Genomic DNA, 72089 nt, shown 5'->3' on the forward strand with positions numbered 1-72089 from the left:
TTCTCTCCCATTCTGTCTCCTCCTTTTCGTCCTCTTCCCCTCCCAGAGCCAGTGATTCTGTTGGTCTGTGTCAACCCCTAGGTGCTTAGGATAGCTCAGGAGCCAGAATTGGCCCTGGATGAGGTTGCCAGGTAGATCCTGGTACAGCACATGATGAAGTCTGTCTCACTTTCACTTAAAATACAAAAACTCTTGCTATGACAATTAGTTTGTCTTTGTTTTGGTATAGATTTTAGAAAAGTTTAAAGAAATATGAGTTAAATTGAGTCATAAAGTCAATTTTACTAAAATTTGTCAAAATTATTCTAAAGATTCATAATTGTATACCTTCACCTAGTAGTTTTTAAAGTCTGTTGTTTCAAATTCTTGCTAAGATTTGTCATGGTAGAATTTTTTAAAGTTTTCTGTTTCTAATAGATATGAAATTATATCTCCTTTAACTTTAATTAAATATTATAATTTTTAGTAAATTTGAGCATCAGTTGGTATATTTATTACTTATTTGCATATTTACTCTGTTGATGTCCTGTTTTTAACTTTTGCCATTATTTTTTTATTGAGTTGTTAGTATTTTAACATTGACTTGTAGAAAATGTTTCTATATCCTGGTCACTTATAAGTTTTGTTAATATGTTTGCAAAATATTTTCTTAGTAAAGCTTATTTTCTTCTTTTATGGTGTTATTAGATAAATTGAAATTTTATATTTTAATATAAAAATATCATTTTAAAGGTTGATGCTACTTTTTGTGTTACTTAAGAAATACGTAAGTAATCTGTCTGGTTATGTAGATACTCTCGACCTTTTGTCTAGCTATCCATTAAGATAAACTTTGTAACCTGTACTTTAAAATGTGGTTAGTCATTTTTGTCTTGCTTTTCCCTATACGTTTTAGAATCAGCATTTCAAGTTTTTTTCAAGTTCTATGAAAAACTATCATAGCATTTTGATTAAAATTGTCCTAACTTCATAGATTAATGTGGGGAAGAAATGAAACCTTAACCATATTGATGTTCCTACACAGGAACGAGGCTATCATTTCATTAATTAGGTTGAATCTATACTTTTCTTTTTTTTAAATTTTTTTTATTTATTTATTCATTTTAGAAAGGAGAGAGAGAGAGAGAGAGAGAGAGAGAGTAGGGGGGAGGAGCAGGAAGCATCAACTCTCATATGTGCCTTGACCAGGCAAGCCCAGAGTTTCGAACCGGCGACCTCAGCATTTCCAGGTCGACGCTTTATCCACTGCGCCACCACAGGTCAGGCGAATCTATACTTTTCAAAACTTTTCTCATAAATATAGAAGTACTTTTTTATATGTACTTGGTGATTTATATTTTTGATTCTATTTAAATGATATAATTTTATATACTATTTATTCTATCTCCTAATGTTTTAAGACTGTAGAAGAGCAATGCAATTTTAAAAACTATATTCAAATTAAACAAAAATTTAATTTTTATTTTTTATATCTAAAACTTTATAATTTCTTTTCTGAAATTATCTAAGTAGATAGTCAGATTGAATAATAATGCCAGACAGTTATTATTGTTCTTTCTTAGTAACTGAGTTCCACACCTATAAAGAGGAGGAACCCAGGAGTTGGGGACAGGGAAAAGTAGATGACTAGGAGAAAATCTGTTAAATGTTAAAAAGTGATTGTGGAGTGCACAAGGTATATGCCACGAATCTTACAGACCACATGCTTTGTGTAACCTCTACAGTCCTGTTTGTTCAACCTAAAACCAGGATGACTTTATATATGTTTTATTGTGAAGATCAAATCATTAAATATAGTGCTTGTGTAAAAATCTGACACATAATAAACACCAAGAGATAGAAATTTAATCATATTACAATTTACAGATCACAAAAACTTCCCCATGAAATATTCATTACTAGAGCTAAAACTCAAGACAAGAAATGATCATTATGATTATCTTTACATTGTAGATTTGCAAGCTCCTGTGAAATTAATTTTGCTAAATTTGAAGGTTCACAGTAAATATGTTGGATTAATGTCCTCATTCTGGAGGTTTCTCCTCCTCACACTCCAGTCTTATCTTCCACCTGTCTTTCCTTTGCTCACTTAATACCAGCCACTTTTCAGCTCCTCGACTGTTTTAACAACATATATATTGTACATTTAGTTTAAACTTTAAATGTACACTTCAAACACACATTTCCTTGCTGTAATATGGCATAATTGTTCTTAGCTTCAGGCCTATATTCTTGTCTATTATCATGTACACATAAGATAACTTTGTTAATTAGTGGACTTATTTAATGTTAGATATAACACAAAATTAAGCAAAAGTTTTTCAACATGGGATGTACAGGGCAATCTGACTTTTTTTTAAAGTGCTTTTGAGTTTGTTTAAATCATCTGGGATCTGACTGCTTATCTGGCACATAACTGTCTAAATAAATCCATATGTAAATTGAAATTCCATCACTTTTCTGGAAAATATACAACAAACTACATTCAACACATTATAGGTTCTCACTATGCAAAATGAAAAGCATTTGACTTAAAAAAGAAATATCTAAAAGTGATGAGAAATAGACAGCAAAATGTAGCTGATAGGTTGAGAAAAGTTGTGAGAGAAAACAACTATGAAACAGATAAATTAGTTTATTATATTGAGAATACAAAATCTTTAAAACAAACAACATACTATACTATTTATTAAAATTTAGTGTCTTCTCAAATATTATACATATATTATTTCTGATTGATTTCAAGGTAAATAATCTTAAAACTTTAAATGGTATCACAGTGAGTATCTTTTCATATAGAAGGAAGTTTTTTATCTTATCTAACCTAAATATCACCTCCAATGATTCATTCAGTTCCTTTGTATTTTGTTAGTGGGAGAGTTGAATAACAGATCACTATCTTTCTATAAAGTATTTGGACTTGAAGTTAGATATGATCTAAAGAGTGTTATTAAGTTGAGAAGTTGAAAGTAATGAAATTCTCACTGACATATATAGAAGCTAGAGTTCCTGTATCAATATATATTTATTTGAAGATATAACAACAGAGAAATATAAAGTAAATGAAAGGGCAGTAGAAATCTGATGCAGCGCAAAGATATTTGAGAAACTTTTTCCGATTACCAAATTTGTCATATCTGATACAGTGCAAAGATCTTTGAGAAACTTTTTCTGGTTACCAAATTTATTACCTTAAATGTTGCCTTTTGAAACTAATAATAATCAACTAAGTCCATGGTTTAATAGTAACAGCACATTTGGCCATAAAGTGTCCATATTAGAGGCATGGTTAGGGTTATTCTGGATTGTATTTCCATTTAATATTAACAAAGTTGAGTATTGATATGATATAATGATTTGCTATCGAAAATTTTTGCAACTGAACCAATCAACTTTCCAAAGCTAAAGTTAGTATTTGAAAGGTATTGAGAAAGGATAAGGTCTCAGTACAGTATTATTTTGTCAATTAATATTTTAATTGCATTAAACAATAATGATGCCTACATGATAATATGGCTGCCACTGGATTTTTTTTAAATGTAAAGGGGAAAACATTATTTTATTCTTTTAATATCTTCTAATAATAAATTTCTTCTAGCTACTAAAGAAAAAAAGTCTTCCATCTTTTTGTTGCTAAATTGGTCCCCCATATAGAATAAGGGATAAATTTATTGGGTCTTTTGATAGGTAAGTATTTTGGTGGTATTGCTCAAAATCATATGTCTCCAAGAGGTGGATTCTTTTTTCCCTCTCATTTCTAAGTGAAAACCCAGGATATTGGTTCATTTCATTGGCTATGGAGTAGGAAGGTTGCTTTTACCCTAGATCAAATTTGTACTTACCAAACCAGCTTCAATAATAATAACATTATTAATCCTTTAACCTCCATATTGGAAGCACTCACAGTCTATGGAATGTTTTCAGACAACTATAAAATGCCCCAAATAAACTCTGTATAATCTCCTTCCCTGTGTAACTTACTTCTAACCAGTAGAACACAACAGTGCTGTGACAATGTGATTTACATGTTAGATTACAAAAGATTGATTTTCATCTGGCTAGCCAAAAATCTCTAGAGAACAATTTAATAACTAATAGTGACTCCATATTATCATTAATAACCTGTGAAATGTGTAGGTTCAAAGGGAATCTAAAATGTCTCAGATAATTGTTCGGGTTTCTAGTTTGGATAATAGTAGTTTTCAGCACTATTTTTAGATATGAGGGATATAGAAAGTAGTACAAACTTAAGGAAACTTTGACAATTATTATTTTGCCATTAAGTGTAATGTGTCTGCAAGATTTTTGAGTATTAGCATTAAAGCTAGAGATATGTATTTGTAAGATGAGAATACGTTGAAATTATAAAAACAATATTATAGGTTCTATGTAGGAGAGTGAAAAGGAGAAGCAGGAGAACAAAGAAGTGAGTGTTGGTATGGTAAATAGAGTCTCATAGGTACTTAAAATGTTGAGAGATAAAAGAATTAAGAAAGAATAGTACCATGGAAAGCAAAAATTTAAGAATTTAAGGCAACATGACTCAAGTTGTCATAAGAAGGTATTATTATATGTTTTTCAAAAATTATTTTATAATTCTTATTTGAGTTCTTGCATGCTGTATCACTGCCTGTATTGGTTAAGATGTCTGTAAATGCAAAGTTACTTAAGTTTATTTGATAGAGAATCTCTAATTTACTTAAGCATGATAACAGATTTAATAAAATCTGAGTCTTAACATCTTTTGAAACAGTATTACCTTGTGCAGGGTTTCTAATTTAAAGTAGAATGTCAATGACTAAACCTATAAGACTGAACATACAATATGCTCAATGGAGCAGAAATGTCTAACAATAAAAGGATTAAATATATTTATTCAATTTGACAACCTCAAAATGTTGGCTGTTTATAATTAGAAAATATTTCTAAATTAAAGAACACACAAAACCAAAGAGTTAATTGAAAGTTAGTAAATAATGACATGAAAAAAATCAGTTCCAACATCCACAATTTAAAGAAAAGTTTTAAGATATATAAAGGTAAATGAATGGTCATGCAGAGTTCTAATAATATAGAAGAAACTTGAGCTGGTTATTCAGACATGAAGAATCACAGAATCTAAAAATCAATAAAAAAAATCAACACAGAGAATCTAAAAGATGTTGATTGCAAAGACCAGATAGACATAGAATACACTTAAGCCAGAGAGCATATACGATACAGTAGTATCATAAGCACAAATTAAACGAGTGCTAAAAGTTTAGGCAAAAGATTAATGCAGAAACCCATAGAAGTAAAACCATTTTATAAGTCTGATTTCTCTGATTTATATTAGGAGATATATGATAATCTTTATTTTTTTTAGCAAAGGAAAGAAAAAAAACAGCTGAGAATGTCTCTAATTTCTTGTGAACAAAGAGAATATAAAGATAAGAACAAAATGTCACTTTATTTTTAACCTTATTTTCTCCTTCCTTTGAGAAGTAGAGGCTGTTGACAATTATTAGATTTCAGTTGAAACTGCTTTGTCACTATTGATTCAAATTAACCAATCCTATGTTTGAAGTAAAAAGTATTATTATTCATCAAGAGTCAAATTTCCTCAAATTTTTATATTAACCATGCATTTATATCTGTATTATTTATAGAAATTTTCTGAAACATTAAACATAATAAATCCTTTAAATAAATTTGTTGTTATATTAATTTAGTAGAAAAATAAAAATAATAGCTATTAACTCATAGAAATTGATATAAATATTCAATAACTGTTAAACTTCTGTTTTGATCAAGAATTAGAAACAGGGGCCCCTGGCCAGTTAGCTCAGTCTATTAAGAGCATCATCCAGAAATATCAAGGTTGCAGGTTTGATCCTGGTCAGGATACACACGGGAAACAAATAATGAATATAAGACTCGGTGGAATAACAAATGAATGATTCCCTTCACACTCTTTTCCTCTCCCTTCTTTATTCTGCCTCCCTAAAAACCCATCAATAAATAAAAAAATTAAGCTCTGGCTAGATAACTTAGTTGGTTGTAGCATAGTCTGGAAGTGTAGAGGTTGCCTGTTCGATCCTGGGTCAGGGCACATACAACAATAGCTCAATGTCTCTGTCTCTTTCTTTCTGCCTTCTAAATAAAACAAACAAACAAACAAACAAATAAATAAATAAATAAATAAATAAAGGAACGGGGGATCATAGACATGATTCCATGGTCGCTGGCTTGAGCCCAATGGTTGTTGGCGAGAGCAAGGAGTCACTGACTTGGCTTGAGCTCTCCTCTGCCCCACGTGTCAAGGCACATATGAGAAACCAATCAATGAACAACTAAAAGTGATGCAATTGTGAGTTGATGCTTGTCATGTCTCTCACATCTATCTCTGTCTCTGTCTCTCTTTGTGTTTCTCTGTCTCTGTTTCTCTTGCTAAAAAGAAAATTAAGGAAAACTTTAAATCATTGACTATATCCTCCATCTTTAGAACTAGAAACAGAAGCACTATATATATGTGTGTGTGTGTGTGTATAGTAATCAGAAAAATATAATTAATTAAATAAAAGGAAATCTATGAATTAGAAAATAAAAACAATAAAGATGAATTAAATCAGAACTTTAATCTTTGAAAAGTCCAATAAAGTTAATATATAGTTCAGGAAAAAGCAAAAGAAGATATATAAAATTTATCAGAAATGAGAGAAAAATCATCCCTACAGATTCTACAAATAGTAGAGGCATAATAAGATATCATTATGAACAACATTATTTCCAAAAATTTGACAACTTAGATGAAACAGATTTCTTGATGACAAAAAATTCAAATTTCACTAAGGAGGAATATATCTATATCTATCTATCTATCTATTTATCTATCTATCTATCTATCTATCTATCTATCTATCTATCTATCTGTATAACCAATTAGAGCCTGACTTGTGTGACCTGTGGTGGCTCAGTGGATAAAGTATTGACCTAGAATGCTGAAGTCGCTGGTTTGAAACACAGCTTGTTTGGTCAAGGCACATATGGGAGTTGATGCTTCATGCTCCTCCCCTCTTCTCTTTCTCACTCTTTTTCTATCTCTCACCCCCTCTCTAAAATGAATAAATAAAATCTTTTTAAAAAGAAACAAACAAAAAAAAACAATTAGAGTAATGAAAGTTACCCTAGACACTGGAGAAAATGTATATAAATCATACGTCTGACAAGGGTTTTGAATACATATGTAAAAAACTCTTACATCTGAAAATTAAGAGGATAAATAAGTCAATTTTAAAAATGGGCAAAGGGATTTTTTAGCAGATACTTTTTTAAGGAAGATATACAGATGAGCAGGGAGCACATGAATAAATGTTCAATGCCATTAGTCATTAGAGCAGTTCAAGAAAAAACACTTCAAAATCACTAGAATTGTTCTAATCAAAGTAATAGACAATAACTGGTATTGGTGAGGATGTGGAGAAATTGGATATTGCTGGTAGAAATGTAATGTGGTGAAGCAGCTTTGGAAAATTAGTTGACCAGTTTTGAAAAATGTTAGAGTTACCAGATAAATCACAGATTCATTCTCAGGTATATACCCAAGAATAATAAAATATATAACCATATAAAAACTTGTACATGAATGTTCATAGCAGCATTACTTGTAATAGACAAATGTGAATATTCACAGTTACCAGAGAAAGCCGCCCTGTTTAGGTTAGTGAGGAAGGCGGAGCATTTCTTACTCCCTTTTTCCTTCGGGGTTTGGTTATATATTTAGCCAATTTTTCACTCGACCATACCTTCGGGTGTATTGCAAAACATCTGGAGGCTCCAAGGATAGGTTTTTCTGTTTCTGGTTGAAGATCTTGTTCAGTTTTGGGGGAGATTTATCGGTATCGCTTCCTACCCCGCCATTACTCTGACGTCATCTCCGACAAATGTGAATACAATCCAAATATCAGTTAACTACTTAACACATAAAAAGTGACATTTTCTCCTTGACTGAATGATTCAGTGGTAGAGCATCGGCCGGCCTCACATGTGGAAGTCCCAGGTTGAATTCCTGGCCAGGGCACACAGGGGAAGCACCCATCTGCCTCTCCCCCCTTACCCCTCTCTTTTCTCTCTGTCTCTCTCTTCCCCTCCCGCAGCCAAGGTTCCATTGGAGCTGAATTGGCTTGGGAACTGAGGATAGCTCTGTGGCCTTCACCTCAGGAGCTAGAAATGCTCCTGTTGCAAGGAAGCAATGCCTCATATGGGTAGAGCATTGCCCCCTGATGTGCATTCCAGGCTCAAGCAGAAGTCTATCTCTCTGCCTCCCCACTTCTCACTTCAGAAAAATGCAGAAAAAAAAGTGATATACCCATACAATTAAATATTACTCAACAAGAAAAAAAGTACTAATTTAATCTAAAACATGACAATCTGAAGAGTATTACAAGTGAGAAATGTTATATAAAAATATGTTAAGTGTTTAAGATCCTCACCATCACAAGAGCCAATGAATCCAGTTAAGTAATATTCAACATTAATTTACAACATTTTATTTCTCATCTGTGGATTTACCTTAGTTTCTATAGTCCAAGTTTATATTAAAATATTTATAATATTTTACCTTTATTATACTTCTACTATTTAATTAGAGTAAAAATTATATTTTTGATTATCTATTTTTGCCAGAACTAGAAGTTAAAGTACTTTAAATTCTCAGCATTTAGTTTCAGTACTGATAACTTGTATTCAAAGTCTACCATAACAGAACTTAAATGCGAATTTCTTTCTGCCTGTGCCTCCTAGGTACTGGGACACCAGGTACTTGCCTTTTCTAACAGTATCTTTAGTTCTCATCTTCATTTTTGGCATATTTTTGTGTTGTCTAGTCTGTTATTTTTTTTCTGGGAATGACAGCTCAACATAACTGTAGCATTTGGTTATACTATTAATATACCAGTTTAAAAGAGTATTTAATATTAAAAAATATTTCTACCTATGAAAACTTACCTTGCATCTGCATCTACTGGGTGTGCTATTTTTCTCTTCCTCTTCCACCAGGTAAAGACTAGGTCTTAATTTTTAATTGATGCCTTTGTTATTTAAAAAAAGTAAGTGAGCCAGGTGGCATGGAAATAGATGCATGAATCAAGTTATGAAACACAAGCTACCCTATGCGTGAGTGCACAAATGCTAACTGACTCCAATAAGACACCTTGCACTGTTTTTTTGTTCATATGTCTGTTTGTTTTTGTTTTTTCAGTATTCACAAAAAGAGATTGTTTAATCAGTAAAATTTGAGGTGTTAATTTCAATTATATTTGGAATAAAATTTCAGAATTTCCCACCACTGTAAATAGTAACAAAATATCAGTGAAATGTTTTCTGTAGCCTATTTGATTTAGGCTATAATGTTTAAATGACTGGTCAAGGCAGAGTGAGCAATACACTGAAGTCTCTACAACATCCTGTGTTCCATTTAATTTCTAGTATGTGAGATCAATTTTGAATGAATTTTGATATAAGGTAACTTAGTTCCACTGAGAATTGTCTCCTTTATTATCAATGTATGGAAAAAGTTTTGAGCTTCATAAGGTCATACTATTGACAATGGTCTTGAGAAATATTTAACAGGGAACTCCATCTCCAGTGTCCAAGAAGGCCAAAATTACCTTCTCAAGTGTGATTTTTGTAGACTTTGGTTTTAAACAGCTTAAAAATACTCAAACTCTGCTTCACTCTTTTATATTTGTAACATAAATTTAGTATTTGTTTGATTTACTTTACAAATTTCCCAGTTTGTTTTGGTTCCAGGGAAATTAGTACATTCCTTTTCTTTACTAATGCAAAGATGATGATTTTATAGTGGTGCCTGAGTATATTAAAGTCCAAAGTATACTGAATTCCAAGGAGTTTTAAGGACACTTTTGTTCGTGAAGATACTTTTAATAAAGAAAATTTGTCATTACTTCTGTTTCTGTAAACTATCTCCATAATGTACCCTCTAAAGTAATTTTTCATCCAGTGAAAGCTCCTACTTTTTTTATAAAATGAGAATCAACAGATTTGAAGCCTTAATTTCCATTTTTTGGAGTAGAGATGGTGTTTCTAAAGATATGATCTGAATTAAAACATTGTGAAAGAAAACATAGGCAGTAAAAGCTCTGTGACATCTCTCGTGGCAATATTTTTGCCAATATATCTCCACGGGCAAGTGAAATAAACGACAAAATAAGCAAACAGGACTATATCAAACTACAAAGCTTTTGCACAGCAAAGGACACTACTAAAAAAATTAAAAAGCGGCCCTGGCCGGTTGGTTGAGTGGTAGAGCGTTGGCCTGGTGTGCGGGAGTCCTGGGTTCGATTCCCAGCCAGGGCACACAGGAGAAGCGCCCATCTGCTTCTCCACCCCTCCCCCTCTCCTTCCTCTCTGTCTCTCTCTTCCCCTCCAGCAGCGAGGCTCCATTGGAGCAAGGATGGCCTGGGCACTGGGGATGGCTCCTTGGCCTCTGCCCCAGGCGCTAGAGTGGCTCTGGTCGCAACAGAGCGACGCCCTGGAGGGGCAGAGCATCGCCCCCTGGTGGGCGTGCCGGGTGGATCCTGGTCGGGCGCATGCGGGAGTCTGTCTGTCTCTCCCCGTTTCCAGCTTCAGAAAAATTAAAAAAAAAATAAAAAAATAAAATAAATAAAAAAAATAAAAAGCAACCCACTCAATGGGAGAACACATTCACTGATACATCTGATAAGGGGTTAATAATGAAAATTTATGAAGAATTTCTAAATATCAATAGCAGAAAGGTAAACAATAAAAGTAAAAGTGTGAAAAGGACCTGAATAGACACTTCTCCAAAGAGGACATGCAGATGGCCAATAAATGTATGAAAAACTGCTCAACATCAGTAATCATTAGATAAATGCAAATTAAAACCATGATGAGATATCATCTCACACTAGCCAGAATGGGTCTGGGTCTCATAAATAAATCAACAAACAATAAGTGCTGACGAGAGTGTGGAGAAAAAAAACCCCTCCTGCACTGCTGTTAGGAATGTAGACTCATGCAGCCACTATGGAAAACAGTATGGTGTTTTCTTAAAAAACTAAAAATGGTCACTGCCTTATGACCCAACTATCCCACTTTATGAGTGTATCCTAAGAATCCCAAAACACTAATTCAAAAGAAGATATGCACCCCCATGTTCATTGAAGCATTCTTAACAATAGCCAATATCTAAAAACAGCCCTAATGTCCATAAGTTGGACGAGTGGATAAAAAAGCTGTGGTACATATATACAATGGAATACTATATGAATGTGAAAAAAAAGAAAATCTTACCTTTTGCTAAAGCATGGATAGACCTGGAGATTATTATGTTACATAAAATAAGCCAGGCAGATATAGGCAAATACATGATCTCACTTATATGTGGAATCTAATGAACACAATGGACTGAGGAACAAAGCAGCAAGAGAGGCAGGTTCACAAGAAACAGATGGGCAGCTTTCAGAGAGAAGGAGGAAGTGGTGATGGGATCAAAAGAGGTGAAGGGATTAGCCAAATTATATATACATAACACATAGCTACAAACAACAGGGTAGCAATTTCCAAAGGGAAAGGGGGAATGGAAGAAGGAGGAGGGGTTAAGGGTGGAGAAATGGGAATGGCAAGAGACTTTGCATGGGTCATGGAGGGCACAATGCAGGGATAGAGGCTGTTATATTGAGTTGGATACTTGAAACCATGTCAACCCAATAAATTAAAAATATGTTTTAAAGCAAAGCAAAACAAAACATTGTGGGGCTCTAGATAGGCTTTCTCTTATTTTCCCCCACCCCAAAAGGAACATATTGTAACAGAGAAACCGATTCATAAAACATTCTGTTCTTTTTTTATTTTTTAATTGAATTTGTTAGAGTGACACTAATAAACATAATTATACAAGTTCAGGTGCCCAAATCTACATCACATCTCTGTACACTGTTTTGTGTATTTATCCCACCAAGTCAAGTCTTCATCTATTACCATCTTGACCCCTATACCCTTCTCCAATGCCTCCTTTTCTTAAAGAAGAGAATGCACACCTTCTGCCAGACTGCCTAAAATTCCTTTAGTCTAGATAATTTTTTTTTTTTTGTATTTTTCCGAAGTTGGAAACAGGGAGAGACAGTCAGACAGACTCCCGCATGCGCCCGACCGGGATCCACCTGGCACGCCCACCATGGGGCAACGCTCTGCCCACCAGGGAGCGATGCTCTGCCCCTCCTGGGCATAGCTCTGTTGCGACCAGAGCCACTCTAGCGCCTGGGGCACAGGCCAAGGAGCCATCCCCAGCACCCGGACCATCTTTGCTCCAATGGAGCCTCGGCTGCTGGAGGGGAAGAGAGAGACAGAGAGGAAGGAGGGGGGGAAGGGTGGAGAAGCAGATGGGCGCCTCTCCTGTGTGCCCTGGCTGGGAATCGAACCCGGGACTTCTGAACGCCAGGCCGACGCTCTACCACTGAGCCAACCAGCCAGGGCCGATAAATTTTAAACTTTAAGCAAGGCAGCCTATTTTGGTATTCATCCCACCAAGTCAAGTCTTCATCTATTACCATCTTGACCCCTATACCGTTCTCCAAAGCCTCCTTTTCTTAAAGAAGTAAATGCAAACCTTCTTCCAGACTGCCTAAAATTCCTTTAGTCTAGATAAACTTTAAACTTTAAGCAAGGCAGTCTATTTTGTTCCTTCCCCAAATATTTTAGAATGAGATAAAAAGTCAATGACCTATTTTAGCTCAATCTGGTATTATGGCTTTAAATTAATTACTTAATTGTGCAGAATAGGTGAAGTGACTCTTGTGCTTTTTTTCAAAATGTAATTAAAAAATAACACCACAAATGGGAAATGTTTTTAAAAACCACTCTTTTGAAATAAAGCATACTATAGTTTGAGGAAGTATTTATATGGAAAGTTCAAGTTTATATATAAAAGAGAAGAGGGTTATTTATTCCATGTCTTGATAATTTGAGAGGCAGAAGTATCTACCTCTGTGTGAAGTTTATTTTGGTTTGCTCAAATATACAACCTCAGAATAGTTTAATATTGTTTGTAAGAAGCACATAAATGCCTCCACCCCATTTTCTGAGAAGTTTTCTGCCCCTGCCTCACTCTTTTTTTTTTTTTTTTACAGAGACAGAGAGAGAGTCAGAGACAGGGATAGACAAGAACAGAGAGAGATGAGAAGCATCAATCATTAGTTTTTCTTTGCGACACGTTAGTTGTTATAACTTTCTCATATGTGCCTTGACTGTGGGGCTACAGCAGACCAAGTAACCCCTTGCTGGAGCCAGAGACCTTGGGTCCAAGCTGGTGATCTTCTTGCTCAAACCAGATGAGCCTGCGCTCAAGCTGGCTACCTCGAGGTCTCAAACGTGGGTCCTCCGCATCCCAGTTCAATGCTCTATCCACTGCGCCACTGCCTGGTCAGGCCCTGCCCCACTCTTTTAACAAGCCTATTGTGCCGACGTTACTCAGAAATATCAGGTCTTCTTTAGGCATCTACCTAACTATTATTTAGGTTCAATTCTATTTTTTACAGAATTATTTATAGATAGTTGGGAGAGAGAGAGAGAGAATATGTTATAAATAAATTTTTACATGTTTTAGAATTGGATTCTTTTTGAGTAGTTAACTCTTATTTTAATGTTGAACGTGATACTTTTGTGATTGGCATTCCAGTGACCTATACTTTGTCATTTAATTGACTATATGCCATTATCTGGGATACAGTTTTAATAAGTACTGGGTTATATTCCAATTTTGCAATTGTGAATGTTATGTCTTTCTCCATCTTGTCTTATAGCATTATCAGTTATAGAGTACATGGTAATAACCTCACACCATTTAGGAAGTTGTACGAGCTATTTGTGAGCCATATATTGCAGTACAAAATGTGAAGACAGAGTCTGTGTATCCAGTGCTTCACCATGAAAAAGCTATGATTAACTGTATAATCCAGTCTCCCACTTAATAATTGACAGCTATTAATTCATACAGAAAAGAAACTCCTGAAAGATGTAGCTTGAGCATTAAGAAACCATTTTGGCTTCATTGTAGGGCTCTTGTTACTGTTTCTCATGTTATGGAGACTCAAGTAGGCACTATGATAGGCTTATAGTAGTTATTATGGCTCTTAGGAAAGTTAGTGCCTTTGTGTAATTCATCAAAGAGACTCAAACTTCTTTCTGAGCAGAATTGTGAGCACCATAGTTTTAACAATTCTATTAGAGAACCTTGAAACTGTTGAGCAAGAACTCAGACTTTCTAAACTATATTCACATATTCCACAGAAAGGATAGCTTTCTGGTTTTGATGTGGATTAGTTCGGTGGTGGGATTCAAATAATTGAACAACTGGTTTTCTGGCCTTAAATAAGAACAATAAAACAGGTATACAAAACTAGATTATGTTATAAGAAAGAATTTAAAATATTAATGAAAAATATTAAGTAATACCTGACAAAAAACAATAAAACCATTTATAAGATAATTCCAAAGACAGCTTGTCACCTCTGGTTGTTTGGTACTTTTTCTCTATACATTATATGTTTGTTTACTGAAATAATAAACACGAGGGAATTAAAACTTAGTATTTCATCAAAGGTTTAATGAGGGTTTTTTTGTTTTTTTCGTTTTTTGTATTTTTCTGAAGCTGGAAACGGGGAGGCAGTCAGACAGACTCCCGCATGCGCCCGACCGGGATCCACCCAGCACGCCCACCAGGGGGGATGCTCTGCCCATCCGGGGCTTCGCTCTGTCGTGACCAGAGCCACTCTAGCACCTGGGGCACAGGCCAAGGAGCCATCCCCAGCGCCCGGGCCATCTTTTGCTCCAATGGAGCCTCGGCTGCGGGAGGGGAAGAGAGAGACAGAGAGGAAGGAGAGGGGGAGGGGTGGAGAAGCAGATGGGCGCCTCTCCTGTGTGGCCTGGTCGGGAATTGAACCCGGGACTTCCGCATGCCAGGCTGACGCTCTACCACTGAATCAACCGGCCAGGGCCGGTTTAATGAGTTTTACAAAATAAATAAATAAATAAATATAAAAAGCATAGTTCCAATAAATTGTTTTCAGCTATGGAGAGAATGAATATTACTATGTGTGCTTAGAGTACACTGTTATGACCCTGGCCAGTTGGCTCAGTGGTAGAGCATTGGCCTGGTGTGTGGATGTCCCAGGTTCAATTCCTGACCAGGGCACACAGGAGAAGTATCCATCTGCTTCCGCATCCCTCCCCCTCTTGCTTCTCTCTCTCTTTCTCTCTCTCTCCCCTTCTGCAGCAATGGCTCGATTGGAGCAAGTTGGCCCTTGGCGCTGAGGATGGCAACATGACCTCTGCCTCAGGCACTAAAATGCTCCAGTTGCAATGTAGCAAGGGCCCCTGATGGACTTGCTGGGTGAAACCCTGTAGGGTACACACAAGAGTCTGTCTCTGACTCTCGTCCTCTCACTAAATGAAAATAAATAAATAAAAAAAGAAAATGCTATTGCACAGATGAACATTAATAAAGAGTAAAGAATGTAAATTTGTGATTTCCTTATAGGGTGGCTGCCAAGAAACCCACCTTAGAGAGAATCTTGATTACAACTGTCATTTTAACTACTGGTTAATTGAAATGAACAAAAAATTAGGTATTGGTTCTGCCGAACCAGTGCAAACCGGCTAAATCTCACCACTGAATTAGTTTACCCCAGTTTCTAACAAGAATGTAGAACATAACTCAATGTAATTTTTTTATATATTTTATGTGAAAAGGAGCATGTAAAAAATCTACTCTCTAATGCCTACATCTCCTTGAATATCATGGACTTGTTTCAAAACTGCTTTCTTTAACGTGTATCATTAGCATGACATCATGTCATATCAATGTTTTGTTTTTTTTAAGTATCACTACTTCTTTTAAAAGGTACCATGAATATGAACAGGCTCACATAGATCAACTGGCAGCCCCAATATCCTGTAGCTACTGTTCTTCTGTATTCTTCCTTTTATTTCAAACTAACAAATCTGAGGTATAAATATAAGGCTAGACAATACTCTCTTCAAATTTTCTTTTGGCTAAGTCATAAAAACAAAAAGATTGTTCACTCTTTGACTTCTTTAAATTCATCTTGAATATTTTAAAACATTATTATTCTGTTAAAAATATATTCCTGGAAAAATTTCTGCCATCATAATAAAGATATATAGTATTGTTTATCTATTTTTTAAATGATCTTTTTTTTACAGCTACTGAATGTCCAGGGAAATACTTTTGAAAGTTACATAATTGAATACAATACATCAGAATAAGAGATTGGTTAAATTATAAAATGACTTGACAAATCTTTTTTGTTTTCCTTTCCTTCTGTGTGAGTACAAATATGTAACATAAATAAGAGGCAACCTCATAGATTCTTTCAGGATTCTAGCTCAGGTGTCTGAGAAAGCAGAGTCCTTCAGATGTGGTTCTGAAATGTAAACATTCATCATATCAACTGGAGCCAGACAGTAGCTTCTAGCAATTTTTTCCCCCAGGACATGAGGCATTTTATCTTATGGTTGTCAGCTGACTACTTTGACTAGGATTCCGACATTCTCATTTAACTATCAAGAAGGAATAGCTTCTGTAATAAAGGGCGTTCCAAAGGAATGGAGAGAGCTGCTTTCCAAAGAGCACTGATTCTGCTTCCTGGCATGGCTGAAGAGTCCCAGGCTAGTGAATATGCCTATTAAATTAATTTTTAAAAAATATTTTATTTATTCATTCTAGAGAGGAGAGAGAGAGAAGGGGAGGAGCAGAAAGCATCAAATCCTATATGAGCCTTGATCAGGCAAGCCCAGGATTTTGAAACAGTGACCTTAGTGTTCCAGGTCTATGCTTTATCTGCTGTGCTACCACAGGTCAGGCTGCCTATTAAAGGGAACAATTTATGTCATATAAAGCTTTATTTACCAATACTATTATTTAAGAATAAAATTTTCACATAACTTTTCCTTCTTTCTTTTTATCATATTAGTGGCATTCAATCTCATGAAAATAAAAGGATAATAAAATTAAGAGAAAGCAAAACAAAGAAATCATTCTCTAGATTCTGAAATTCAAAATAATTGTTGGAAACTTATGGTTGTGATAACATTTTAGAAGAAAAATGTTACTTCTATAAACTCAGCAAATGCCTGAACATATACAAGGAATAAATTTTACATCTTAAAAATATGAATAGAGACATCCATGATTTAACAGCCAATCCCAAGTCCAACTGTGCTGCCACAAGGAGAGTGGAAACTTGGGGCTTAGAGAAAAGGCGCTGGGTCAACATATAATGGAGCCTAACTCTTGATGGTGTAAAAAGTAGTTCTTTCTCATAAGTTCTGGGATTTACAAATATTTGTTCCTGATTTCTGGAATGCACTCAAATAAGTCAGAATCATTATTTGTGAAGTCATCTTAAACCACTTAGAATAGAAATGACTGTGTGTTGTGTGCAGGTAGAAAAGGACAGAAGCAAGTTCATAGACATGTTTGTTGTCCCAAATATGAATGATTTTTTTTTCTATGACCAACAGTGGTTTATAATGAACAAGAAACCCTGAAACAAATACGAAGTTGAAAAGAAAAGAAAATTGACACAGTGAAAATGAATTACATAATTTAAATCACCCCAAACTTTAAACAGGTTTCCAAATGCAGAGGCCAGCTTGTTGTGTCCCCACCCCTCATTACACTGTCATGATGCAGTAGAGGCATCTGGTAGTCCTGAGGTCCAGATAGAAAGATGAGGAATGAATTCAAGATTGACCAAAATATAAACTGGAAAAAAAATGTGAGCTTAAGTTTCTGTTCCAAACAGAAAGGGGTTCAGATGTAAATTAGTTCAATCATAAAAAAAATACTTGTTTATATATAACAAGAGGTATTTTTATAACAAAACATATATGATTTCATAGTTTTCACACACAGCTATCCATACCTTAAATGTATTTCTACAGCTTTCTTACATATGATCATGGTATTTTTCTTCATAAAGCATTGCAAATATATATTCCTCTAACATACTTCCAGACTTAACTCAAGCACATTCACCATTCCTCATAACTACTACAAAATTATAGCAAAGCCTTATAACTTCAGGTGAATGTGGGCAACAGTATGAAATAGGAATTACATTGTTTCATTACAGCAAAAATAATTTTTAAAAACATGGTAAATTATATTCATTAAATAATATTATTTCTTTCTAAATTAAAGAATACTATATAATATCATATAGTAGTACATATTTTGTAATTATATAGTTGGAAAAAGGACTTTCTATTTTTGTGAAATTGGGAGACATTTTTTTAATAGCTATTAGTGTCACTGGCCCTTTTAAATCCTTTATTTTTAATTTCAATAATATAGCCTTTAAAAGATGACTCTTGGTTTCAATTATTATTTTTTATTTTTACAAAGTCTTCATGAAAAAAGCTATTGAGTTCAAAGGTCTTATAAAATTTAAAATATGCTGGGTATCTAGGTTAATTTAAATCATTTCAAGTATCTCTGATACCATTTTAATTGTTTTAGTACTACATTGTATTTGCATTGTGCTAATCTAATATAAAATTGATCTTACTTTATATATGAAGAACATTTAAAAAATTCAAGACATGCTTACTTACTGAGAATGATTTATATTTAAATAATAAAGAAAATTATATTACTGAACTCAAAAATCCTGCAGTGTGGTGAAAAAAAGATTAACATATGGAACTTTTATAGAATATGTGGAAAAAATAGTAAAAGCAAAGATAAGATAATGAAGGATTATACCAGTTATTGTATCTAGGTAGCTTTAGACAGAATTGATTTTAGACTCACTAGTTACTCACAGAAGACAACATAAAGCTTTTTGTTCTGTTAAAGAAATAATGGTATATAATACATTAAATCATATTTTTGGAGTCGATTGAATTTCATCTTATTGTTCATTTTTTTTAATGTTGAGTAAAAATTAATTGTATATAAGATTCCAAGATGGCTAAGTGGAAGCTACAACCTCTTGATCCTAGCCCCAAGACTTATTTGCAGCTACATTCTAGAACAAATAACCTGAAAAACCAACTGATGGCTAGCTGAGCTGAAATATTATAACCAAGGATTTGCAGAAGAAGCCATGTAGAGACGGGTAACAAGGGCAAAGGACACAGAAAAGTCTGGCTTTGTTCCCAGGTGCTGTGGTAGCCAGAAGGACTTCCTCCACCTAAGAGCATGGGGTCTCAAACCCAAGAAGGGACCATGAGAGGCAGGAACAGGAGCCTGCAAAGGATCTGGTGGAGAAACTCAGAGGAGGCTCATTCTGCCTTGCAGTAGCGTAGCGAGGGGGGAGGCAAGGGGGTCTATCATGCCCCGGGCTCCACTCGCAGAGGGGCGCCAAATGGTCTCCAAGACAAACAAGAAAAGCATAGTAGAAGTGGAGGGGGGCGCCAATAAAGTGTCGTGCCCTGAGCGCCAGGTATGTTCACTCAGATGTCACCTGACCAGAGGCAAGCACTCCCATTGTTTTTTTGTTTGTTTGTTTTTTTAATCTTATTTTTATTAATTTTAATGCAGTGATATTGATAAATCAGGGTACATATGTTCTGAGAAAACATCTCCAGATTATTTTGACCTTTGATTATGCTGCATACCCCTCACTCAAAATCAAATCGTCCTCTGTCACCTTCTATCTGGTTTTCTTTGTGCCCCTACCCTCCCCCCACACCCTCCCTCTCCTTCCTCGCCCCTTCCCCACCCCTCCACCTCACTCCCTGTTACCATCACATTCTTGTCCATGTCTCTGAGTCTCAGTTTTATGTCCCATCTATACATTGGTTCAAATAGTTCTTAGTTTTTTTCTGATTTACTTATTTCACTCCGTATAATGTTATCAAAGTCCATCCATGTTATTGTAATGATCCGATGTCATCATTTCTTATGGCTGAGTAGTATTCCATAGTATATCTGCCTTTTGACCCAGCCATCCCACTTTTAGGAATATACCCCAAGGACACCATAGAACAGTTCCAGAAAGGAGAAATGCACCCTCATGTTTATAGCAGCATTGTTCACAATAGCGAAGATCTGGAAACAGCCCAAGTGTCCGTCAGAGGACGAGTGGATTAAAAAGCACTCCCATTGTTATAATAACAGCACAGGGAGTGCACTCCCACTCAGCCATGCCGGGTCTCATGGAGGGGTCTGCAGGCTTGTAACTAGCAGTGACTCATTGGATGCTTTCTTCTGGGGGAGGCTTGTGGTGGAGATACAGACAGGGTCTGGGCAGTGAGGCTTTGGAAAAAGTGCCTATTTCCCTTACTTTGAGCACTCAGCTGGCACTCTTCCCCACAAACACATTGAAATGCTTGGCCCACCAATGAAGCTGAGTTCACTGCACACAGGGAGACCAGAGTGTGGCACAGAGTTGAGATTCTCTGTGCCATTGGAAAGAGGGCTAGTCTTACCAACTTGGAGAGAACAGCTGGTGCTCTCCCCCCTTTTCCTGTTGGGATGTTTGGCCCAACTATCCAGCTGAGTTTACTGCATACAAAAAGAACAGAATGTGGCCCAGAGGTGGTACTTTCTGTGGTTTTGTTATCCTCAATCTTGAATGCACAGAAGGCTCCCATCCCCTACCTGGTGGGATGTTTGGTTACCGTGGGCATTGAGTTCACTCCATACAAGGAGATTAGAGTGAGGCACAAAGCCAGGAATTTCTGCAAATTTAGAAAGAAAGACAGTTTAATCCACCTGTAGTGTACAGTGGCTTGGTCCTTTTACACATTTTCCAATGACTCTAGGTTGGAAGAACCAACCTTTGTATACAGACTGACCCCTCCCACACACAGCAAGGCCCAGTAGATGCAGCCATAAAAAGTATACAGCATGATAGATCCATATAGGTAACAAGCACAAGGTTGGTTACATGCAACATCTTATTTTGACCTATACCTGAACCTCGCCCAAGTGAACCCAGAACCAACACAAACAGTAGAAGGCTTTAGACCAAACCAGTGATCGACCAATTGACTGCAAAAGTGGCACACCCAAAGTGGAACACTGGCAGTCACCAAGCCCTGCTGGGAATAACTTTGCCATGAGAGGCAGCCCCTGCACAACATCTTAAACTGGAGATTGATATTTACCCTTAAAGTCACCCACCTGAAGGGTTAACTCTATCCACAAAAGACTAACAGTAACTATTCAAGACTCAACTATAGCCAACATCATATTGAATGGACAAATTCTACAAGTGTTTTTTTCTTAAGATCAGAAACAAAACAAGGATGTACACTTTCACCACTCTCATTCAACATAGTACTGGAAATCTTAGCTACAGAAATCAGAAAAGAAGAAGAAATAAAAGATATCCAAGTAGAAAAGGAAAAAGTAAACCTGTCAGCATTTATAGATGACATAATACTGTTTATAGGAAATCCTAAATATTTCACCAAAAAATTACTAGAACTGGTAAATGTATTCAGTAAAATAGCAGAACACAAAGCATATATCCAATAAATCAGTAACATTTTTATTCCCCAATAATGGACTATCACAAAGAAATTAAAAATATAATCCTATTTACTATTGTCACAGTGACAAAAAAATAAGTACCAGCAAATAAATTTAACCAAGAAAGAAAACGATCTGTTCTCAGAAAATTATAGGACATTGAAGAAAGAAATTGAGGAAGATACAAATAAGTGGAAGCATATACAGTGTTCATGAATTGGAAGCAATAACATCATTAAAATGTCTATACTACCTAAAGCAATCTATAAACAATGCAATTTCTATTGAGATACCAATGGCATTTTTCATAAATCCAAAATAAATATTCCAAACATTTATATGGAATCAATAGCCCAAATAACCTCAGCAATCTTGAGAAAGAAGAACAAAGTGGAAGGTATCACATTACCTGATATCAAACTATACTACAAAGCCATTATATTCAAAACAGCCTGCTACTGGCCTAAGAACAGGCAGGTCAATGAAACAGAAGAGAAAGCCCAGAAATAAATTCACACCTTTACAGTCAATTAATGTTTGACAAAGAATACAAAAGCAAAAACATATAATGGAGTAACGACAGTCCCTTGGGAGAAGGGCGTTGGGAAAATTGAACAGTTACATTAAAAAAATAAATAAATAAATAAAACTAGACCACCAACTTACACTATACACAAAAATAGACTCAAAATGAATAAAAGAATTAAATGTAAGTCACAAAACCATAAAAATCCTAAAAGGAAACATAGGCAGCAAATTCTCAGACATTTCTTGTAGCAATATTTTTGCTGATATAAATCTTCAGGCAAGTGAAACAAAGAAAAAAAATGGGACAATATCAAATTAAAATATTTTGCACAGCAAATGAAACAATCAACCCACTGAATGGGAGAACACATTTTTCAATGCATCTGACAAAGGATTAATATGTGAAATTTATAAAGAACTCATACTACTCAAAACCAGGAAGACAATCCAATTAAAAAATAGACAAAGGACATGAATTAACATTTCCTCACAGAGGATATACAGATGGATAATAAACATGAAAAAATGCTCAATGTTACCAATCATCAGAGAGATGCAAATTATAACCATAATGAGATATAACCTTGCACCTGTCAGAATGGCTTTTATAAGTAAATCAACAAAACAAGTGCTGGCGAGGATGAGGAGTAAAGGAAACCCTTGTGTATTGTTGGTGGTAATGCAGACTGTGTACAACATTACAGAGGTTCCTCAAAAAATAAAAAATGAAATTGCTTTTGAACACTGTGATTCCACTCCAGGGACTATATCCAAAGAATCACAAAACACTAGTTTGAAAGCATATAGACGGCCCTGGCCTGTTGGCTCAATGGTAGAGTGTTGGCCTGGTGTGCAGAAGTTCCGGGTTCAATTCCCGGCCAGGGCACACAGGAGAGGCGCCCATCTGCTTCTGCACCCCTCCCCCTCTCCTTCCTCTCTGTCTCTCTCTTCCCTTCCCGCAGCCGAGGCTCCATTGGAGCAAAAGATGGCCTGGGCTCTGGGGATGGCTCCTTGGCCTCTGCCCCAGGCGCTAGAGTGGCTCTGGTCACGACAGAGCGACGCCCTGGATGGGCAGAGCATCGCCCCCTGGTGGGCGTGCTGGGTGGATCCCTTTCGGGCACATGCAGGAGTCTGACTGCCTCCCCGTTTCCAGCTTCAGAAAAATGCAAAAAAAAAAAAAAAAAAGCATAAGACAAACTTATGTTTGTGGCATTATTATTTACATTAGCCAAGATATGGAAACAAGCCAAGTGCCCATCAGTAGATGAGTGGATAAAAAAGCTGTGGTACTTTTACACAATGGGATACTACAGGGCTTCTAAAAAGAAGGACATCTTAACTTTTGCAACAACATGGTTAGACCTGGAGATTATTATGCTAAGTGAAAAAAGCTAGTCATGGAAAGGCAAATACCATATGATCTCACTTATATGAGGAATCTAATAAACAAATTAAACTGATGAAGAAAATAGAAACACAGGCTTGGACATATGGAACAGACTCATAGCTAGCTGTCAGTGTGGAGGAGGTTGGGGTTGCTGAATTAATGAAGGTGAAGGGATTAACTAAAACACCTATATACGTAACACATAGACACATTCAACAGTGTGGTGGTGGCCAGAGGAAATGGGCTTTAGGGATTAGGTGGAGGTGGGCAGAGATGGAGAAAATGGAGACAAAAAGAGACATAGGTAGGGACAGAAGGCACATATGTGGAGGGCAGATGGTGATTTGTTGATTTGTGCATGTGAAACCCATATGGTTTGGTGAGTTAAAGTCATCCTGATAAATTCAATCAAACAAAAATATTATTTGTATACAGAAACATCCAATTACTAATATTAATTATCTCTAGGTGGCAGAATTAAGTATAATTTTTACTTTTTACTCAAAAATTTCTTTTGTATAAAAGCAAAACCACTCTTTTTCAGAAATATGTAAATTTATAAATGAATGATTCTTTATTTGTGAACACATTTGCTAGGAATGAATTAATGCCTCAATCAGGGAATTAACATGTATAATAACCTACAAAGTGAAGATGATTAACTGGATTATGGGCAGGGATTTTCATCACATGGTATTTATAACAATGGAAAAATAAAAAACAAATTAGTATTTGTTACTAGAAGACACAGTAAATAAATAGAATATGTTTATAACTTGAAGAATTGACTATCCATTAAAATGATTTTTAAAATACTACTTAATGATGTGGAAAATATCTACAGTACGATGTTAAGTTAAATTTATAAGTAAGTGTAAATTGATCCAAATATCACTGTAGGCCACCTTTTTTTTAGGGAGATGAAGTATAAATCTGATTTTGTACTTACAGTTTTTTTTATCTTTAAACTTTTCTAGATTTTTTATTATAATAAGAAATGAAAACTTTAGTTTCTAAAGTAAATGATTCAATAATCCAGGTGATTTTCTGTTATTGCAAAGTAATTGACTTTTTCCCCTGCTCTTCTCCCTATTTCCCTGGTTAATTTATCTCATTCATGACTGGCCATACTGTGTTACATAGCATTATGCAGAATCACTGTAATAGAAATTTTGAAAATGGGAGCAGTAAGGTAATCATATTATAAAATTTCAAGACGCAATGTTAGAATTAGATTTTAACAAGAAAATGTATTAATTTAAATCAGTTATGAGATTTGATGTGTGGTTTCTGATTCTTTTCACCAAGTATTCTCAAGAATGACTTACTGCATTAAAAAATGCAATTTCTGTTCTTCACATGGGGAAATTTTTATGAACAAATGTGTTACCATTAATATCTTATTTTCCCTCACCATGTCTTTACTTCGTAGATATAAATAATTTTTTAATATATTTGAGGGTTTTTTGTGAAGCTTTTACTTTTATTTACTGTATACTTAGATTATTTATTCTAATTTTTTTGAACTGGTTTAAAATTATAAGCAAAAATTACAAGAATATTACTTGTTTTTATTAAATGGCATTCTTACTTTCTTTTTTCATTTTTTTATTTAATTATTTGTGTTTACATAGATTCTAGGGTCATCCCGAATGCCTCACCCCTGCCCCCCTATTCCCCTCAACATCTCCCTTGCCCCCCACCCTACAGCACCCTCCCCGCTTCCCTTCAGGTTTATCCCATCCTATCATCCCCTTTCCCTCTGTCCTCTTTTCCTCCGTTCCCTTTGATTCCTCCTCTGTCTCCATTCTGTTCCTTAGTTCTCATTATTTCTTGGATTCATCAAATGAGTGAGGTCATCTGATATTTTTATTTCTCTGCCTGGCTTATTTCACTCAACATAATAGTTTCCAGGTCCCTCCATATTGTTGCAAAAGGTAATATTTCCTTCTTTTTCATAGCCGCATAGTATTCCATTGTATATAAGTACCACTGCTTTTTAATCCACTCATCCACTGACAGACACTTTTGGGCTGTTTCCAGATCTTCGCTACTGTGAACAATGCTGCCATAAACATGGGGGTGCATTTCTTTTTTTCAGTTGGTGATATGGTATCCTTGGGATATTTTCCTATAAGTGGGATGGCTGGGTCAAAGGGAAGTTCCATTTCTAATTTTTTGTAAGGCCCAGAGGTAGTAGAAGGAAGGAAATAATAAAGATCAGAGCAGAAATAAATGACATAGTAGCTAAAGAAACAATACGAAGGATCAATGAAACCAAGACTGGTTCTTTGAAAGGGTAAACAAGATCAATGAACTTTAACAAGACTCATAAAGAAAAGAAGAGAGAAGATTTAAATAAATAAAATTAAAGATGAGAGTGGAGAAATAACAACTGACACAACAGAAATACAAAATATTGTAAGAAAATACTATGAAGAACTGTATGCCAAAAAATTAAACAACCTAGGTGAAATGGACAAATTCCTTGAAACATATCATCTTCCAAAAATCAATCTGGAAGAATCAGAAAACCTAAACAGACTGATTACAACAAAAAAGATCGAAACAGTTATCAAAAAACTCCCAAAAAACAAAACTCTTGTGCCTGATGGCTTCATTGGTGAATTCTACAAAACATTCAAAGAAGAACTAACTCTTATCATTCTTACTTTCTATAGCAAGAGTCAAACAACTAAAAGCCTATAATTGTCATTACCATATAATTTTCTAGCCAGAAATAAAAACTGTATTTTTACATATCTGTGTGCAAAATTTCAATACAATGATTAAGATAGAATGCACCAATAAGCAAATTCATCTGCTCCATTTTTTACAGTATTTTAGTTATGCTGATGAAATGCTCCTACTATTTGCAGATATTTGGCATACTTTACCAGATCATGATCCATTTCCCAAAACTTAACTTGAAAATTCTTATCTTCAGAATGCTTTGACAATACCAATCAATATGTGAGTTGGTTTCTAAATGAAAGCTAATACAGGGTTGAGCAAAAGTAGGATTACAGTTTTGAGGTTGGGAAAAAGTTTATTCTTGTGTTATTATTTATTAATTATGTATTATTTTATACTTATATTATTTTATAAGTATATTTTATATACTTACTTTTGTCCTATCCTGTATGATCTTATTGGTTACTAGAGAAAGTATGTGAAACTCAGTATCATTTTCTTTACACTGCTTGACATCATACATAATCTGTCCTGTGACAGTTGAGGATTTTTGAAATTAAATTTTAAGGAGGCATTATGCTCACTTTATTAGAGTGCAGTTTCTCTGAGAAACCTCCCTAACCATCGTGACAAATACTTCTTCAGTCTATGCAGAATAGTGTTCATTGTTTTTTCAGTTACTCTCTCAGCAAGCGTAAGGATTAGTAATCCAAGGAATTTAGATGTACTGTTGAGACATTTTTCATCTCAGGTCAAGCTATGAAAAGTATAGCTACAACTTTGCTAAGCCACTATTCCGTAAACATTTACTGAGTACTGCAATGTGCCAGGACACCTTACTAGGCCTTGTGGACTCAGCAGTCAATAAGAGAGAAACATTTTCAGCTTTTCTGTTGTTTATATAGTTTGCGAGAGAGAGAGAGAAGAATAAATGTTTGAATAAACATTATAAGGTAAATAAATAGAATGATAAACAATGATTTACTTGAAAGAGAGATTTTCTGCTTTTAAAATGGTTGTTAGTGAAGACTCTCTATGAATGAAACATTTGAGTTGAAATGTAAGAAAAGATAAGGAGGCAGCTATGTAAACAAGGAAAAAGATTTATTATTGTAATTATACTGTCAATAACAATGACAATAATTAAACCAATGACAGCATTTCAAGAATTATTTTATGTTAATACATTATTAAATTACCATTATTATTAGTTTGTATTTAATACATTATTTTGTATTTAATACATTATTTTGTGACTGTAAATTGAGGTTCAAAACACTTGATTTCTAAGGCCATACATTAGGTCAAAAGCATGTTTAGGAAAATAAGCCCAAATTTAATTGCTTTGAAAGTTCAAATTCTTAATTGCTGGTTTTCAAACTTGAATAGAAGTTAGACTCACCCAGAAAATTAAAAAATATATACTAATACTTTTGTTTCATCCTAGACAACTGACTTACAAATAAACACTTAAATCTCAGAGAGGGTTCTGAGCAATGCTATACTATATAAACTTCCCAAGCAATTATTATACTCTGTCCAAATTTTTTAAAAAATGTTTTTTTTCTGACCAGTTGGTGGCACAGTGGATAGAGAGTCAGACTGGGATTTGGAGGACCCAGGTTTGAAACCCCAAAGTCGCTAGTTTGAATGTAGGCTCATCTGACTTGAGCAGGGGCTCACAACCTTGATTGCGGGGTCGCTGGCTTGAATGCGGGATCATAGACATGAACCCATGGTTGCGGCTTGTGCCCAAAGGTTGCTGTCTTGAAGCCCAAAGTTGCTGGCTTTAGCCCAAGGTCACTGGCTTGATTGAGCAAAGAGTCACTGGCTTGGCACATATGAGAAAGCAATCACTGAACAACTAAGGTGCTGCAACAAAGAATTGATGCTTCTCAGCTTTCTACCTTTCTGTCTGTGTGTCCCTATCTGTCCCTCTCTCTGTCTCTTTCTCTGTCACAAAAACAACAACAAAAAATAAATAAAACAAACACCATGGTTTTACTCATTACATTATTCTAACACTATATTGAAAATTAATACTATATATATATACACTTGTCACATACATAATACAGTGTGTCCATAAAGTCATGGTGCACTTTTGACCAGTCACAGGAAAGCAACAAAAGACGATAGAAACGTGAAATCTGCACCAAATCAAAGAAAACTCTCCCAGTTTCATACCTATTCAGTGCAGTTTGATGTGGGCTCATGCATAGATTTTTTAGGGCTCCTTAGGTAGCTATCCTGTATAGCCTCTACAGACTCGTCACTGACTGATAGCCTACCAGAACGGGGTTTCTCCACCAAACTGCAGGTTTCCTTCAACTGCTTATCCCACCTAGTAATGTTATTCCTATGTGGTAGCACTTCGTTATAAACGTGCCAATATTCATGTTGCACTTTGGTCACAGATTTGAATTTAGCGAGCCACAGAACACACTGAACTTTCCTCTGTACCGTCTACATCTCGACTGGCATGGCCGTGGGCTGCTCCGCTGTATACACAGTGTTACGTCATCATCTGCGCATGTGCACATGCTGCCACATCATCCTGCAGAAACTGGGAGGGTTTTCCTTTTATTTGGTGCAGATTTCACATTTCTATCGTCTTTTGTTGCTTTCCTGTGACTGGTCAAAAGTGCACCATGTCTTTACAGACACACTGTATACCACAAAAACCTTAAAATAGACACAGCGTTTATAATCTTATTCATTTTTTGAATATTTATTAAGTATGATCTATTTTCCAAGTTCTGATGGAGTCTGGGAATACATGTATAAATAATACATGGTGTTTGTCCTAATTATTTTCCCATTTTAATGGTAAGTCTTGCTCATTAGCATGAATCAATGATTCATTTCCAAATATTATAACTGACAATTCTCTATAACTATTACATTCTCTACTATCAAACTTGTTTGCAAACATGATCTGTAAGTCTATTACTCTTGTGTATAAAATTGCTTAAAGTTAAGGAAGATGAAGTATGTTTCTAATTACCTTGATAACACAGTCTTTCTCATCAAAAATCCGATATTATTTTATGTTTCATCTTATTACAAGAATATCCATAAAAACTGAGTATTTCTTAGAAATGACTTTGAAGTTTAATGGAATTGTTCCCTGCCTTAAGTGTATTAATCCCCATATTAATACTTTTTATTAAGGAGAGAAACAAAGCACACAATCTGTGGGAAGATATACCTCCCTTGATCTTCCTATTTTAATCCCCTCAGATGCTAATTTCTTGTGTACTTGCATCTAGTTTTAAATATTATTGCTTTTGTCAGATTTTCCTCTCTGGTTTTCAGATATAATTTATTTTCTTTATTTAGTTTTCATTTTAACACCTTCAAGTCTTATATAACAAACTGTTTCAGAAGAAAATACTGTCCCAGGAACAGCTTTTTTCTAACCATAAAAAATAATTTATCATTTGATTCAATAAATAATTATACTTTAAAATGGTCTTTAGTTATTATAAACTTAATACCGTAAGCTGTGCTCCATTATTGCCCCTTACTTCTACTGGGGAGAATTAAGAATTGATGACACTGGTTTTCAATCCTTGGATCACATTTAGCATTGTGTATGAAATAGTCTAATTTTTCTTTAACCAAGGTCTCATTTCAAAACACATTTTGCATCTCCTGGCATACATAGAAATATGAATATAAGAAAAGTAACTTTATTATTAGTGAGAGTTCATGGTCCATGAGACCACAAAATAAAGTATTAAGTATTTGACACTTATTAATTAATCATAATGTACTAGATCAACTAACATTCCTAGGTCTTAGTTTTTCCCTTCAGTGTATAGGGGATTCTAATTATCATTTTTTTTGAAAAGTTAATATGTCAAATTTGTATTCTGACTCTACTCCTAAACATTATTTTATTAAGAAATCACATAAATTAATTTATCTACTGAATATATATAAATTTTAACTTCAGTCATTTATCTCTTAAGTTCCAGATGTTGTAGACAACATGCAGTATATGACAACTAGCTGGCAGTCCACATTAGTGAAGTGATATCCATCCAAAAGCAAATTCAGTAATTACATATTATATGATAACAGTTGAAAGGAATCTATACAAGTCTCTTTCTAAGATCATCTGGAATACTTCTATGCAATTATATATATAAAAAACATTGTCTGATACAAAAACCATTCAATCATGTTTCTATTTGGATCATTTTGATTGCAAATGACAGAAACTAACCTCAAATTATCATAGAAAGAGAAAACAGGAATCAAATAAAAGTTTAAAAATCAAGACTATGAAAAGAGATGGTTTTCATTTTGACCTTCAGAACAATAAAAATCAGCCCTTTCTCAATTTTCTCATCTCTGTTATGGTCTCTTGTTTGTTTTATATTCCTGTAATGACTTCCTTTTCATTTTCGGTTCACACTGATATGGTTTTCATCTTTAGTGACAAAAGTCAAAAGTGTAATTTCTTTCTAGCTCTTTCTGTCCAAAATAGACAAAGAAACTTTTTTTTTTTGACAGAGATAGAAAGAGACAGATAGGGACAGACAGGAAGGGAGAGAGATGAGAAAAGTCAATTATTCATTGTGGCACCTTAGTTGTTCATTGATTGCTTACTCATATATGCCTTGACTGGGGGGCTACAGAAGGCAGGGTGACCTCTTGCTCAAGCCATCTACCTTGGGCTAAAGCTGGTGAGCCTTGCTCAAGCCAGATGAGCCCGCGTTCAAGCTGAGGACCTCAGGGTTTCAAACCTGGGTTCTCAGCATCCCGTTCCCACAGTCTATCCACTGTGCCACCACTTGGTCATGCGATAAAGGAACTTCTTGACTTTACTTCTATCAGAAGCCAAGACATAAGAGATTATGGTGGACCTCATATTTACAGGCAAATCTTACTTTCATTTTTTCCAGGGATAATTGAGGTCTATGCTTGTTTCATCATGTAATAATTAATAGTGTCATTTTTACTCCCAAAATTTACCACGTGTTTAGCAAAAAAAAAAAAAAAATCTCTTGGAAAGTGATGCTGGGCTGACAATGTCAAATATCCACAGGGGTAAGAATGTAACAAATAATTGTTAAGCGGCTACTGTAATCAATGCTTTAAATATTACCTGTGACTTTCTCAATTGGAATGAATTGCCTATATTTTACTTTGCAGAGTCTTAACTGACATCTTTCACCTTACTCCACTCTGCCACTTCAAGGAGTACTGACGAAGCCAGATGTCAAGGAGCAGCAGAGCTTCCACTTTGATTAATGAGGAGTACCAGATGCCACAGATCTTTATTTTTCTAACTATGTTATCATTCTTTAACATAATTCAGAACAGGAAATGATATTATTCCACATAATCTTGCTGCAGTTTATTGGACAAAAGCTTAAGGCAAAAAATGAATAAAGGATAAATATTCCTGTAAAAAGTATTTGCTTAAGTAAGTATGGAATTAAAAAAAAAAAACATATTAACAGCCAGTATCATTTTAAAAGCATTACAATGACATACTTGCTTAAGCGTTCTTAATATTTGGCTGGAATACTAGCTGAAACTCTTTATTCCCCAGCTACAAATCATTTACCCTCATTTGTAGTTGCCAGTTATTTTCCTGCAAGGGCTGTAGTAATTACAGTTCTAAGTGTATCTAAGTGGCATGAGTGTGCAACCATGCAATGGAAAAGCTCTTTAGAAGGGTCAGTAAGTGTAGTTTATTTAACAATCCTGATGGCTGAAAGTGAAGCAATGAAGCCATACAGGGAAATGACCAACAGATAGATTGGGTTTCTTATAGGAATTTATATATATTTATACACACATACACACACACACACATTGCAGGTGCTCAAGGCTAACTTCCAAAGCGTCTAAAAAGCAATCAGGTAACAAGAAGTAATTATAGATGAAAATTGCTGGTATCATTCTGCAATCATGAACATGTCAGTAAGTAAAATATACAAAGAGGAAACATACTGCTCAGACAGAAAATAGACAGCTTTTAACCTAGGTTGCAGCTCCTGGGAAAATTATCTTTAGCAAGACATAGGGATTTCAAGTCAACAAAATAAAACCTATGAGAGGGTTACATAATTATGTGTTGAAGGCTGGACATCAGTCAAGAGTTATTAGCTACTTATGTTGTGTCTAGCTCTTTTGAACTATTGCCTTGGAAAAAAAGTGCTGTTAGAACTTTCTTTAACAATAATATGTCATTTGTGGTAGATTGTAGAATGGTTACAAATCCATCCCATTGTTTTACATCCTCATTTGCATTGTGACTTTGCAGCTCTTCTCATCAAGAGATGGAGTAGCTTGCCAAACCCCTTATGTTTGTTTTGTCTAATGGATCATTAAGGCATATAACATAATCTGAGACTTCTCTTTCCTTGTGCATTGAGGTTTTCTCCCTTCCACTGAGCCTGAAGCCACCATCTGTACCACATTGGTTAAAATGATGAAAGATTAGGTGTGAGGTGGAAAACAATAAAGCTCCCAAGATGACAGTTTCTAACCCCAGACATATAAGTAAGGCTATCCTAGAAGAGCTAGCTGGGGGATTCTAGAAAGAGCAGAATGCTGAACTCAGTAATGATTGGTGTTTTAAGCCAATGGACCTAGAAGTATTTGTTGAATACCAAAAGTTATGTTATACATTATTTCTTATTAAATTATTAATAAACATGTATATTTCATGTTTTATGATTCAAGCCTTTTAACTAAACCTTTATTTGTACATTTGACACATAATTTCAAATGTTCTTTTACTTCAGGTGATATTATATATATTTGTGCATTGATTGATTACCTCATTCTTAACATATAATCACACCCTGGTCTGGTAGCGCATTTGGATCTGGCCCCCTGCTGCACTTCCGGAAGGGGCACCTCTTTCATTGGTGGTCAGTGAGAGGAGCACTGTATGTGGTGGCTCTCCAATGGTCTGAGAGAGAGTGAACTGGCCCCCTGTGTAAAAAGTTTGGGGACCCCTGGGTGAGAGCATCATTCTGATATGCCAAGGTTGAGGGTTTGACTTCCAGTCAGGGCACATACATGAATCAACCAATGAATGCATAAATAAGTGGAACAAGTTGATTTCTCTCTCTCTCTTTCTCCCTCTTCCTTCCTCTTTATCTAAAATAAATTAAAATTAAAAAAAACTTTTTTAATTTTTCAAATATTATATGGATAACCTTTTGGACACTATTTAAAAAATTTATTGAACCAGCAGAATCATTCATAGTACAGATTATTGTTGAATAGTAGAGTACATAATAAACAGATTAGAAGTGAAACTTATAAAACAGTTGCCCAGATAGTTTATTTCTGTTTTTATATTGCTAGAAAATGTGATCTTCAAGAAGTATATAACAAATAAGAATAAAGTTTTAATGCTATTATTTCTTTCTTAAGTTTTTATATTATTATATTTTTTATTTTCTTGGAAATTAAAATACAAGTAAAATTCTCAAGATTTTGATATTAGAGATAAACTAGATAATAAGTTACAGACCTTTATCAGATGCTTTTTGAAATACTCACTTTTAATAAAATATCTAAATGACCACACGATAAAATTTTAGGGGAAAAAAAAAGAGGAGGAGATTGAATTGCACCACTCACAATCTCAAGAACTTCATAATAACAAATACAGATTTCATAGGCGAGTTGAACTTTAAACTACACACATTTTGGATCAGAGTGGTAATGTGTCAAGCCACTATAAACCTTAAGACTTGACTATAGTGTAATATGAAGGTATTGATATGTATATATTTTTAAATCTCACTCAGAGAAATGACTGTTCCTCTGCAGAGAAGGAAAATTAAACCACCCAGGGAAATAACAAGCATGTCTATGTACACAGTCAAAGGAGTGATTGCACCTTGGCCGATGAACAAAGACTTTCATGCTACAATGGCAGCTGTGCTGATAACGTGAATTTGGATGTGTGAAGCTATCTTGGCCAAATGTCAGAAAGCAGTATAGCATTCGAATGCTGCTAGTTTTCATATTATTCTGACATAATTCTGATAATAATCTGACTTCCCATGTAGCATATTCACATCAAAAGACACAGCAAAGGATGTTACTCTAAATATGGTGTGAGCATCCAGGCTTTTGGGCTGTATTGTTTATTATTTAAATTAATAAATTGTTGATCTGATGAGAAGTAAACTTTTTTAAATTATTAATTATAATGGGGTGACATTGATAAATCAGAATACATATGTTCAGAGAAAACAAGTACAGGTTATTTTGACATTTATGTTACATACCCATCACCCAAAGTCAAATTGTATTCCATCACTTTCTATCTGATTTTCTTTGTGCTGTCCCCTCTCCTCCCCCTAACCACCACACTCTTGTCCATGTCTCTGAGTCTCATTTTTATGTCCCACTTATGTATGAAATCATATAGTTCTTAGTTTTTTTAGATTTACTTATTTCACTCAGTGTAATGTTATCAAAGTCCACCCATGTTATTGTAAATGATCCGATGTCATCATTTCGTATGGCTGAGTAGTATTCCATAGTATATATGTACCACTGCTTTTTAATCCACTCATCCACTGATGGACACTTGGACTGTTTCCAGATCTTCAATATTGTAAACAATGCTTCCATAAACATGGGGGATGCATTTCTCTTTTTGAAACAGTACTATGGTGTTCTTGGGGTATATTCATAAAAGTGGGATAGCTGGCTCAAAAGGCAGTTAAATTTTAAATTTTTGAGAATCTTCATACTTCTCCACAGTGGCTGCATCAGTCTGCATTCCCACCAGCAGAGCAGGAGAGTTCCCTTTTCTCCACATCCTCACCAGCACTTATTCTATGTTGTTTTGTTGATGAACACCATTCTGACTAGTGTAAGGTGATATCTCATTGTGGTTTTAATTTGTATTTCTCTAATGATTAATGATGTTGAGCATTTTTTCATATGTCTATTGGCCATATGTATGTCCTCCTTGGAGAAGTGTCTATTCATTTCCTTTGACTACTTTTTGATTGGATTGTTTGTCTTCCTCGTGTTGAGTTTTACAAGTTCTTTATAAATTTTGGTTATAAATACCTTATCAGATGTATTATCAAATATGTTATCCTATTGTGCAGTTTGTCTTTTTATTCTGTTCTTATTGTCTTTAGCTGTACAAAAGCTTTTTAGTTTGATATAGTCCCATTTGTTTATCCTTTTATTTTACTTGCCCATGGAGATAAATCAGCAAATATATTGCTGCGATAGATGTCAGAGAGCTTACTGCCTATGTTTTCTTCTAAGATGCTTATGGTTTCACAGTGTACATTTAAGTATTTTATCTATTTTGAGTTTATTTATTGTGACTGGTGTAAGTTGGTGGTCTACATTTATTTTATTGCAGGTAGCTGTCCAATTTTCACAACACCATTTGTTAAAGAGGTTGTCTTTACTCCATTGTATGTTCTTACCTCCTTTGTCAAATATCAGTTGTCCATAAAGGTGTGTGTTTATTTCTGGTTTCCCTGTTCTGTTCTGTTGATCTATATGCCTGTTCTTATGACAGTCCAGGCTGTTTTGAGTACAGTGGCCTTGTAGTAAAACTTGATATCAGGAAGTGGGATACCTCCCACTTTATACTTCCTTTTCAAAATTGCTGAGGCTATTCATGTTATTTTTTGGTTTCATATAAATTTTTAAAATATGTGTTCTATATCTTTGAAGTATGTCATTGGTATTTTAATTGGTATTGCATTGAATTTATAAATTGTCTATAAAATATAGACATTTTAATAATGTTTATCCTTCCTAACCATGAGTACAGTATATGCTTCCACTTGTTTGAATCTTCCTTGATTTCTTTTATCAATGTTTTATAATTTTCCAAGTACAAGTCTTTAATCTCTTTGGTTAAATTTACTCTTAGGTACTTTATATTTTTGGTTGCAGTAGTGAAGGGGATGGTTTCCTTAATTTCTCTTTCTGACAGTTCATTGTTAGTGTATTGAAATGCCTCGGGTTAATTTTATATCCTGCCACCTTGCTGAATTCATTTAGATCCATTAGTTTTTTGACTGAGACAAGGGTTTTCTATATACAATATCATATCATCTGCAAATAATGATAATTTTACATTTTTTTTCAATTTGGATGCCTTTTATTTCATCTTCTTGTCTGATTGCTGTGGCTAGGACTTCCAGAACTATGTTGAATAAGAGTGGTGCAAGGGGGCACACCTGCTTTGTTCCTAATCTTAAGGGGATTGCTTTTAATTTTTGCCCATTGAGTATGATGTTGGCTGTGAGTTTGTCATAGATGGCCTTTATCATGTTGAGGTATGTTCCCTGTATTCCCACTTTGCTGAGAGTTTTGATCATGAATGGGTGCTGGATTTTATCAAATGCTTTTTCTGCATCTATTGAAATTATCATGTGGTTTTTCTCCTTCCTTTTGTTTATGTGATGAATCACATTGATTCATTTGCAAATATTGTACCAGCCTTGACTCACGAGAATAAATCTCACTTGATCATGATGTATGATTTTCTTCATATATTTCTGGATCTGGTTTGCTAATATTTTGTTGAGGACTTTAGCATCTAAATTCAGCAGGGATATTGGCCTATAATTTTTTTTCTTTCTGTTGTCTCTGCCTGTTTTTGGAATCAGAATTATGCTCGCCTCATAAAAGGAGCTTGGAAGTCTTCCTTCCTCTTGAATATTTTGAAATAGCTTGAGAAGGACAGGAGTTAGTTCTTTGAATATTTGGTAGAATTCACTTGTGAAGCCATCAGGCCCAGGACTTTTTTTTGTTGGGAGTTTTTGATAACTGTTTCTATCTCATTTGTTGTAATCAGTATGTTTAGGTTTTCTGATTCTTCCACATTGATTTTTGGATGATTATATGTTTTAAGGAATTTGTCCATTTCATCTAGGTTGTCTAGTTTATTGGCATACATTTCTTCATAGTATTTTCTTACAATATTTTGTTTTTCTGTTGTGTCAGATGTCATTTCTTCACTCTCATTTTTAATTTTATTTATTTGAGTCCTCTCTTTTTTTCTTGATGAGTCTGGTTAAAGGATTATCGATCTTGTTTACCTTTTCAAAGAATCAACTCCTGGTATTGTTGATCCTCTGTATTGTTTCCTTAGCCTCTATGTTATTTAATTTCACTCTGATCTTTATTATTTCCTTTCTTCTACTACCTCTAAGTTTACTTGCTGTTCTTTTTCTAGTTCTTATAGGTGCAGGGTCAAGTTGTTTATTTGAGCTTTTTCCAACTTCTTAAGGTATGCCTGTAATGCTATGAACTTCCCTCTCAGGACTATTTTTGTTGTGTTCCATAAATTTTGAGTTGATGTATGCTCATTATCATTCATTTCTAGGAATTTTTTTTTATTTTTTCTTTGATCTCACTGTTAACCCATTTGTTATTTAATAACATGCTATTTAGTTTCCAAGTGTTTGAGTATTTTTCAGTTTTTCTGTTGTGGTTGATTTCTAGTTTCATGCCACTGTGATCAGAGGAAATGCTTATATGATTTTAATCTTCTTAAATTTATTGAAACTACTTTTGTGCCCTAACATGTTTTCTATCTTAGAGAATGTACCATGAGCACTTGAAAAGAATGTATATTCTGCTGCTTTAGGGTGAATGGTTCTGAAGATATCTATTAAATCTAGTTGATCTAGTTTGTTCTTTAAGTCTGCTGTTTCTTTGTTAATTTTCTATCTTGAGGATCTATCTAGTGATGTTAGTGTGGTATTGAAATCCCCTACTATTATAGTATTGCTATTGATCTCACCCTTTATATCCATCAAAGTATGCTTTATATAATTAGGTGTTCCTATACTAGGTGTGTTGATAATTATAATGGTTATACCTTCCTGTTAGATTGCTCCCTTTATCATTATGTAGTGACCTTCTTTATCTCTTATTATAGTCTTTGTTTCAAAGTCCATTTTGTCTGATATAAGTATTGCTATCCCAGCCATTTTTTTATTTCCATTTGCGTGAAATATTTTTTTCATCCTTTTACCTTCAGTCTATGTGCATCCTTTGTTTCAAGGTGTGTCTCTTGTAGATAGCATATGTATGAGTCCTGTTTTCTTATCAATGCAGCTACCCTATGTCTTTTGATTGGATCATTTAATCTATTTACATTTAAGTTTATTATTGATATGTAGTTGTTTATTGCCATTTTATTCTTTAAAGCTATATTCCTCTTTTGCTATATTCTTTTTCCCCTTTGATCTGTTTACAACAGGCCCCTTAGCATTTCTTGCAGCATTGGTTTGGTTGTAGTGAATTCCTTGAGTTGTTGTTTTTTTTGTCTGGGAAGCTTTTTATTTCTCCTTTAATTTTAAACAATAGCTTTGCAGGTTAATGTAGTCTTTGTTGTAGGCTCTTGTTCTGCATTACTTTGAATAAACATTGCCATTCCCTTCTAGCCTCAAGTGTTTCTGTTGAGAAGTCATTTTTCATCCTTATGGGGTCTCCTTTGTAGGTGATAGCCTTTTTTTCTCTAGCGGCTTTTAATATTTTCCCTTTATCAGTTAGCTTTGGTATTTTAATTATGATGTGTCTTGGTGTAGATTTCTTTGCGTTTCTCTTTAATGCACTTCTCTGAGCTTCTTGAACTTGTGAGACTTGTTTCTGCATTAATTTAGGGAAGTTTTCAGCTATGTTATGATTGAACAAATTCTCTATCCCTTGTTCTTTCTCTCTTCTTCAGGAACCTCTATGATGCAGATGTTATTTCTCTTCATGTAGTCACAGAGCTATCTTAGAGTTTCCTCAGACTTTTTGAGTCTCTCTTTTTTTTTTCTGCTCTGCTTCCATGCCTTTGTTTATCTTGTTCTCTAACTCGCTGATTTCATCCTCAGCTTCATCCATCCTGCTTTAATTTCTTCCATTGTGGTCTTCATTTTTGATATTGTATTTGTTATTTCTGGCTGATTCTTTTTTATTATTTCAATGTCCTTTTTTATATTTGCTATGTCTTTATTTAGATGTTTGTAATGACTATCTATTGTTGTTCTAAGATCTTTGAGCATTCTAACAATCATTATTTTATACTTTGCATCCAGCAATTTGGTTATATCTTACTCATTCAGGTCCTATTTGGGGTATTTCTCTTGATTCTTTTGTGTTGCATTTCTCTGCCTTCCCATTTTGTCTGTGTATAAGAAGGTTTTGGCCACTGGAATCCAGTGGTTCTGGCCTCTGTGTTTTCTAGGTGTGGTCTGTCATAGGCCCAACTCCCCCTCTGCCACTGCTGCCTAGGGCATTCAGTTATGACATTGCTGGTACCAGCCTACTGGGGCTGTCACTGTGGTTTCTGACTCTCTCCCATGGGATGGGCTGTGATCACATGCTCGGGTCTACAAACCTCGGTGGCCTTGGCCTTCTCCTGACCCTGTGGGTGTGGATTTGCACAGTGCCCTGGCCACAAGCCTTGGCACCACAGGCAGGGGTGAGCACTTTTGCTCAGCTACGGTTCTCCACCTGATTCTGGTCTTTCGCCCCACTCCCGCGGGAGGTGCCCGCTCTTGCATCTGGCCAAAAGCCTCAGTTCAGCAGGCTGGGTGAGGCTGCATGCCCACCCCCTTGGTCAGCTGCCGGTCTCCATCCCTTCTAGTGCTCCTGCCCTTCCCTGTCAGGTGGTATTGCAGATGGGCCCACAGCTGGGCCTGACCACTTTTGCATGTCCTCTCTGCCCCTGCCAGGCAAGACTGAGCTCACACTGGGGCTTCAGTCATGTCAGCCTGATTCCGCCTTGCTGACAGAACCGCACTCTCACGTCCCGTCGCCGCCGCCACCGCTGCCGCCGGCCCTCCGGTGAGCCCTCAGATGTGTGGGTGGTGGCACTTCAGCTCAAACCCTAACACTCCATTCTGTAGTCCCAAAAGCTCCCTCCTTCTAAGCGATTCTGCTCTGAGTGCTGTGGGAGACCTTGTTTGGCTGGCGTCCTGCTTCCCTTTGCTGGTATTTCTGTTTCTAAGGGAAATATTCACTTCAGTAAACTTTTAAAATATATATTTTATTTATTGATATTTAGAGAGAAGAAAGAGAGGTGGGGTGGGGTGAAAAGAGGAGAAAAAAGCATCCACTTAGCAGTTTTTTCTCTTCTCATGTGCACCTTGATCCAGCAAGCCCAAGGCTTCGAACCCTCAGCCTTCCAGGTAGACATCTTATGCACAGGTCAGGTAAGTAGTAAACTTTTAATAGAAATATTATGTTGTTTATATGAGAGAATACTAACTTGAAGGGTTTATTTTTCATTGTAAATAAATAAATGATAGATAGATAGGTGACAGATAGATGATAGATAGATAGATGATAGATCTATAGATGATAGCAAATGATATTGATATTCGACCCTATAATTGTTACCTATAAGCTTGAGTGCTCTCAGTTATTTCCTGACTGATGAGTACATGTTGAGTTTGAGTTACATTGTGTTTCTGACTGTATTTGATTGCCATTTTGAGCTGTACTGATTTACCACAGGGATTTCACACTAGGAGACATGCATCTTATTCAAAGTAACATCCCATAGTCTGCTTTTGCCTATTCCCTCAAAACTATTATATAAGTGAATTAAGATAATTCAGAACCTGGAATTTTAAGATAGAGTTTTTCTATTTATTTCAGAAAATCTTTAAATATGTTCCTGGGGAGGCTCTCTGATTCAGAAGTAGGGCTGAGGGAGTATATTAAACTTTAAATGTTTCACAAGTTCTTCTAACAGGATAAAGACTAGCTTTTTTTTATTAAGCAATGAATAAAGTAAATAAGAACTATCAAAAGTTTGATGATGAATATCTCATTTAAAATTTGCAAACTGATCTACATGGATAGGTAAATCCTCTGAACTCATAAGGGGATGGCATTCTAGAAATTAAACACTGACTTCAGGGAGAAGGAAATAGCTTATGCTGATACTTTTGGTTTTCTTTAAATAATGCTTTCACAAGATGTTTACTATGAGCCTATATCCAATGCTGTAAGTGTTCATATCTCCTGGGAGACATTCTCAGTATAAAAATGTTAAATTTATCTGGATGTTGCATCTTTGTTTGCCTGCGGAGCAGCAGTAGCAAAGCTAGATGTCTACTCAAAATAAGAAATAGCTATAGGGAAAACTACAGAGTGAGGAGATGTTTGGGGGCAAAGCAATTTTGTTGTTATAGCTTGATTTTTACCTTTGTTATAATTTAAAATGCAGGCTTCTAAAAATGCAGCAGGAAATTTAACTAAACGATTAAAATAGCTTCATTTTATTTTAAGAATCAGAACTTCTGTTTCTTTTTAGTTAAATCTTAAAAATATACTAATCTTAATATAATTACTTTTATTATTTAATTAAATCATTCTTATTTTCAGATTTTTTTTTTTATTCAGTGAGAGGAGGAGAGGCAGAGACAGAATTCTGCATGCACCCTGACAGTGATCCACCAGGAAAGCCCTCTAAGGGTTGATGCCTCCCCCATCTGGGGTATTGCTCTGATGTTCAGCACCTGAGGTCTTCTTAGCACCTGAAGCAGAGGCCATTGAGCCATCTTCAGTGCCCGGGGACAACTGGTGCCATTTGACCCAAAGCTGCAGTAGTGAGAGAGAGAGAGAGAGAAAAGTAAGTGGGGGAGGGGTGAGAAACAGATGGTCTCTTCTCCTGTGTGCCCTGACTGGGAATCAAGTCCAGGACTTCCATACACCAGGCTGACGCTCTACCACGTAACCAACCAGCCAAGGATTTATTTTCAGATATTTAGTATATTAAAATTTCAATATATAAAACTAATAAATACTAATGTAAAGTAATAACTAAGCACCTGTCCTTATTATGCAAGCAAGTTTATAACTCAATAATTACAGTGTGGCCAGTTCTGTGTCAGGATGTGAAAAAATGCATAGTGAGGATTTATGGGGACTCACAGGGCATTCATGTAATGTGCCGTGAACCAGCACAGCTAGTAATTCCAGGTCCTGAATGGCAACAGTGTGGAATTAAGAAAATAGACTTAAAGAGAAATAGGGTGGGATCAGGAAGCCTCTGCAAGCTGATGGCAAGAACAAAGCATGCTTTCCACCCCTAACCTTGCTTTATTTATAGGGCAGAGAGAGTCACTAGCAAATCAGTAATACTTCTAATCACATTTCCAAGGCAACCCAAGAATTCTACCAAGTTCAGAAAACCCCTACTATATATAACATCTTAACTTCACAAAACAAAGGCTAAAAAGAAATCAGCCTCAAGTCTTTCTGAGGGTCATTGGTGATTGGAAGGGACATAGAATATAGGACCAATATAAACAGTCCAGCACCACAGCCAACATGGAGGTATGGAAAAACAGCCTTTAGCAACTTCACTAAGCAAGTGAGGTGGGAGGTTGAGCAGACTGTCAGCTTACTGCTAGTTCCACAGTCCTCTGTCCCCCAAAAATCTAAACCGCAAAGACCCTATCATCTTGCAGTCCCCAACTGTAATGTATACGGTTAAAGACAATGGCTTTAAGGTTATCCGGTATGGGTTCAAATTCTAGATTTTACATCTTTGGCTTGGCAACTTTGATTAATTTACTTAACCTTATAACATTGATTTTTCTTACGTATAATTTGGAAATAATACAGTAGATATATTCATAATATTTTGTAATATTATGAGATAATTAAATGAGATAATTTACATTAAGCAAATAGGTTGGTATATGGCATATTGTATATTAGGCTCAATAAAGTCATTATTACTATTATTGCTGAAAGATGATATAGGAAATAGAAAAGTCAAGTTATATATGCATAGGTGAGTTTTATTTGTGGTGAAGGGAATATAGACCATTTTTGGATAGATTTAAGAGTGGATTGATCAAATTTGTGAGAGAGAAAGGTCATTTTAGCCTGACCAGATGGTGGCGCTGTGGATAGAGCGTTGGACTGGGATGCAGAGGACCCAGGTTTGAGACCCCAAGGTCTCCAGCTTGAGTGCGGGCTCATCTGGTTTGAGCAAACACTCACCAGCTTGGATCCAAGGTCACTGGGTCAAGCAAGGGGTTACTCGGTCTGCTGAGGCCCACCGTCAAGGCACATATGAGAAAGCAATCAATGAACAACTAAGGCAGGGGTCCCCAAACTTTTTACACAGGGGGCCAGTTCACTGTCCCTCAGACCGTTGGAGGGCCGGACTATAAAAAAAAAACTATGAACAAATTCCTATGCACACTGCACATATCTTATTTTAAAGTAAAAATACAAAACGGGAACAAATACAATATTTAAAATAAAGAACAAGTAAATTTAAATCAACAGACTGACCAATATTTCAATGGGAACTATGCTCCTCTCACTGACCACCAATGAAAGAGGTGCCCTTCCGGAAGTGTGGCGGGGGACGGATAAATTGCCTCAGGGGGCCGCATGTGGCCTGCGGGCCGTAGTTTGGGGACCCCTGAACTAAGGTGTTGCAACGCGCAATGAAAAACTAATGATTGATGCTTCTCATATCTCTGTTCCTGTCTGTCTGTCCCTGTCTATCCCTGTCTCTGACTCTCTCTCTGTCTCTGGAAAAAAAAAAAAAAGAAATGTCATTTTATTAGTTCTAGTGAAAAGACATCATGGACTATGAGCACCTGTTTGTCATTTGTTTGAATCAACAGTGGCAACAACAGATCTTAGCCATATGCCAGAGAATTTGAGAAACTCCACTTAGAAATAAGAGATTCAAATTAAAAGAAAACAATACAACGTCACTCCCAAACACCTTTTTGTTTCAAAAACAGAAGACTCAGGTAGACCCAATTTAAATCACATATGATCTAGTAACAGATTTTATAATTACCATAAGTCCTTAGTACAGAAGAGTTCACACACAAAATAACATTTATAAATGTCCTGTAATGACCATAATATGGCTGGTATTAAAGAAATAACCACAGGCCCAAAATGGTATTACTTGTGCTAAGACCCATGACACCAAACCTAGATTTAATATCTCACCTTAATGTTGTTTCAACCTTTTTGAGAAATATAATCTTAATCAACGAGCCTGGAATTTTCTGATCAAGGGCCAGTAAGGTAATCTGTCACCTGAGCCCTCTACCCCCACCCCCATAGAAGAAGAAACAATTTGTATAATGAAACCCTTGTATCTTCTCAACAAAAAGAAAAAGGCTTGGTCTAAAAATAATCTTTTTTTTGTTGTTGTTAGTATGTCCTTTGCTCCAACCCTTATTCTTATAAAAACTTTCATTTTGTGCAATCCATCAGAGTACCCTTCTAGCTGCTAGATGAGATAGTGCTCCATTCATTAATTGCTTAATAATGCCAATTAAATCTTTCCTTTCCTTTTCTTTCTTTTCCTTTCTATGTCATTGACCATTTATTTTTAATCATAGGAGATTATTTTGATTTCTATTGTTGACAAAGTAACATGTACTACTAATATTACTCTACTTTGTTGCCTACATTCATAATCGGATAAAATGTTAAATTTTAAAGGTTGTTAAAAATAATAAAAAGTGATTTTTTTTCTAGTTCAAGCTCATAAATTCACTGAATTTTATCTACAGAATTCTTCAGGAGGACAGGATGTTGAACTGCAAGGAACAAAGAACAGGTAACTCTCAACCTAACATCTCTTCTGACTCTTAACTTTATTGTAATTTTTTTGAGAAACAGATTTTTATTTTCTAAGATCCCATAAAATTTAAAAATTATTTTCACAGTTTGTGTGTACCTAATTTGTTTATTCATTATATATTCAGTTTTCATTCTCTCTTAGAAGTTACAAGTTTAATAAGAGGAGAATAGAGTATTATTTTACATAGACAACAATAAAAATCACTCTACTACATAGACATTTGGACAAAAACATGAAAGATACAAAGCATGGATATTTATGACTATAATTCTAGTGAAAGAGAATAGGATGCACACAGAACCTGGGGCAAAAGAACAAAGGGTGTGTTTTAAGAACATCACAGATGCCAGACAGGTTAGAACACATCTAATGGAGAAACGGGTTGATGATGAAGGTAAGAGAAGTACTGTGTGTGTATATATGTGTATTTGTATGTATATTTGTATATGTGTGTGGTATGTGTATTTGTAGTTGATGATGATGGTGAACCTATGAGTAAAATCCTCAATTAATTGGGAGGAATACCATCCTTTAACATTCTAATTATGTTAGCTGCTGTATGAAGAATAGAATACAGAAGAGAAGAAAGAGAAACAAAGAGAAAGTTATGCAAACGATTTAGATGAGCAATGGCAGCGTAGGCTGCATTTGTAGTGAAGCTTTCAGCTTGAGGGCTGAAGCTTCCATTTATTTATGTGCAGAGATCTGAAAGTAGAATGGAGTCTCTAATAATAGAAATTAAGTTTAGGACAATTCCTTGTAAGTGCTGTTGTAAACCAGCAAAGATTATTTTGGTGACTCAAAATCATTTGATTACTCTCATTGCAGAGCATAACCTTTTAATGAAGTAAGTGAAGGGTGTGAGGTTACACTTCTACAATGTTCCCTTCAGGGAGTATGTCACAAAGAATCAATTCTCAAGCAGGATTCTGCCACAGGTATTAATATTTATTAACAGACAGCAAAAAAAAAAGTTGTCAAAAAGTTTCAATTCAATTCGTTTTGTTTTGTTTTGTTTTCTTGTGGTTTTGGAGCTCCAACTTCACCTTGTATAAAATGCTTATTCAATTAAAAAAAGACTATTCTATATGCCAAATTTACCAAATTCTCTAATCAAATTTAAGTGAATGTACTCAAACAATTTTCAATAGACAAATTCATTTCAAAAACACAGGCTCTACTGTTATTTTCACAAATGATTAAGAGAACACATATTTTTATTCATATTTCTTGAGCATTAGTAATTTCATCAGAGAGAAAAATTTATGATACATTATATTTCTAAAAATAATCTCATTAGTCTTTGTCAGACATATCAGTAAGTCAATAATTGTGGTGCAGAACAGAATGTATACAAGTTACTACTGGTCACATCGATAATAATAGAAATTAAGTTTAGGACAATTCCTTGTAGGTGCTGTTGTAAACCAGCAAAGACCATTTTGGTGACTCAAAATCATTTGATTACTCTCATTGTAGAGCATAACCTTTTAATGAAGTAAGTGAAGGGTGTGAGGTTACATTTCTACAATGTTCCCTTGTGTTGCAGAACAGAATGTACACAAGTTACTTCATATCGAATACTCTCTTAGAATGAGTTGCAAACCAGCAAAGACATAAAATATATGAAAGATATGTGACCAGTAAACTAGGTTCAGAAGCTCTAAGGTACATCTAATGTGATTTGCAGAAGAATAATTTAGAAATGAGAAAATGATTGTATTATAATAAAAAAATGTAGAAAATTTGTTAAAATATTTTGAGACATAGCTGATTATTTCTGTATGAGTAAAAATAATTTGTGTTTCTTTTCTGGTTCTGTAGAAGATAGTAGATCAATATCTTCAAACTTATAAGCATTTTTAGTTTGAATCTGAATTTCATTATTCTAACTACTTAAAATTCACATTCTGGAATAAAATTACTATGATATTTGAAATTCACTTACTTTAAATATTTAATATCCTCAAAACTTTCCTCAAAATAATAAATGATAAAAAAGCAGCAGAATTAAAGATATTTTATATATGCTTTTCTACTAAAATATTAAAGGGAATCACCTGAAAATTTTGCAGCCAATAAGTAAAAGATCAACATTCATGGCTTATTCATACATAGACACTAACAACTTAGACTATTTAATAATTAAATGACTAGTTTTATAATAGAAATACTATCTATAAAATTTAAGAAAAAGACTAAAAAAATCTACCTCAGAACCAGATAACAAGAGCTAAAAATGTAATGGAAACTGAAAGGAGTCTTGACTAAAATAAGATATACAATAAGATTCTGGAGAAAGAAAATCAATATTTCAAATATGTTGACATTCCCAAAGCACACCTGGAAGGGAAAATGTAAAAGAATATCCAGAAAGCAATGGGGGAAGAGCAGAGAGTCTAGGGGTAAGAAAACCAAATACCAAACTTCATTTTAATCTTTAATTACTTATAGTGTTTGGTTAAAAATAGATACTTTGATCAGAATAGGATTTAAAATATATTAATTTTAATAAGAGAATATATATGCAATTTATAGGCCCAACTGTTAACTATGATTAGTGTATTTTTTACAGTAACTGACTAGAAAATTTTGAAAAAATAGAAGTGTTAAAAATTTGGTATTGTTTCTATTTCCTTCATATTATTTTTAAGTTTTACATTACTGTGAGCAACAGCAGACATTTCAAAAACTAATATTCACTGCAATTTTACTAGATTCAATGCAATATGAGAGTACTTTACATGCATGTCATATATAATTTTCCCAAAATTTTATGAGGTAGTTATTAATCTTCATTTAATGATGAGAATATGATCTGATCAGTTAAATAATTTTTGTTTTGCAGATGGAATTAAGTCTGAATTAGGACACCACATAATTTACTTTTAAAAACCTGCTATGCTTTTACAAGCAGATCTGAAACAATAAATTACATAGAAGAAAACACAAGTATTAAACTCATGGAACTGGGCCGTAAAGAAAAATATAAATTTGACCCAGAAGGCAAGGGAAGTTGCCACAGACCAGCACAGCTAGCAATAGTTGAGATCCTGAGAATGATGCCGAATGAAGAAATGAACTCAGAGAGAGAAAGGATGGGGTCAGGACTTCTCTTTGCACAGCCAATAGCTTAAAAGAACAAAGCAAAGCCTCAGTTCTACTTTATTATATAGTGCAGAGCCATATGCAAGTAAGGAAGTCTCTGATACAAAATCACACATCTGACACTTAAACAGGAATTCTCTTAAAGCCAGGAATCCATTTAAGGTGTAAACAGGAAACCCCCACCATGCATAATTGAAATCAATTGCCATCAGAACAAACAACGAATAAGAGGAAAGACATGTAAATTGCCTCTAGCAACTTAATCAAGCAAGTGAGATGGGAGGATGGGACGAGTACAAATACTCAGCTTCATAGCCAGTATGGAGTTGTGGGAAAAAATTAGCCTTTGACTTAAACCTTAAATTGCAAGGGCTTTGCCAGCTTGCAGTCTCTCAGAGAAAGTAAAGGTAAAATTACATGAATGAAACTATATCAAACTAAAAACACTTTTGCACAATAAAAGAAACTGACAATAAAACAAATAGGTAGCCAACTAAATGGGAGATGTTACTTGCCAACAATAACTTTGATAAGGGACTAATATCCAAATATATTTTATATAAAGAACTCACAAAGCTCAGCAATAAACAAGCAAATAACCCAATTAAAAATGGGGGAAGTACCTGAACAGACACTTCTCCCTAGAGGACATACAAATGGCCAACAGATATATAAAAAAAAGTTCCTTATCTTTACTAGCTTTTTGAGAAATATAAATCAAAACTATAATGAGATACCACCTCACACCTCTTAGATAAACTATAATCAACAAGACAGGTAAAAACAAGTGTCGGTGAGGCTGTAGAGAAAGCCTCATTCACTGCTGGTGGGAATGCAAACTAGATAGTACAGTCATTATGGAAGAAAGCATGGTAGTTCCTCAAACAATAAGACTAGGCCCTGGCTAGTTGCTCAGTGGTAGATCACTGACCCTGAATGTAGATGTTCTGGGTTCTATTCCCAGTCAGGTCATACAGGAGAAGCAATAGCTGCTTCTCCACCCCTCCCTGTCACCTCTTTCTCTCTGTTTCTCTCTCTCCCCCTCCTGCAGCCATAGGTCAATTGGAGCAAGTTGGCTCCAGGTGCTGAGGATGGCTCCATGGTCTCCACCTCAGGTGCTAAGAAGAGCTTGGTTGCTAAGCAATGATGTAATGCCTTAGATGAGCAGAACATTACCCCTTAGTGGGATTTCTGGGTGGATCTAGGTCAGGGCACATGTGGAAGTCTGCCTCTCTGCCTCCTCCCCTCTCATTGAATAAATAAAAAATTACTAAGAATAGAACTAACATATGACCCAGCAGTCCCTTTACTGGGTATATACCTCCCAAACTCAAAAACATTGTTGCATGCACCCTCATGTTCATCACAGCATTATTCACAGTGGCTAAGACATAAAAACAACCAGTGTCCCTTGATAGAAGATTGGATAAAGAAGATGTGGTAGATGTATACAGTGGAATACTACTCAGCCATAAGAAATGATGGTATAGTGCCATTTCTTACAACATGGATGGACCTCATACTGAGTGAAATGAGTAAATCAGAAAAAGTTAAGAAACATATGATATCAAACATAAGTGGGATATAAAACTGAAGCTCATGGACATAGATAAAAGTGAAGTGGTTACCAAGGGGAGGGAGATTCAGGGGAAAGGGTATTGGACAGGAGTGAGGGAAGAGTATAAATATAAGGTGACAGAAAATGTTTTAACTTTGGGTGATGAGCATACAACATAATCAACAGTTCAAATGCTCTAGAATTGTTTACCTGAAACCTATGTAATCTTATTGATCAATGTCACCTTTTTAAATTTAATTTTCTAAATAATATTTTTTAAAAATAAAATATTTTATGCTTTAATAAGCAGATAAAAGTTTAAGACAACATGGAATTTTTGTGACAATACTTTTGAAGATGACAAAGTGAAATCTAGGTACGCTGATAGTAAGATATAGTTTTCCAGGTGAAAAATGAACGATTGAGTTAGAATTGTGGTAGTTAACAGGAAGTTAAGTTTAAGAGCTATTTACAGGTAGATAAATGGAATCACTATTGTTTTAGCTATTACTTACTTACTGTTGAGTAAAAGTCCGTTGACATTTTACAATCACCAGTATAAGGTAAAAATAACCTCACAGAATGAAGAAGTGTAACTAAAAAAGAGAGAGAGAGAGAGAGAATAAATGGTAAGGATAGAAAAGAGGAGAGTAAAGGCAGCATAAAATTAAGAAAAGAGGAAAAGAAAAAGAATGATATCATGAAATGGAAAATGACAGGTGCAAGAATCAATGACTCATTAGGCAATATTATAGGGAACCAAAGGCATGTCAAACTTCAATACAATGTAAATAAAATGCCTTTTTTTTTTTTACAAATTTATAAACAAAACCAGAAAAAGAAGTCTTACCCAAGCCAACTCAAGGCTAGATATTGCCAGAATGATGACATAAAAAATTAAAATCTCCCGCCATTGGATTATGATAGAAAAACTCTTGGAAGCCATAAACTACTTTTAGCTTGGAACACTTTCTATGAGTTGAACCTTTCACTAAGTTTTCTCAACTTATTCACAGAATAATATTTGATGCCTATTTAAGGTAAACCTCTGTTCAGGATCTTGAAATACATGAATGAACAATATATACAAATATCCCTGCTCTCTGGGACCTTAAATTTTAGCAGAGTACATAGTCAACAAACACTAAACATAATAAATTGGTTATTTATATAGCATTTCCAATAATAGTAATGATATTAGAACAGTTTAAGGAAACTCATAAGCAATTCTTTTAGCTGTAGATTATAACATAATGAGAGAAATATTTATCACGGCCAACTAAACTTTTCTGTAAGAACCATTGCCATACCTCAAGTACACAGATGTTAGTTAAATAATGAACTTAACTTTTTCACAATTCTTTCTAATTATGATTCTTTGTTCTTTAAGATTTTGTGAAATATTTTCTTAAAAGTAAAGCTTATCAACTTAATGGTAATAACATTTAATAATGACATGTGGAAAAATAAAGCAAGAAATCTTTGGAAATTTTACTATTAAATTGAAGAGAAATTTAGAAATTAAGAAATATTCAATACAACATAGAAAATTAAGGTAAAAATAAAATGTGTGGCTTCTGCTTCTCATCTATATAGGTGACAAATAGCAACAAAGACAAGGTTTGCTTTACCTTAAAAATGAACCAAAATAAACAGACAAAATATATAGGAAAAAATAAATGGTTGTCAAGACACTGAAATTAAGCATCCTAAATAAAAGAAGATAAACAAGATAAATTTTGCAATTGGCCAAGCTTATTCCTTTTGGAGAGTTTCCAAACCATAGTTGAAGGAAGAACTCAAGGACAACCCAGAGCACTGTTTGAATAAAAGAGACAATGTAAAAGGTCTGAGAAGGCTAAGGCTGACATTTGCAGGGCAGACTACCAGAGAGGGTAATTTATCAATGCATGTATAAATATATGAAGAAACTGCTTGAGAGAAGGGAAAGAATCATCCAGAACTCACATAACACCAGTAATGGAATCAGTTCCAACCACCAGATGGGGAAAAATTATAATCCCCAGGGCACTGAGCCCTGGCCGGTTGGCTCAGCGGTAGAGCGTCGGCCTAGCGTGCGGAGGACCCGGGTTCGATTCCCGGCCAGGGCACACAGGAGAAGCGCCCATTTGCTTCTCCACCCCTCCGCCGCGCTTTCCTCTCTGTCTCTCTCTTCCCCTCCCGCAGCCAAGGCTCCATTGGAGCAAAGATGGCCCGGGCGCTGGGGATGGCTCCTCGGCCTCTGCCCCAGGCGCTAGAGTGGCTCTGGTCGCAATATGGCGACGCCCAGGATGGGCAGAGCATCGCCCCCTGGTGGGCAGAGCGCCGCCCCATGGTGGGCGTGCCGGGTGGATCCCGGTCGGGCGCATGCGGGAGTCTGTCTGACTGTCTCTCCCTGTTTCCAGCTTCAGAAAAATGAAAAAAAAAAAAAAAAAAAAAAAAAAAAAAAAAAAAAAAAAAAAAAAAATAATCCCCAGGGCACTGAATGATACTAAGAATGGTTTGAGCTAAAAAATAGGGAATACACGTGCTTCATTTGAGTACTATTCTACACTTGCCCCAGAAAACCTACAAGCAAGACTCAAATGGAGCAAATATTTTATAAATAATTTCACTGTATCCTAGAACAAAACTGGAGACTATTTAAAGAACACCAACATTTCCAACAATTAAGTCTCATAAAGTCTGGAAACTCATCAAAGATAACCAAGCACAGCCTTGACCAGTAGGTTCAGTGGTAGAGCATCAGCCTGGCATATGGAAGTCCTGGGTTTGATTCCTGGCCAGGACACACAAGAGAAGCACTCATCTGCTTCTCCACCCTTCCCCCTCTCCTTTCTCTGTATCTCTTTTTTCCTCTCCTGCAGCCAAGGCTAATTGAATGAAAGTTGGCCTGGGCACTAAGGGTGGCTCTACCGCCTCCACCTTAGTTGGCTCTAAAATGGCTCTGGCTGCAATGGATCAATGGCCCAGATAGGCAGAGCATCAACCCTTAGTGGACGTGTGTGGTGGATCTCGGTTAGGCGCATGTGGGAGTCTATCTCTTTGTCTCCTTACTTCTCACTTAAGAAAAATACACACACAAAAAAAAAGATAACCAAGCACAGCCTGACCAGGTGGCACAGTGGACAGAGCATCAGTCTTGAACCCGGAAGACCCAGGTTCAAAACCCTGTAGTCACTGGCTTGAGCATGAACTCATCCAGTTTGAGTACAGGCTAACTGGCTGGAGTGTGGGGTTACTGGTTTGAACATAGGAACATAGATATGATCCCATGGTTACTGGCCTGAGCAAGGGGTCACTAGCACTTCTGTTGCCTTCACCCCGTCAAGGCACATATGAGAATGCAATCACTGAATAACTAAGGAGCTGCAACAAAGAATAGATGCTTCTCATCTCTCTCCCTCCCTGTCTCTCTGTCCCTCTCTCTCACTCTCTCTCTCTCTGTCAAAAATACATAAATAAAATAAAAATATCACTTTCTCGTTATATATTATTTTTTAAAAATAATTATCTTTTTAAATAAATATATTTTGCAATTAAAAAGTATGTATAAATAAAATATATAGCAACAGCAACAATTTTAGGACAGGAAAAAATAGAAGTATGCTATTATAAAATTTTTATACTATAGATGAAGTAATATAATATCCTTTGATAATTATAATACTAAATATTTATCATATTTTTTGCTCCATAAGGTGCACCTGACCATAAGACACACCTACAGTTTTAAGGAGGAAAATAAGAAAAAAAAAGATTCTGAACCAAATGGTGTGTTAAAATATTTAATAAAATATACCACAATAATATATATTTCAACAATGTAAACTTGACAGCAGTATTAACAACCATTAGCACTGTTATTAACAAATGAGAAGAGACTTTAATGTTCAAATACTCTTCTAGTTGTATGGGAACCGCAGGAACTTATCATCACTGGTGTCAGAATTTAAGAAGCTCAATTGCTCACTATCACTGGTATCACTTTCTTCACTATTTTTATATATGATACTATCTTTAGTGACATTGAAGGCATTGCTAATGACACACATTTTGAATGACCTTACTACGGTTTTGTTCTTCACTGACTGCCATGATGTTTTCACCCATTCACAAACTTAAGTGATAGTGGCTCTCTTCATTCCTGCAGTTGGTGTCAGATCATGATTACCAGCAGCCATTCATTTGTTCCACTCTTCTCGCATAAAGACTTTAAATGGTTTGTTGATGGAAATGTCAAGAGATTGCAACTGGCTGGTAAGACCCCCAGGAATTAGAGCTAGATGAGTCTTCACTTCTTTCAAGTTTTGTAGTTGTTGTTTTTGTGGTTTTGCTAATATGCACTCTAAACTGGTCAAGCACTAATAGAGTAGCAAGTGATGTCAGCACTTCACACAGGGCTCCAGCAGCTGCAGCACAGCCCTCCTTTGCTACAGAATGCATCTCACTTTTGCCCTTGTTAACGCCAGATGAATGCGCCCAAACAACATCGCTCGCCTTCCCTCCTGTGCTGCATGCAACTGTAGAAACCAGAACCAAGAGATCACTCAGCAGGTGTGAGGGTTCTGCACACGGTATGATTATGCTCCCACTGGCGCTCATTGTACATGTTTACCAGTGCAGCAGTTAAAAAAAATATAGAACATTCACTCTATAAGATGCATGGGCATTTTCCCCTCTCCACTTTTGGGGGGAAAAGTGCATCTTATGGAGCAAAAAATATGATATATTATAAAAAGAGAAGGTTCTTAAATCATGACTTCAGTTTCCTCCTTAAAACATTACATAGGTAAGAGCAAATTAAACACAAAGTAAACAAAATAAATACAATACTATATGGTCAAAGCAGAAATCAATAAGGGCATAGAAATCACAAAAGTAATAGAGAAAATGGGGCAAAAAGCTGTTTATTTGAAATTAATTAATTTTTTAAACCTGTAGCCTAAATGATTAAGGAGGAAAAATGGACATATTGACTTCCCTCTAGAATAGTAAGTCCAATTTTCTCCGGGAATTCCTAGGTATCTGTAGTGTTCTTTAATCTCTAACTTGGAAGGGAGAAAGCTGCTGATTGGAGAGGAAGAGATGGATACCCAAGAATTCTAGAGATTTACTACAAAGGGTTTTTCAGAAGGTTTTTCTATGGTGGAAGGTGGGTTGGCAAAGTTTCAGGCTGAGAACCTTTGCGATGACAGATTCAGTAAGGTCCACAGAGCTGTTATGGATACCTTGCCTTGCTATAGGCAAATTTTGGAAGAAAAGAAGTCATAACCCTTCCAAATTAGCCTGGAACAATTTTTTAAGAAGATAGAGGCCTGCAACAGATCCTGCACCTTCTACGTCAGCTGCTTCTCTAGTTGAAACACCAGTAGTACAGTAGAATCAGCTTCAAAGTCTCCTGCATGTTCCTTAGGCAATCCGATTCACGTGACCCAGTATCTCCAGCACCTTCTGCAGGTTCTCCTGCCTCTTCAGCTTCCTCCTCACAATAGGTCCCTCTCTCCCACCTTGCAATGCCCCTTCCAGTGTGCAAGCCATTTCAGAAATAAAGGCAAGGAATTTTTAACACTCATTTTTTGTCATGTTTTTTGCTACTATAGTACAGTGTATAGAACAGTATATGTCTTTTTTCTTTTTCTGTGACTTAGTTGTGTTTTCATGTTCTAGATTATGATTTTACAACTTTGTTAGAATAAGTAAGTGACTTAGGCTAGGGCATGTTTTGACTGACAACAAAATTTGGGTTACATCACTCTCATAGGAACAGAACTGTGTCGTAACTTGAGGACCTCCTGTATACGTACATATGCATACATGTATGTATGTATATATGTCTGTAGTGCCATTGTGAAATTAGTCTAATTTTATTCAGTGTATTAAACTCTTTATTGTTATTTTTTTAATTTTTAAAAGTTTTTTATTTATTCATTTTAGAGAGAGGAGAGAAAGAGAGAAAGAGAAGGCAGGGGGAGGAGAAAGAAGCATTAACTCCCATATGTGCCTTGACCTGGCAATCCCGGGGTCCTAAACCGGCAAACTCAGTGTTCCAGGTTGATCCACTGCACCACCCCAGGTCAGGCTTTTTTTGTTCATTTTAATGCCCTATAAGTTTTTAAAACTTGCCTCTATTTGCCTTCTATTTTTTTTCTTTTTTTATTATTATTACCTCAGAATTGTTAGTGCATTTACTTATTTTTCAGACATAAAAGTTTTTTTTGTTTTGTTTTTCTTTTTTTTTTTTTTTCTGAAGCTGGAAACGGGGAAAGACAGTCAGACAGACTCCCGCATGCAACCGACCAGTATCCACCCGGCACACCCGCAGGGGCGATGCTCTGCCCACCAGGGGGCGATGCTCTGCCCCTCCGGGGCGTCGCTCTGCCGCGACCAGAGCCACTCTAGCACCTGGGTCAGAGGCCAAGGAGCCATTCCCAGCGCCCCGGCCATCTTTGCTCCAGTGGAGCCTCGGCTGCGGGAGGGGAAGAGAGAGACAGAGAGGAAAGAGGGGGGGGGTGGAGAAGCAAATGGGCGCTTCTCCTATGAGCCCTGGCCGGGAATTGAACCCGGTTCCCCCGCACGCCAGGCCGACGCTCTACCGCTGAGCCAACCAGCCAGGGCTCATAAAAGTTTTATACTCATCTGAAACATTTCCTGACCCAACCTGTAAAATCTACTATTATTCTAAGGAGTTTCACTTTTTAAAAAAAATAAGATTTTTAGAAACTAAGATTTGGAGTTTTAGTACTCACTGTTTCAGAAATAGCTTAATACATATTACATAGTAAGAGTGATGAATTTCTATTTATACCTCTAAATTTTAATTTAATAGTTCAAGTTTCTTACTTTACTTCTTGGTTTGTTTATCTCTTCTCACAGCATTAGAAGCATGCCTCTGAACAATGTCAAACATTTACTTATTTGTTGGTTCTACAATCCTCATAAAGTTACAGTATTAGTGAACCTATACAAGTAGAAACAATAAACCTACTAACACTAACTGGATTAGCATCTTTTTTTTCCATTATTTTTTTTACTTATAATACAAGTTAATTTTATTCTCTATCTTTTTAAGTATGAATGTTATATCAGATCATTTTAATTTAAAATAAAACATTAGTATGCTCATCACTTCACATATACTTTGAAATAATGCCTATATATATATATATATATGTACAAATGTCTCATTATTTTAAAACATTTTTATAATCTAGATATTAACAGTCAAATATGAAAAAAATTTTAGTACAACTTTCTAAGGTCAATTTTCATAATACTTTAGAATAAACAAATTATACAAATGACAGACTCTTAATTTCAAAATAAGTTAATTTTGATTCTACCACACATTTCAGGAAAAAAAAGATTTTTACATGTACCAAACTAATTTTTTTATAATATTTGAATGTGTTTATTAAGATAAATATATTCCTTATAGTTGAATAAGAACAGATGCATGTGATAAATATAACAAAAACAAAAAACAGATGGTATGCCACATGCATAACATCTTAATTCATCCTTTTCTATTTAACACAATTACCAGAGGACATATACTATATTTATCTGCTTTTCTTAGAATGTGCCCGATTTTTAGAGAAACAAAATACATACACACATACATAATATTTTGCTTTTGCTATTATCAGAATACACTAACTTTGTCAATTAAAAACACACATCATATTTAGTTGAGGTAATGTAGTTACTGATCTTTAAGCTAATCAATGTAAATGCTAAATAAAGTAAGTTTCATAAAAGACATGTTTTTTAATGCAAGTAGATAAGGAGATTTATCTATTATTCTAAAAGGAACATATGTGCATATCCCTTTGTTTTTCTATTATCTACTTTCAGGCACATGTTTTAAAAGTATTAATTTTACCACTTATTCCAAGTCAGAGTGTTTTGTTACACACTTTTAAAGAGCAAATGTCAATGTATGGTAGGTGTGACTTTAAATATGAAGAAAAAGGTAAATAATTAAAACAATTACATAAAAAATAGAGACATTTAATATCCTTTCAGGCTATTGAAGGTCTAGAAGGAGTTAGTCTTGGATCATCCAGAAAATATTTGACTAAATAATTCCTTAAGTCTTGATTTGATTATTATTATGTGATTACAGATTTAAATTCAATCAGTGTTCATGACAAGTCTGGATAATTTGGGTTGACAAATCTTCTTTTCCTCCATAGACATTTTGTCAGTTTCTTCAAGATGATTTTCCACATTTCTTATTGGAAAGTATAAACATATAGATCATTTTGTAATACAGTCAAATAACATTTTTCTGTACAATATATGTGTAGCCTTGAGAAAACCTAAATTAGCTTAAACTTTTCATCAATTTTATTGTCACATTATTAACTAACATAAAGTCCACACATTTAAGCCATGGAACAAAATGTTAACCCATTTTTATTTAAACTTAAAGAGTATAGGTACAGTCAGTGGTTTCATGATTATAGAATCTCACTGAGGTAAATATTGTAAAAATAAGCTCTTTGAACTCTCCTATGCATCTATTTGCAGACCTATGTGTAAAATGTCATTAGTTCTTTTTTATGTAAGTAGATTAAAATATATAACATATATGTAGATGAATGTATAAAAATATATATTTAATACAAAGTAGTTATTACAATATATTTTTCTGAAAATATTATAGATTCAGTTATTATAAGAAAAAATGGTTAGTAAGAGATTTTATTTTCATGGAGAGACATGCAAAATGTGGACTTACTGCTTGGGAAATATATTTAGTTGTTTTGGTCATTTTAATTAAAATTTACCATAATAATGCAAATTACAATATGTGCTAAGATGTAAAAACTGTTGAGCCAGATTAAAAACCTATCTAGTAATTAATTTATCTGCCTAATATTATGTTACAATAAGTATATTTCTTTTAAAGCTTACTGACTACTGTTAATAGCTCTCCTACCTCAAGTGACATTATGCAAACACATTTGTATTCTAGTAAGGTCTTTAACCAGAATATAATGTGATGACATTATTTCGTTGAAGAATATGTGGTGTCCCTACCTGTGGTAAGCCTTCCTTGATGTGCCCCACACACCTCACATTCCAGCGACTAACAGGTTAACGCATGGCCCCAAAGTGGGCCTCTAGGACCCTATTCCTAGCCTGTGGCTATCCTGTTGGCTCTGATTGCTGCAGTTTTTTCACTTAACTTGCTCCCAGTTCCTGAAGACTGAACACATTTCCCACATATCCAAGTGCTTTGTCTGTGTCAGCACCTTCCACAAATCTAGTACCATTCCTTCTAAGTCCTGCCAAATTGCTTCCGGCAGTCTGATCTACTCACTGCTCCCTGACTCCTTCCATATTCTCACCTTCGTGTCTTTGTGTTCCTTATTCAGACAGTTTTTCCTGACTTCTGAACATCTCATGTTTTATTCATCTTTCAAGGGCCCATTCATTTTCCCCTTCTACTAGAAAGCCTTTCTGGTCTTGAAATAATTCCCTCCTTGAAATAACCATCCCCTTTTCATGGAACATACTACTTTCTGTCTTGTATTGGGAATATGTCAGTCCTTTCTATTTAGTGTTTTCCATAGTGGATAGACAATTAACTGCTGAACAAATGAAAGTATGAATTGAAAAAAAAGAACATGTGGTGTCACTGAGTAATAAATTCTATATATAAAGTGATTAATTAGTTATGACAACCTGGTATATAAAACATAGTTATAAAGACATCCAGCAATCCAGTTTTTTTCATGTTTGTATAGTGCTTACCTAAATTTAAATATAGGGCAGCCACAAGTAGGTTTACAGTTGTGAGTACATGAAACACAGTGTTTATTTTTATATTATTATTTATTAATTATTGTATTGTTATCCATCCAAACAACTGTAAACCTATATAATGATGTTTTAAACATAATTAAGATAGCACATGGGGCCCTGGCCAGTTGGCTCAGCAGTAGTGTTGGCCCAGTGTGTGGATGTCCCAGGTTTGATTCTCAGTCAAGGCACAGAGGAGAAGCAGCCATCTGCTTCTCCACCCCTCCACTCTCCCTTCTCTCTCTTTCTCTCTGTCTTCTCCTCCTATAGCTATGGCTCAGTTGGAGCAAGTAGGCCCTGGGCATTAAGAATGTCTCCATTGCAGGGCTTCAGGTGCTAAAATAGCTCAGTTGCCAAACAATGGAGCAATGGTCCTAGATGGGCATAGCATGCCCATAGGGGGTTTGCCAGGTAGATTCCAGTAGGGCCACATGAGGCAGACTGTCTCTCTGTCTCCTCAATTCTTACTTAAGACAAATTAAAAAAAAAGATAGCACAGAGAAAATTACACACACAAACAAACACAGAAACCATAATTTGTGGATAAAAAATGATCAGTTTTAAAATTATAGAATATAATTATGTTTAAAGAAACACTTTTTATTTAAGGTACAATATTATGTCTGGTATGCTATCTGCATTCACAGAAGAGTTGGGGATTAAGTGACAAAATAAATTTCTCTGTGATATAAAATGTATATATTTGAATGAAAAATTTAATCATACACATTCAAATCAAATTATGTTTTGCTTTGAGAACTAGCTTGTATAAGAGATTGAGCTGGTGCTCTGATATACATTATCTAATTAAATGGGGGGATTCAGTCAGAGTGGAGAGTTCACATAAGCACAATATTTGGAAAAAATAAGGATATTTATTTACTTATCAAATATTTATTGGGCCCTGCTAGGTTCACGGCACTGAGCTTCGTGCTATGCATATTACAGTGAGATTCAAGATAATTAAAACTGAAACCTGTCACTAGGAAAGAATTTTATACGTGACTAAAATGAAGAACGTGTGAAGTATTTTGGGAAAAGTGATAATATAATTAAAAATTGAGAAGGCTGAAGTGAAGTCAGAGGGGGAGCAAGCAGGAAAACCTGTACATAAGGCAAATACATTTTTCTACCCTAAGAATAGAAGGTATTGACTGATCAGGCGGTGGCGCAGTGGATAAAGCATCAGACTGGGATGCAGAGGACCCAGATTCGAGGCCCTGAGGTCGCCAGCTTGAGCGTGGGCTCATCTGGTTTGAGCAAAAAGCCCACTAGCTTGAACCCAAGGTCGCTGGCTCCAGCAAGGGGTTACTCGGTCTGCTGAAGGCCCAAGGTCAAGGCACATATGAGAAAGCAATCAATGAACAAATAAGTTGTTGCAACGCTCAATGAAAAACTAATGATTGATGATTCTCACCTCTCTCTGTTCCTGTCTGCCTGTCCCTGTCTATCCCTCTCTCTGACTCACTTTCTGTCTCTGTAAAAAAAAAAAAAAAAAAAAAGAATAGAAGGTATTGGTGATTTTGAATAAAGATAAAGGAGAAATGATGATACACACAAAAGAAAATACAAATGTTAAAAACTGAAAAAAATGCAAATTTTATATTTTGAATTATTACTTTTTAAAATTTGTTTTTAAAATGTAGGGCTTTGCCTGACAAGGCGGTGGTGCAGTGGGTAGAGCATTGGTCTGGGATGTGGAGGACCCAGGGTCAGGGCCCTGACATCATTGGCTTGAATGCAGGTTTATCCGGCTTGAGTGGCTCACTAGAGTGAGTGCAGGGTTGCTAGCTTGAGCGTGGGATCATAGACATGACCCCATGGCTGCTGGCTTGAGCTTAAAGGTCGCTTGCTTGAGATCAAGGTCACTGGCTTAAGCAAAGAGTATCTGGCTTAAGCAAGGGTTCACTTACTCTGCTATAGCCCACAGGTCAAGGCACATGTGAGAAAACAATCAATGAACAACTAAGGAGCTACAACAAAGAAATGTTACTTCTCATCTCTCTCCCTTCCTATCTGTTTCTATCCATCCTGTGCTTGGTTTAATGCTCTGTTCTCATCATCTGGAAATCTTTAATATTTTTTTGAACAGGGATCCTGTGATTTCATTGTGCACTGGGTACCACAAATTGTGTAACTGTTCCTGGCAGGACATCTAACATGTAGAGAATAGAAAAAAACTTTGGACAAGCCTTGATTAACTTGGACTGAGAACATAGTCACCTTTCCTGGAGATTGAAATTCATAGGAACATCAGTCTGAATCAGGCCAGTGAAAGTCATCTGTGATGTCTGGATCAAGTAAGGCACATAAAAATTTATAAGCTAAAGTAAATCTATTCAAATTTCCTCTCTACCTTTCTTTCTCTATATTTTGTTATATTATTTTTTATTTTGACAGTTAAAAAGATGCTGTTTTTAATTGTTTAATCATCTATGTGCTTTCTTTTTTACAAAATGCATTTATTATATCACCTTGCTAGATTGTCAGTTAATTTTTAAGTGACCATCTATCTATAAGTATTTCACTCCAGTTTAAGCATAATTTAATAATTGTCTACAAGAGCTTTATTTATAATAACCAAGATCTGGGAATAGCCCAGGTGCTGCTTTGCATGTGGATATACAGTTGTTCCAGCACCATTTGTTGAATAGACTACCATTGTTCCATGTATTGACTTTGCTCTTTAGTCAAAGATCATATGACTATACTTATGGTGGTCAATTTTGGATTATTTAGACACACAAGCTATTTGTTCTTTTACCAATACCACACTTTTTTGACTACTATAGCTTTTTATTAAGTCTCGAAGTTAGGTAGGGTCAAACTTTTTTCTTTTAATTCAATATTGTGTTGTCTATTCTGTATCTTTTTCCTCTCCATGTAAACTTTAGAATCAACTTGTCAATATCCATAAAATAACTTGTTGGTATTTTGATTAAGATTACATAGAAAAATGTTATTAGTTGTTTCTTTATGGCTTTATTGTTGTGTTCTGTTTAAGAAATTCTTCTTTATCCTAAAGACATAAAATATTCTCTTATATAAAAATATTTTAATATTATTTTGTATTTGTCATTAATCTATCTTTTAATATTTTGTGCTTTTTATGTGTGTGGATATGATGTGTGGTTGACTTTATTTATATTCTCATGTGGATAAGTCAACACCCTGTAGGCATTTATTGATTAAATTATCTTTCTCCAGTAGTATGCCTCTCACCACTGTTATAAAACCAAGTCTTTATTACATTTATGCAAGTCTATTTGGTTTCTATTTTATTCCTTTGTACTAATTATGATTTCCTATATAATAATATATTTTTCCAGTTTACAGTTGATATCAGTAGGGAAAGTTTCTTCATATCTGAAACATATTTTGGCCTTCTTGGCTCTTTAAACTTTTCTGTGTGCATCAAGTTCATTGACTGGCAATTTTTGATACTTGATTTACATTATGTTTACTTATCAAATCAATCTGAAGAGAATAACTATCTTTTTAAGGTATTGAATTTATTGTTCATTAATATTATATTCATATTGATATAATCTATTTTAATAAATTTTATATCTCTTTAGAAATACTTATTTGTAAAACTCATACCTACATATCTTAAATGTTTTTGAATGTATATATAAAGAGTAACTATTTGCAAATATTTTTGTGAACAGTTGTTTAAATAAGGTATTTACTTCTATTGTGTAGCAATGCAATGGATTTATGCATAAGCTTTAGCCATCAATCATGCAAAACTCCATTAATATTAATAATTTATAAATTCTTTTTCTGTTCTGTATGTGGATAATCTTATTTTACAAGAAAAATCATGTAAGAATTATGTTTTTAATATTTTAAAACTAATCATCAATTCAGTTTAAATCCCTATCCTAAATAGCTAATGGGAAAATCTATCTTAACTATTCCTGTGGTTCACATACTTTCTCTCTAGTTGAAAAAAAAGTCTAGGAAGTATATGTTTTCCAGAAAAGAAAAGGATCTTAAGTTCTTAGTCCATTATAAACGTTATCTTTATTCTCCCAGCCCATATGGATTCTTGAAATCTGTTTATACACAGGGGAATTCACAAAGGCCAAACCTCAGAAATTCCAGCACTAAATTCCAGGCTCTCAGAGATACCTCATAGCCTTTCCCTGAAGACAACTATTTACTTCTCAAGATGCTTCAGTGAACTGTGTGAGTGCTTCCAACATGTTCAAACACTTTCTCTTTGTTGGAATCCACAATTTCTCCTCTTCACTATCCTCAGGGCTTATATATATATATATATATATTTTTTTTTTTTTTCATTTTTCTGAAGCTGGAAACAGGGAGAGACAGACAGACAGACTCCCGCATGCGCCCGACCGGGATCCACCTGGCACGCCCACCAGGGGCGATGCTCTGCCCACCAGGGGGCGATGCTCTGCCCATCCTGGGCGTCGCCATGTTGCGACCAGAGCCACTCTAGCGCCTGAGGCAGAGGCCACAGAGCCATCCCCAGCGCCCGGGCCATCTTTGCTCCAATGGAGCCTTGGCTGCGGGAGGGGAAGAGAGAGACAGAGAGGAAAGCACGGCGGAGGGGTGGAGAAGCAAATGGGCGCTTCTCCTATGTGCCCTGGCCGGGAATCAAACCCAGGTCCTCCACACGCTAGGCTGACGCTCTACCGCTGAGCCAACCGGCCAGGGCAGGGCTTATATATATTTTTGTCCTACACAGTGTCCTATCTCTACATATCATTCTAGTACAATCACTTAATAAATTTAGGTTTTATGGAAGAATAAATAAAATGGCCAATTTCAAGTAATTTCTATTTTTTGTTGTTGCTTTTGTTTATTTTTGGTTTTACCTAGGGAGAGGGTGTAATGAGGAAGAAGGAATCTAAAATAACACATATTTCATATAAATTACATGGTTTCTGTAGAACTCATTTGTCACGGAGATTTTTTGGCAAAGGTACAAAGAGATTGAGACATGAATCATCCAGACCTCCCCGTTGCCGAGGTCCATGCTCAAGTTCACACATATGCCTAATTAGTTTCTAATTATTGCTGTAACAAATTACCACAGTCATAATAATTCAAAATTAATACCTTAAATTTCTAGAGATCAAATGATCAAAATCAGTCTCACTGTGTTAAAATCAAGTTTTTGGTAGAGCTGGTTCCTTCCAGAAGTTTTTAGAAGCTTTCTGTTTCCCGGGCTCATGGCACCTTCCTTGCTTCACAATGACCTTTGCTTCTGTGATCATATCTCTTACTACTCCTCTGATCCTCTGTCTTGTTCTAATAAGGATTTTTATGTCTAAATAAGGATGATCTAGATAATCCAAATTAATCTACCCATCTCAAGATCTTTAACATATCCTATCTCCAAATTCCCTTTTATCATATAAATTAACTTTCACATGTTCTGGATTTAGGACATAGATTTTTTTGAGGATCATTATTTGGCTTACTGCAACTGACTATTAAATATAACTATTTGCATAACCCATTACAATTTGAAAAAATTTAATGGTTAATTTTTATATTCTTATGGATTCTTGTTTTTTGTATCTGAGTTGACGAAAGCTATTTGCTCACATACATGCCTATTAGTCATTCCATTTTTTTTCTGCTTTCCCTACATCTGGTAATTTTCTAAATAAGTTTATTTTTAATTATTTAAGAAACTATATTTAATTGCTAAATTCACCCCTTATTTTAATTACTACTGTTGTTTTTTGTTTTTTGTTTTTTTAATTTTTGTATGACCTTTCAATCCTTTGGCATATGGTAAGTTTCTTTAGTCTTTCTGACATCAGATTTACCCTTTACCCTAATCATTTCAACCTATAGCCATAAGAGTGAATTTTCTAAAACATAATCTGATTATGTCCCTTCCCTTCCCAACAGAAAGTCTCAAGATATAAAATCAAATTATGTAAAACTTCCTGTTGTTTACAGGATAAAAGCTAAATTCCTGAAATTGGCTGGCAAGGCCTCACTAGACTGTGTAGGCTGTAATAATACTACAGTGATGGTGTGATTAAAGTTTAGGTTTCCTGCTGGATTAAATGCTCCACAACACAAATACAATAGCTTTCTTTGCTTATTATTAAAGTTCCAGTGACTAGAACAGTATGTGAAAAATACATGCTCAATTGGTTAGATAAAGGATTGAAGAGCTTTTGTATTTTGGTATTTCTCTTTTAAATTTTTACACACACACAAATTCAAAAATCATGTTGTACTGAATTGATTATTTCACAACAAATTTTCCACTGCTTTTCTTGTTCTTTGGTGTCTTTTCCTTTTCTATCAGAGGTTTTTAGTCATTGCAATCTGAAGTGTCACTTCTATTTAAAAATGAAATTAAAAATGAATATTTTTTAAATGTGCATCCATTGTCTTCATATGATTTTGTTCCATCTACTGGCAACCTCCTATCTTGTTGAATGAATGAACAATTCTAATTAAATCTAAAATTTTCGATTTAGTAAGCATGGCTTAGGAACTCAAACAGAACTTTGTAGGACTTTGGTACTTGTATTATATTTACACTGTTTTCATAAAAAATAACCACAAACTTAATGATTTCAAATAACAAGTATATAATATATATATATATATATATATATATATATATATATATATATATATATATATATATATATATTATAACTCATAATTCTGTGAGTCAGATATACAGGTTGGCAAACTGTTTACTCTGAGTTTCTCAAAGCTTGAATCAAGGTGTCAGCTGGCTGTGCTTCTATAGAAGACATTGGAGAGAGTCTGTTCTTAAGATCATTCAAGTTGTTCTCCAGACTGTAGCTGATCTTGCAGTTATAGGTCTGAGGTTTCCATTTTCAGCTGAGGTTTGCTGCAAAAGAGTGCCTGCTTTTCTTCTCATGCTTTCTATGTGACCCTCTTCACCACCTCTAGCTTCCTCTTCTAAATCATATCCAACTTCTTCAATAGTCCCTTCTCATGCCTTGCTGTTCTGCTTTTTAAAGACACTACTGAGTACACTTGGTCCACGCAGAGTATTTGAAAAAATCTCTCTATTTCACTGTTAGTTGACTAATAACCTTCATTTCATTTGTACAGTCATTTCCTAAATTACTGTTTGATTGAATAACAAAGACAAAGCAATCTAGTAAAGAGGGAAATATCTTTACAATTCTGCTGCATAGTACTGCAAAGAGAGAAACAAATTGCAACCTATTATTACAGTCTCAGGATATCCTTTAAATCTTCAGGATACTGTCTATAAAAAGGAGGGTCTAGAAACTATGGAAAACAACCAGTTGTGTTAGACATTAGTGTCTTAAAATTTTCTTTTATACTTTTTATATTTTAAGCTAGTTTGTTGTTTTTCTCTTCTTTATCCTCTTGAATTAATAGTAAAGTGGTTTTAACTAAAATTATCTCTGTGCTATCTTTACAAAGTAATAAGAGAAAAGCTAAAGATGTAGTATTCTTGTCTGCTGTAGGCTTGTACAAAACAGGAAGCCAGGTGGGAGAAAAAAAAAACAGCAGATTGTGTGCCTGAGGCTTGCAGAAACCAAGAGAAAGCTAAACTGGCAGACCAGCCATGAAAATATATTCAAATTTTAGGAGTAATATTTTGTTTTTAATGTTTAATTACTTCCAACCAAATATGTGTCAATAAATTTGTGATATTGGTTTTTAATTCTTTCTAATATTCTGGTTTGTTACCTCAAAAATTCAATGTACTATATCTATGATTCAAAGAATGATGTAGTCTGCTTGATTTTTATAGATGAATGGGTTTAGATAGCCCCATGGAGTGAAACATATTTTTTAAAATATTACCTGAAATTTGGTATTTATAAGTGAAAACAATATAAAACTTTAAATCATTGTTTATATTACTTTGATTTGTTTATATTGTTTAGATTTCTAAATTTTTATAATTAGTGTTTATTATAATTAATATTCAAATAAATTATTTTAAATTAATGACTAATGACTAAAAAGTTACCTTTTTTACATTATTAATACATCTATTATTTTCTTTTTCTTCTTCATTTTGTACTTTATTTTCTCATTCAGTGACATGTGTACCTGGAGGCCCTAAAATTTGCCACATTCTGAAGTATAAAAATGAATTAAGCAGTCCTAGGCTTTGCAAAGATCAGTCCTTGTGAAAAGACAGGCAAAAAGAAAAATCAATTCACTGAGTACAGAAAATGCTACAAATGGGGAAGCTTCTAAAAGTCAGCATGAGAAGATAAAGAGTGTTTTAGAATGTGAAGTAACTGCCCAGTAGTTGGACTGACTGTGAAGAGAGTTTATTTTATAGATCACCCCTTGGAAGGTGATCTAATCTATATATTTTTGAAGTTGAATTCCAACACATTCTATTTGGAGAGATTCATTCTGATTAGCAATTTCAATCCTGCAATAATAAAGTAGGTTTGCACCAGAAGAGGATGTGTAGACTCCTTCATGTAGGCTATTTATCCAACTGATCAAGACCATTCAATTTTCAATAATATTTTTCCTTGATGTCTAGTCTAATTTTTTGCTCCTGATAAGTGTAGCCAAAAATAGTTTAGATTACTACCTTACTCCTCATCTTTACTAACTTGAATCTACATTCTTCCAAATAAATAACATAAGTAAAAGCATTGTAATTATTTTGCAAAAATGGACTCACATAAGAGATGTAATCTCCACTCCCTATTATAACACATCAACATGTATAGCCCAAATTAAAATAAGGATTTCATGCAAACAACTTCTCTGGTCCTTCTGCTCCTTTTAAACAAAATCCTTTCCATTAGTTGTGGAACAGTCGCTACTATTATGGATGATTGAACAATGTTCCTAGATCTAAATGAAATAACACTGAATTTATTATTGTTTTGGGTTACTTTGATATGCAAAGTGCTAAACCAGGGGTCCCCAAACTTTTTACACAGGAGGCCAGTTCACTGTCCCTCAGACCATTGAAGGGCCGGACTATAAAAAAACTATGAAAAAATCACTATGCACACTGCACATATCTTATTTTAAAGTAAAAAAACAAAACAGGAAAAAATACAACATTTAAAACAAAGAACAAGTAAATTTAAATCAACAAACTGACCAGTATTTCAATGGGAACTATGGACCTGCTTTTGGCTAATGAGATGGTCAATGTCCGGTTCCCTATTTGTCACTGCTAGCCATAACAAGTGATATGACGTGCTTCGGGAGCTGGGATGCATGCATCCCGCATCACAGGAAGTAGTATTGTATGTGAGTGACTCTACGCTCTGCAGCGCCTCCATGTACAGTGCGATGGGGGCCGGATAAATGGCCTCAGGGGGCCACATGCAGTCCGCGGGCCATAGTTTAGGGACTGCTGTGCTAAACTGTTAATGATCTTATACATTCTTTTACTCTTTCTTAAATGGTGCAAGAGGAGAATGCAGAAAAATAATACAAAGAAAATTACACCTTTACCAAAAAACATGCTGCTACTTATAACTGCAATGATGACTAACCATGATGCAGCTTTAGTCATTCTTTTGTTGTAAAGTACTATACCTTACTTCTGTGGGTTTATGTAGAGACACCAAGTCCAAATGAATTTTTGAAAAGTTTTATTGATTAAGCCAGCTGCATATGACTAACACGGGGTATAGTTGACCCAAATTGTGCAGTGTCCAATATAGCTCTGAGGCTAGTTATATACACTTGATCATATATAGGGTGGGGGGGAAAGGAGGAGGGGAGTATGACACAATCATTAACAAGCTTATAACATTCATCTATAGAATTTATAAAAAACATTCCTACATATTAAAACTTACAAGGTAACAGAATAGCAAAAAATGTTGTTTTATATATCAAAAGACATTTCCAAATCTTCTCGTGTCTATCTGCCATCCCTTTGTCTAGATGTACATACATAAATCACATGATTTTAGGATGGGGGGGCTTACATGATGTCAGAAGATAAGCTTTTGTAAATCACCCATTAAGGAGAGAGAAAGGGGAGGGGAAAGGGCCACTCAAATCTCTCTTCCCTCCCCCACACCTGGCTAGCTGTTTTCCTTCTTCCTCACAGGTGTGGGGAAGAGAAGGGGTCCAAGTCTCCTTTCTCTTTTAATTCAAAACCTAGTACTAAAACCTATCTATTTACAATATAATAGCCCTTTCTAAGCATGAATGTGGTCATCCATCTTGAGCTGGTGTAAATCACACACATAGATAAAAAATCATATTTACAAAATCTCTCTGAATGCTTGGCCTAAATTATGAAATGTCTTTTAAGCTTCCTAGTAAAAGGAGGTTTCTTATCTCAATACATAATATGTCCTTGTAAGCCAGGAAACTCCCACTTCCTTCCTACTTCCTTCTCCCTCTATTCTCTAATGAAAGGATGGGGCGAGAAGCCTGACTTTTCTTCCTAAAATATTAATATTATTTTTTTTAATTCTTTGGTACCTTACTACACTCTGACCACTTATAAGGTATATGATAGTTTTGTAACTCACATTAGAACATGATATATGCATGCATGTATGCATAAATGTATGCATTTATTTCTACCTATAGCAAATTCATGTTTGCATTACAATTTCTAGTTGTTTTTAAAGAGTTATTTTCAATTTCATATAACAAAAATATTCTACCATCATTAGTTCTATGTAAAAGTTGTTTGAAATTACTAATATAAATTATATATTAGGGCCCTGGCCAGATGGCTCAGTGATAGAAGGTTGGCCCCACATGTGGATGTCCCTTGTTTAATTCCTGGTCAGCACACACATGAGAAATGCCCATCTGCTTCTCTACCCTTCCCCTTATCACTTCTATCTCTCTCTCTCTCTTGTTTTCCCCTTCCTGCAGCCATGGCTCAATTGTAGAGATTTGGCCGCTGGCACTAAGGATGGCTCCATGAACTCTGCCTCAGGTGCTAAGAAGAACTTAGTTGCTGAGCAACAAAGCAATGCCCCCCATGAGCTTGCCAGGTATATGCCAGTCAGGTCACATACAGGAGTCTGTCCCTGCCTCCCCTCCTCTCACTGAATTTTTAAAAGAAAGAATTACATATTATAAAATAACTACTGACCTAAAAATAACTAGAACTATATTTTGCACGCACAAAGTAAAGTTCATAGAAAGTATTGTGGAAAAAATTTTCAAAAATATACATTAAGAAAATATGCTTAGAAAGTATATTGTTTATGTCACCTCTTTTAATGCAAGAAGAAATGTATATAATTAATTATAAAATGTCAAATTGTCATAGAACATTTTCAAGTTGGGTAAAAATCATGAAATATCATGGAAATTTTTACCCATTAACTGATGTTGAAACATTATCTACTATCAAAATGATAAAGATGATCAATCATTCACAGTGAGATTTTTTAATTAGATACTTCTGAGTAATATTGCCTTAAGAACATTGTTGTTAAAATCATAATAATATATTATACAAATTTTATAATTTAAATGATACTGTCAATGTGGCATATGAATTGTTCCATCATGAATTGAAGGGATTTTATTATAAAAAATGCAAAATGAAAAAGCATCCCAAAATAGAAATTGAACCAAAACCAGCATCAGTGCATATAAAAATGTGTGATTGTTGTCTGAAGAAGAAATATATAAAAGGAGTAAATTTGTAATATTACTTTGAAGTTAATAACAGTGGAAAGAATGAGTAGCATTTCTTAAGTTTTACTTTTCCTTTGAACTAGGTCATACCTGTTCATTCAAATTTTAAATGTAGTCCACAACCTGAATTGCAAAATGGTTGCCTAAACTATTGATTTCTAGGAGTAGTAAATATAAATATTGAGCCATTCAAGAACAAATTTTACTTTACCACAATATGGCAATAAGTTATGAAAGGGAATGTGTATCTAGTTCATGAGAAATATGTTCAAGTACCTGAAATCGGAAACACAATTTTTATAAAACATGAAATGGCCTGAAAGAAAACCTACCTGACTTTCTTGCTCTGTGTCTGACCCTGTGATTGAAGGCATTTTTTACTTGTCTAAAGGGTAGAATGGGCCTGGTCTATGTCTTTCCTTTGCATTCAGTGACACTATGCATTTGCCTTTATATGGAGAGCTAATATAACCATTCAATTATGGTGTTTTGGAGGGGATAAAAAACAAAATTCCATCTTTCATGCAACTCATACATACTTTCTTGTGTGGATAGGTAGATATTTTGAGGAATAGAATATATACACATTTAAAATTTCATACTGGCAATTGTAGAAGTCCATAAATACCTGGAAGCATCATGAATCTTATAACAAGATAGAGATCATGTCACACTTGTTAGAGAGCTTGGAGGATATCAGGTAGAAATAATTTTGAGAAAATATTATAAATCATTATAAGAAACAACATGACTGGAGTGCTTTGTTTCTCCAAATCACACTGAAGGTGGACCTCAGACTGCCTTCCTGCGCCAGGAGTTTCTGTAGAGCCAAGAAAAGATCTCAAATTTTTCTGACTATCAAAAACACAATTCTTTTTCTCTGCTTTGTATGTGAAATCTAAGGGTACATCTCTAGAGTGACATCTTAACAGCAAACATTAAGTAGATGGGACTCTGATTATTTTAAGAGTGTTTTATTCTTTGTATTAAGAAACACACTAATTTTTAATCACATCAGTAGAAGTGAAAAGAACATATGCAACGTCTCAATTAGGTAAAGAAAACAAATTATTCTGAGCATTGAAAGTAGGAAAGGATTTAATATAAGGTGTTAACAAAATACTAAATGAAAGTACTAAAAAACCAGGTCTATTCAGAGTATCCTGGAAGGCTGGAAGAACATTACAGCAGTGTGATCCACAATACATCTCAGTTTAATTACACTGGGCTA

This window comes from Saccopteryx leptura, chromosome 4 (genome assembly GCF_036850995.1).
Source record: "Saccopteryx leptura isolate mSacLep1 chromosome 4, mSacLep1_pri_phased_curated, whole genome shotgun sequence".
Taxonomy (NCBI): Eukaryota; Metazoa; Chordata; class Mammalia; order Chiroptera; family Emballonuridae; genus Saccopteryx; species Saccopteryx leptura.